General features: G+C 32.6%; 2 protein-coding genes across 5 annotated transcripts; one reads left to right on the top strand and one right to left on the bottom strand.

The window, feature by feature from the left end:
• The first annotated feature begins 33,831 nt into the window (after positions 1-33,831).
• On the top strand, positions 33,832-34,970 carry LOC130962321 (auxin-responsive protein SAUR36). Its single transcript, XM_057888538.1, has one exon. It carries the CDS (start codon positions 34,332-34,334, stop codon positions 34,803-34,805), a length of 474 nt encoding a protein of 157 aa, XP_057744521.1. The 5' UTR covers positions 33,832-34,331; the 3' UTR covers positions 34,806-34,970.
• A 3,863-nt stretch (positions 34,971-38,833) lies between these two features.
• LOC130961383 (O-fucosyltransferase 30) lies at positions 38,834-45,354 on the bottom strand. 4 transcript variants are annotated; one of them, XM_057887241.1, is made up of 4 exons: positions 44,821-45,354; positions 42,047-42,249; positions 41,244-41,546; positions 38,834-40,729 (listed from the first exon to the last, which is right to left on the bottom strand). In XM_057887241.1, the coding sequence occupies exons 3-4, from the start codon at positions 41,516-41,518 to the stop codon at positions 39,670-39,672; spliced, it is 1,335 nt and encodes a 444-aa protein (XP_057743224.1). In that variant the 5' UTR covers positions 41,519-41,546; positions 42,047-42,249; positions 44,821-45,354; the 3' UTR covers positions 38,834-39,669. The 4 variants fall into 4 exon arrangements, with proteins under 4 accessions (XP_057743224.1, XP_057743222.1, XP_057743223.1 ...); XM_057887239.1 differs by having other exon boundaries at positions 41,244-41,872; XM_057887240.1 differs by having other exon boundaries at positions 41,244-41,916.
• Between the last annotated feature and the right edge of the window lie 26,735 nt (positions 45,355-72,089).

Here is a 72,089-nt window from a genome sequence, read left to right on the forward strand (position 1 = left end):
ATAAACATTATTCACGTTGATGACCATAAATAGAGCAAGTTCACCTTAGTGAAACATAACCTTTGATTCAACAAAATTTTAATAAACTGATTTTATTTAGGATGCAAAATTATTCGTCATCATGCCTTAAATTAAACAAAATTATTAGTCTTAATAATAGTAAGTTAGTGCTAATTAATTTATGATTGGATCGATATTTAAGAAAAGTTTTATGTAATATTATTTTAGTTTTCTAATAAATTTTAATTATCAAATCATTCTTTAAACTTTTATTTTGTTAAAAAATTAATTTTTATATTAAATTATTTGTTCTCTATAAATATTCAAATTTTTATTAAATAATAAAAAAATACTAAAAGATCATCATAATTTATTATTTTTTATCATCACTTAGTTATTAATATTTAAAAGTATGAGATAAAATATGTTTTTGGATTATTAGATTAAAAAGATTAAACTAAAAAAATTAAACTGATAGCTAAGTAATAATAAAAAATAATAAATTTTGATAACTTTCTAACATTTTCTTAAATAATAATAGAGGTTGATTTGTATATTTGTTATAGAATTTAACATAAAAAAAATTAATTTGTGTAATAATTTTAGTAATTGATTTAATAATTAAAATTTGCTGAAAATTAAATTTTTCGACCAAAAAAATTTAAAAATAAATTTACTAGTAAATAATTAATTATTGTTTCCTTTAGAATAGGTAAATAATTAATTATATAACCTATATATATATTCTGTTGGGATCATTATAGCGTATGAAAACACTAATTAAAAAATTATCTATTCCTTTTGGACATACATCAGTATTAATAAAAAATTATCTATTTATCCATCTTAATTTCATAATAAATGTTATCTTTTATCTGCAATAATATTTGAACTACTTTTATTAATTAAAAAATATTAAAAATTTTAACTTATTTTAATTATTCTTTTAATTTTTAACTTAAAAACTTTAAATTTCTTATCGTTTTGTTTTTTTTTTTAAATATATATTGAAACTTAAATTATTAAATATTAAGAAGATAATTGAAAAATATATTAAAATCCATAATTTTCTTTTAGGTGTTCTCATAACAGTTTCATACAATACTCTTGCTTTATTTTATTAATTGCCTTTCATATTACTATATATAGTGGATTCATTATTATTTTTTATTTTTATTTAAAAATATTAATAAACAAAACCTACAAAAATATTAGATGAAAAATTTATTTTTATAATCGAAAAAGCACTACATCCCTGTAAAAATTACATAAATGATATCCAAGTAACTTTCACTTCACGTCCCATACCCCCGTTTGTTTTACACGCGTCTCTTATAACTTAACGAATCCTTATTTTGCGTTATCAACGTTTCTCAACGTAAATCTTTTCATACAACGTAAACCTCCTCCTTCTTCTTCAACCTAATTAAAATCATTGTTCTCCTCTTTCGCATTTTTCTTTTCTGCATTATAGATACGGATTGATTCAACGGAATTAGCTTCGTCGTTCATCTTCTTCTTTGTTTTCTTTTTCGATATGCACTTTTGAATTGAAACAATGAATGAATCAACTTCAAATCAATTGAATGAGTGCGATTTGGATGATTCTTCTAAAACGCATCAATTTGATGAGATTTGGATTATTTGAATTCTGTAAAAATCATTCACAATAGTTCAATCTACTAAACGAAGCAAATCAAACCAGTAAAACTAAAATAAAACTAGGCGAAACGCGACATTACAAGATTTTAAATGAACAGTAATTTTCTCATACCTTTTGTAGTCTTTGTTGCTGTTTTCGTTTGTTTCTGGTTGTTGCTTGTGAAATCTTCTTCCGATTCTTTTTCAGTAATGATTTTCGCAAAGAATGTGATTGAAATTTGAGCGATGTTCAGAGAGATTCGAAGAGAATGAGTATTTTGGTGTATTGGTTTCATGTTGAAGATGTAACGTTCTTTCATAAAGAAGTGCGAATGGAAAACAAGAGATTTTTTTGTGTATGACGCGTGTTTCTCATTCTGCATTTAATGCGCCTGAATCTATTTGGGATTGGGCCAACTTGTTTATATGGTTATATGGATGTGTAGCAGCCCTGTTTTGTAATAATCAAATTTTAATCTAATCGTATTAGTTATATGCACATATACGTAAGTGTCTTTTTTTTCATCTTCTTTCTCCAGTATTTCTCTCTTTCTCTGTTTTTACCTCCTTTTTAAAAGTTGTACAATTTAAAATAATTTTTATAATTTTTAAATAAATTTATGTATTTTATTATGTTATTTTTTATTATATCTTTATATAATTTAACTTAAAAACTAATTTGTTTGAATGAAATTTACTATTTTTAAGAGAAATATATGAAGACACATAAATTATTTTATGTCAATAATAAAACATATAAAAGAGAAGAAGAAAAAAATATAAAAAAGTATTTGCACTTTTTAAAATAATTTTTTGTGTTATGAAACTAAATTTTTGTATTTTTTATTGTTATTCAACAAAAAATTACACAATTTAAAATAAATTTATTTTATATAACTAAAATTCTTGGGTTTTTTTATCAAAAAAAACTTTGTACTTTTCTATTTTATTTTCTTTTCTTGTTTTATATTTTTTTGGCACTTTTTATATGGTAATATTTAATAGGTTCATTTTTTACATATTCTAAAATGTCACTTACATATTTTTTTTATAATTAAATTAATAATACACTCTGAATAGTTTTAATTTTTTTTCTTACTTAATATTATTTATATTTTTAATAAAAATATAAGATTTTAAAATTAAATTGAGTTTGTTTTCCTATACATATTATAACTTTTTAAAAATATATTCGTATTTAAAATTTTTTCTATTTCATAAATATGATTTGGAATAAATTAACTTAGCATAATTTTACTATGTATACATAATGACTTGAGAATTTTTTTAAAAATAATAGTATATATAATTTTAATATTTAATAATATTTATGAATTACTATCAATATTAGAAAATAGAAATATATAACGAATTAAAATTATGGCAAGTGAAGCTTCATAGCATGATTGGATTAGCACTAGACTTAGTCTCGTTGCACTAGACTTGGCTCCAAGCCTTCAGCTTTGCGCTCATTGTTCAGCAGTGACTACCACATGATTACCAAATTGGTCTTTTAAACAAAACTTGAGGGATGTTTATGGTAATTCATTGCACACAACATGACAAAATTTTTAACTTTTACCGGACCGTACTTGACATACCAATGTTACAATAAAGTGAATGGCACACTTGAAAGTTTTCCTTTACTATTTGTTTTTCTTTATTATGTGTTAGGATTTCCAAAAAAGACAAAGAAAGAAAGAAAAGTAAAAAAAAAAAAAAAGCCACGAGGTCAAGAAGAACATGGTTAGTTTAGGCTTGCGTGCAAGACCTTTTTTTTTTAAATAATAATTAGTCACGATGATAATAACGTGCGTTATCTCGCCTTTGAAACGGAAGCTTGCATTGTTTGATTTGTCTCCCTTCTACTCCCACCGCCAAGTGACGGAACTTAATTGAGACACTGTTTTAATGGTTTTTCAAATTTTTTATAAAAAAATTAGTAATAATTTTTTAAAAAATAAAAAATAATTTAATTGATTTAAATATTTTATTATAATTTAAATTTTTTTTAAAATACGTTGTTTTAGTTTTTTATGTGCAATTCTTTATTCAATAAATAATACTTTTTATTTAAGTTATTAAAAATTTAAAAAGTATCATTATAAATTATTTTATATTTTTAATCTATAAAATTATTTATTTATATATTATCTTATTAGTAACAAGTTTATTTATTTATATATTATCTTATTAGTAACAAGTTTAAAGAATAATTATATTTATAAATTTTATTTTGATATAAATATTGTTATTAAATTTTTATGTTAAATATGTTCCAAAAATTTTGTTTCAACTTTTGCCATTGTTTACTCTCTTTCGAATAAGAATATCAAAATGTTATTTGTACAATAAAATTAATTATTAAAATTAATTATTATAAATATATAAATATATATTTAATTTATTTTTAATGTATATTTTATATTTTAATATATATTTTATATTAATAACTAATTTTAATAATTAATTTTATTATATACTTAATATTTTTTTGGAGATATTGTATACTTAATACGATTATAATAATATAATAAGACATAAAAAGATGATAATAAAATTTAATAAGTAAATTATTAACGTTTTTGTGTGGATGAACTTTTGAGGTATATCTCGTCTGAGAGGAAATTAAACTTGTCTCTTTGTCTCCAAAGGATGTATACTTCGACAAGAAGAACACGAAAGTGGGTACCTACAAAAGACATTACGACGCTCAAGTCAGAAAATATTTAAGAAGTATAAGAATAATTCTATGAATATAAAATGTTAAACATGAAATAGAATTTATCATGTGTGTGTATATAATAATTCTATGAATATAGAAGGTAAGACATAAAAATATAACTTATCACGTATTCTCTGTTGAGATATAGAAATTGGTGCCTTTTATAGGCATAGAATTGATGAATAGATCATTGATGTTATGACCGTTTGGTCATTAAGATAGAAATGATGGTCATTAAGTCGGTAATGAAGGTGTCGGTTACAAGTAAATAATGAATGATAATTAAGGCCGAATTATAACTCATAATGCACAATAAAAACCGAGTTACAAGGTGACGGATCACAACCCCCAAGTTTTGTCTGCTGATTAAATGATCCAGGTTAAGTTTAGAAAAATAAAATGAATTATAACTCGGTTAAAAGATAACTGAATAATGATATGGTGAGTCCCAAGCTTAGGCGAGTTATTATGTCAGCACTTATTCAAAAAATAATTGAGTGGTAAGAGCCATTCAATCAAGATAGTTGTGTGGGGGATACTTTTTCGCTTAAGAATAATTTTAGCATTTGATTGTATATGAACTGAAAAGTTCAGAAATAGATATCCATTGATGGAATCGATTGTATGATCCGAGAATATAATAGTTAATTGTCTTGGAAATTTTTCCGACCCACAATAGCTTATTGATGAATATCTCGCTCAAAGCAATTAGTTATTGAATATTTATAATTTATAGTGAAGGTCTGACATGAATAAGATAAATTGAGAAAATGAATATGTACAAAGTCGCAACATATATTGAATAATATATATTGTAAAAGTAAAAGAGTTCAAAGTAGAAAAATATACCTTGAAAGTTGATAATTGTAGAGAAGAATATGACAAAGTTGATAATTGTAGAGAAGAATATGACATATATATATATGAATGTCATACATGTTAAATGTGAATATTTGAATTTTGTTTTGCAAGACATGTTTTATTGATAATAAAGCAATAAGATAACAGTCATTAAATGATACATTTAGTATAATGTTTTTAGCAGTTACAGTATGACGAGGGATATTTCTCGTGCAACAATAGTAAATTTTGAATGTTTGCACGTATTTTTGCTTAATTTTTTGCATTAAACAAATAGTAACATAAAATTTAATAGCATAAAGTATAGAATATATGCTAAGATTTGAATATAACTAATAAATTAGTAAATATTAGTTATACAAAATATAAATACAAAAGTATGTTGAATAAAAAGTATAATTTTACTTGTGTAAATAGAGGACTTTGAAAAAGTAAGCAAAATTGATAAGCGAGTTGGTGCTTGAATTGATTGAAAGCGAGTTTGTTCTCGGATTAATTGAAAGCCGAATTTGTTTTCGGATTGGTTCATTGATCGATTATGAGATGTGAAATATTATGATACATAAAAGTAAAGCAATTCGAATGTATAAAGTACATACTTTATAAAAAGTTACGACAGATTAAAGTTTGGTAAGAGGTATTAAATAAAATCTTAAACAAGATTGTTGAGATTGGTTCAAAAATTTGAATGTAAATCAAGTTTTATGAATTTGAGGGAGTAGGAATTATTTTACTCGTCCCACAGACGGTGTCAATTGTTTTTGTGTGAATGAACTTCCGAGGCATATCTCGCCTTAGAGGAAATTGAACTTGCTCTTCATCTCCAAAGGATGTATACTTCAGCAAGAAGAACAAGGAAGTGGGTACCTGCAAAAAACACTCTGACGTTCAAGTCAGTAAGTGTTTAAGAGGTATAAGAATAATTCTATGAATATAGAATGTTAAACATAAAATAGAACTTATCATGTGTGTGTATATAATAATTCTATGAATATAGAATGTAAGACATGAAAATATAACTTATCATCTATTCTCTATTGAGATATAGAAATTGGTGCCTTTTATAGGTATAGAGTTGATGAATAGAATTGATATTATAATTGTTTAGTCATTAAGATAGAAATGATGGTCATTAAGTCGGTAATGAAAGTGTCGATTACAAGTAAAGAATGAATGATAATTAAGGTCAAGTTATGATTCATAATGCACAATAAAGATCAAGTTATAAGGTGACGAATTACAATTAATTATCTATTTCTCTAATTATAAAAGATTAGATCATTTGTATAGTTTTAATTAAATAAAAAAAATTTACTGATCCTCTAATATGTTTTGTAGAGGAAAATATATTTGTATCAAATTTAGTTTTTTTTTTCAAGCGATATTAACATACTGAAAGTTACATTGCTAATTTTGCCGGTACAAGTCAAAAAATTGTTTTCTTTAATTTTGCTGGTGAAATAGACTTGATAAAAAATTACAAAATATTAATATTCTTAAATGAATGATACTCTCGAATTTGTATAGCTCGGCCGCTAATTCCACTTCAAGACTCTTGGCCAGGTGAGTTATATATATCTTGGTTGTCGAAGAACAAAGAAAGCAGATACATGCAGAAGATACTCTATCCCTTAAATCAATATATAAAGAGTATAATTTTAATTTATAAGGGGAGTACTGTTTACTTTTTATCGGTTACAATTTTGAGAAATAAAAGTGTTTTATGATATAATAACGTACGTGTCAGTTACTTTAGACGAAATATAGCATTTGCGTAACTGAATTATAGTTCGATTATAACGGACATGTGAAATACATTAAAAAAAATATTTTGCTGTAATTAAATAAATGACAAATAATGAATTTTTATTTAAAAAAAAAAACTTCGCTAAAAATTTGCCAGCATTGCATTTTTACTCTACCGACTCTAATTTTTGTGAAAACTCATGCTCTGACTGCAGAGTTTGTGAAAATGAGTGAGAAGAGTTGGGAGAGAGTACTTAGAATATGCAGAATCAGAAATGAGAGAATGGAATTAATGATGAATCACACCCAATTCAACTTGTATAATAGTGTTTATTTACACAACTAAAAATGTAACTACCTTCTAACTATAACTAACAAATTCAGATTAACATCTAACTCGAGTTAAGTTATTCAGTACTTAAATAGCAGTTGCAGCATAACTGCCTCAGTGGTGCATCACTCTATCTCTTCTATTGCTGGTGAATGAGCTCTATTGTCCACATCTCCCCGCAAACTAGGAGCATGGAAATTCAACATTCCTAGCTTGGAGTGAAAGGTGCTAAAAGGTCCAGGAGCTAGTGCTTTGGTAAAGACGTCGGCTAATTGATTAGCTGAAGTAACGAAAAGAAGTTTGATCATACCACATTGAGCCTGGTCACGCACAATACGATAGTCAATTTCTATATGTTTGGCGCGTTCATGGAAGATGGAATTTGCAGCAATATGCAAAGCTGATTTATTGTCACAAAACATACAAATGGGCTTAGACAACGGAAGTCTGAAATCAGCGAGCACATAAGAGAGCCAAAGACCTTCACATGTGGCCAAGGCCATGGCGCGATACTCAGCCTCAGCAGAGGATCTAGTCACAGTGGTCTGTTTTTTGTTCTTCCAAGAAATTAGGGACTTTCCAAAGAAGAAACAAAAACCAGAAACAGAACACCTTGAGTCTGGGCAGCTGCCCCAATTGGAATTTGTAAATGCTGTGAGAGAAAAATCTGGAGAAGGAGGGAAGAGTACAGCTTTGGCGGGTGATTGCTTGAGATAACAAAGGATATGCAATGCCGCCTTGAAATGAGAATCAGTAGCACAGTCAAGATATTGACTGAGTTTGCTTACCGCGAAGGTAATATCTGGCCTAGTGTTGGTGAGGTAAATAAGTCTTCCAATTATTCTTTGATAGGCAGTAAAGTCCTCCAGCTTTGTACTAGTAGTTCTTGAAAGTTTCACTATGTAATCAATTGGAGTTGATGCGGGTTTGGCATACTCGAGATGGAACTCCTTCAAGATCTCCAAAGTGTACTTACGTTGATAAAGAGCAAAACCTTAAGTGCTTCTAGATATCTCCATACCCAAGAAGAATTTGAGATTACCCAAGTCTTTAATTTTGAACCGGTCATCAAGGAGTTTTTTTTATATGCTGAATATCTTCCAAACAGTCTCCAGCTACCACCAAGTCATCAACATAGATGAGAATACAAGTGAAGCCTCAAGGGGACAGCCTAGTGAACAAACACGGATCAACCTTGGATTGCAAATAACCTGATTCTGACAGAATAGAGAAAAGTTTGGTATTCCATTGACGACTCGCTTGTTTCAATCCATAGATGAATTTTTGGAGTCTGCACACCATCCCCGAGGGTGCACCCAGGCCCGGTGGAGGCTTCATGAAGACTTCTTCTCACAAATCGCCATGGAGAAATGCCGTGTTCACATCCAATTGGTGCACGTATCAATCTTTGGAAGCAGTAATGGCAAGTAACAAACGCAATGTAGTCATCTTTATCACTGGGCTAAATGTGTCAAAATAATCAAAACCAATAGTTTGGGTGAAACCATTGGCCACCAAACGAGCCTTATACCTTTCAATGGAACCATCTTGCTTGAGCTTCACTTTGAACACCCATTTGCACCCAATGGCCTTCTTTTCCTTGGACAGTTTGGTTAGAATCTATGTCTTATTTTCATTTAAAGTATCATGTTCAGCTTTAATAGCTTGTTTCCAACAGTCATCAAGAACATCTTGCTCATAGCTTGTAGGTTCTATGGTGTTAGTAAATGCTATAGAAAATGCTTTGTGCTCAAGTGATAAAGATGCATAGTCCAAATAATTGAAAATGGGGTACTTAGGTGAGGGTGTAGGAGCAGTGTTAGAAGAGGTTTGAAAACAATGATAGTCATGGAGATAAGATGGTTTGTGTTTATCCCTAATGGATCTTCTTAATGCATGCGGTGCTGGTGTATGTACTGAACTAGGTGCATGTGGTACTATAATAGAAGTACATGGAACACTAGAATTATGAGATGCAGGTGAGACAGTGGTATTAGTGTTGCCTAAGGATGCATTAGTTGAATTAGATCAGAGGGCAAACATGAATGAGTATGAGAATGTGAGGAAGTAGGCATCATGACATCAGAGGAAAAATGAGTGGAATCATCAACATCATCCATGAAGTACGAAGAAGGAGTGTTGTTTATAGTAAAATCAACCTTTTTATTGGATGATGGTGAAGGTTCAGTGTTATGAAAGGGAAAGCAATGCTCATAGAATTGCACATGTCTTGAGATTAAAACCTCTCTGGTTTGAACATCCATGAGTACATAGCCCTTGATACCAGTTTTAAAACCCAGAAAAATACATTTTTGAGCTTGCTTATCTAGTTTCTTTTGACGGGCAACTAAAGTGGAGGCATACGCTAAGTACCCAAGAATTTTAAAATGACTGATGTCAGGCAATTTATTGAAAAGTTTTTCATACAAACTGCAATCATTAAGAATGGAGCTTGGTACTTGGTTCATAATGTGTACAGCATATGCGGTTGCATCATGCCAAAATTTTTTAGGTAAATTCGCATGAAAAAGCAATGCTCTTATCATATTTAAAATTTCTTGGTGCTTACGTTCCACCACACCATTTTGTTAAGGTGTCTCAACGCAAGAGGTATGGTGAATAATGCCTTCTTTTTGAAAGAAATCACCTAATATAAATTCCTTGCCATTGTATGATCTTATGCATTGTATATTGCAATTGAATTGCGTTTTTATAAATTGAACAAATTGTTTCAAACAAAAAGATGTCTCGGATTCATTTTGCATGAAGTACAACCAAATAAATCTTGTTTTGTCCTCAACTATGGTAAAAAAATACTTGTGACCAACAATTGAAGGAATGTTAATGGGGCCCCAAATGTCTACATGAATGAGGGAAAAAATTTTCTCTGATTGAGGGATGCTAGTGCCAAATGAAATTTTCTTTTGTTTGGCAAAGTGACAAGAGTCACAAGGCACACCAGCATCAAGACAAATCAGAAAGGGATATTTCTTTTTCATAGAACTAAGCCTATCTAAAGCTAAGTGTCCTAATCTTTGATGACAAATGCTACTGTCTCCAATGGAATGTGTGATGTTGTTTGTGTTGTGCTGAGATTCATGTGTAGTGTGAATGTTGTGGTTGATGACATGTATGAAAATAGTCTCTTTATTCATGATGTATAAACCTCCTAAATATTTAGTAGCTCCAATCATTCTCGAGGAAAGGAGTTCCTGGATCTTACATGCATTTTTATCAAATGAAAAAACAAAAAGCAAGGATTTAGTGGCATGTGAAATAGAAATCAGATTGAAAGAGAAGGTAGGAACATAAAGCACATTTGTCAAATACAAATTAGCTAAAAAGAAGACTGTTCCACAGATGGTTGCAACAGTCTTTGAACCATTTGGCATATTAATTGTTACTGGATTAATGTGATGATATGAATGAAAGAGTGTTAGTGAAAAAGACACATGCGCAGTAGCACCTGAGTCTAGGATCCAATCATGATTTTTCAATTTATAATTCGTGGTTGAGAGTATTTGGAATATATCTGCGGATGGAGCAAGTACAGGTGATGCCAAATTTTCACTATGAGCAGGTTGTTGGTCATGTTGTTGAAAAAGAGCAATTAAGGCCTCCTTTTGTTTTTCTAAAAATAAACCATCAATACTGATTCCATTCTCACCCTTAGGAGTGGTAGTGTTGCTGAGTTCTACATTTCCTTCAGCAATTGAGTTATTCATACTGACAGCATTACTTGTCTTGCGTTGCATATTTAGAGGATATCTATGTTTGGCATAGCAGGTATCCACCATGTGTCCGTGCTTGCCACAATAAGATCAGAGTTTTGATGCTCCTCTACCTCTGCCATGGCCTGAACGCCCTCTCCCTCGATAATTCGAGCTTGTTCTTGCACTACAACAAATTCGGGCTGAGGCAACCCTTTAAAAACGTTGCATATAATAAGGAAAAGTGTTGTCTTTGATCAAAGGCAACACTTTCCGACAAAACGCAACGCTTTTTGGGGGGTTGGCTATACGGCCGTTACCTTTGGTCTAAGGCAACACTTTTGTGTATAAAAGGGAACTCTTTTTATGGCAACCTTCAAGAAACGTTGCCTTTTCCACAAAAAAAGCAACTCCACATAAGGGTTGTCTTAGAGGATCCAAACACAACACTTTAACAAAGACTTTATGGCAACCCTTTTTACGAGTTGTATTTTCTAATACATAAAGCAACACTTGTCCAGATTATTTTAAGTTGCCTTTCTATAGACCTAAAGCAACACTTATTTTAAGTTTATTTGCAGTTATTTTTTTTAATACCTAAAGCAACGCCTTATTGAATTTTTCTTAAGTTCTCTTTTTTTATATCTAAAACAATATATTTTTTACCTTTGTTATATTTATAGGATATATAACACACACTAACAATGCTTAAATTCAATTTAATCAATGTAGGGAGAATAAGCTAATAATATATATTGCATGTATGTAGAAAGGTGTTCCAAGTGTCAATTACATACTTGTTAAGTTATCAAGTCAAATAAATAATAAACATAAATAAATAAAATACATGTTTTTCTCATTATGAACAAAATTTCTATAACATTTATCATGAGGCAGCAACTTGCTCTCCAAGTCCTCCTCGCATGTTCAACAACTCCTTCGGAGATCTCTCCTCGATGACGATTTCTTCTCCGGAAGAAAGTGACAGATCAATTGAAGTCAGCGATGCAGCCACATAAAAAGGTACGTTGTGAAAATTGGTACACAAGGTAATGCTATAGGTCCCAATTTTGTTGGCTGTGTCATCTGCAATGACATTTGAAAGAAGATAAGGATAAACCTAATGATGACTTTCTTACTTTAGAAAAAAACCAAACAAATGATAGGATATTTCCGATTTAACTCAATGTACCATTTGATGCAACATTGATTCTGATGATAAAAATTTGAGGAGTTCTACTTCTAGGAATTTTCCCTATCCTTTTTCAAAAGTTATACATCTAAATTCTAATGCCTTTTTCAATTTTTGAGAACAAATTGATGATGAATTCTAAGAACCCCACTAACCTGAGGTTTTTCAAAAATCCTGTAAACTAGAAGCCATGGCAGAGGCACCTGTTACGAAAAAAGGGAACTCCTATCAAGTTATAACATTTATCATGATGAATTCTAAGAACCCCACTAAAGGTTAGGAGTACCATTATCTTTGATAGAGCTACAACTGAATCTTTTCTTAGCTTCTCAAATCTAACCCATGTCATCATACAAAATTAATTAGTTAATTCTAACATTTCTCCTATTTTAGCCATTTCGATTACCTTGGAACCTTTCTCCTCCTAATGCAACAGTGTCAAATCAAAACTGTATGACAATACATAAAGTGTACACACAATTAACAGCGAAGGTAAGAGAACTGCATTGAAAGCCTTCTATACCTGGGATGAGCAACTCTGACAGGTCAAGCTGCTACTAAGAATCCCATCAAAAGGTCCAAGGTAGAGTTGGTGCCATCTTTCATGCTCACTCTGCCAGTCCCTAAGTATTCAAGTAAGAATTCTATTATTAGAAGCAAAAATGTCTGCTAAAGAACTCATCTTTGGAGCATAACAACCTCCGATTTCTTCTCTCAATGAGCACAACAGATGTAGAAATGCTTCAGCGGCATCCTACAAGAGACACAAAATAATGGTAATAGAACAATAAAAATAATGTAAATCAATACTGATGATGGTTTTTATTCAAATAATAATTTAGATGAAGCGTGAGAATATCCTATCAAAACAAGACAAGATAGAATGGATTTTATATTTTAATTAGCATAAGAATATGAACGCCTGTGTAAAGAAACTTCAAAATTATTCTGACATTAGGTCCTATTTAATCCTAAATATTCTCTCTGACTAGCACTTATTTGTGTGTTGCCCTATACAGCAAGATTGTTTACAATGTTTGCGCAGGCTTTTAGCCTCTGATTTCAATAATCTCTATATCACTATAAAATTTTTATTTGCTCTTATATATATATAACAAAATTTTAGACACAGCAATAATAATCTGTAAAACAACAAATCACAGAACAGCAAATTAGACAACAACAAAGTAATTTACTAACTAAAAATTAAATTCTAACTAAACTGTAATGAATTAATTCAAAGAGCATCAAAATTAGTTTTCTCAAATACCTGAAAACGGAGGAACAGAGGAAGAATGAGAAGGAGAAGAGAAGGGAGAGGGGTTTCTTGCGATTGAGCACCGCGTCCGTCAAGGAGAGCACCGCGATTGAGCGCTGCTGTCGCTGTTAGGAAGGGGAGAAAGGGTCTGTGCGTTGTTGCAGTGGCTATGTTAGGACTTGTGGAGAGCACCGCGCCGTCGCCCGTCGAGGATAGCACCGCGCCGTCGCCGTACGTGGAGGAGTGCACCGCGATTGAACGCTGCTGTCGCCATTAGGAAGGGGAGAAAGGGTGCGTTGTTGCAGTGGCTATGTTAGGGATTGTGGAGAGCACCGCGCCGTCGCCCGTCGAGGAGTGCACCGCGCCGTCGCCGTACGTGGAGGAGTGCGCGCGATTGAACACTGCTGACCTACTGTTGCCGTTAGGAAGGGGAGAAAGGGTATGGTGTGTAGGTTGTTGCAGGAGAGAAATGTTAGGGCTCTTCATTGTGTATGTGCGTGAAAGTGGAACAAGTGAAGCTCTTTTTTCTTTTTTTGTGTTTAAGTTTTTTCATATTGAAAAAATAATTGGTAGCTAGGGAAATGATTAAAAGTTTTTTCTTTAATTTTTAACCATAAACAATTTTAGGCAATTTTTTATAAATATTATCTGTTTAATATTTTTGATAACTCTTATAAAATGTTGTATTTTTATTTAAAAATGTTGTCTTAAAGTTTTATTTTGTAACATTTTATAAATGTTGTTTTAGATATTAAAGACAACTCTTTTTATGAGTAGCCAAAAATTTTGTTATCTTTGCCTTATTCAAAGACAATTTGTCAAAAATGTTGTCTTTGCCTATCTAAGACAACTTTTATTAAATGTTGCTTCGGATAAGAGTTACCTTAGGCCAAAAATGTTGTAGTGTTGCATTCCTTTCTTTGTATTCATTTGTCACTGCATTGATCAGCATTCTCAGGTCAGAGTAGTCACCATGATGCATCTGTCATTCTTGTTGGAGAAGCAAGGAATAGATTGTATTGATGTCAGAGAGAGGCTTCATCAACATTACTTGAGATCATACAGTGGCATATTGATCATTGAGTCCTCGAAGGAGCTTAACACCATAGGATTCAAGTCTGTACCTCTTCATCACAGCAAGACCACAAGAACAAGTCTCTCCACAAGGACATACTGAAATAGGTCTAAACTCATCTAATTCCTCCCAAATCACTTTGAGTTTGGTGAAATATGCTATAATTTTAAGTTCTCCTTGCTGCAATTTAAACATTTATTCCTCTAATTCTCTAATTCTGAATAAATCTCTTTCGTAGAATCTATGCCTAATGTCTTTCCACAATTCACATGCATCGTTGCACCACAACACACTTTGTAATATCTTAGGACTAATTGAAGTATGCAACCAAGACAGGACAATCGTGTTGTTTCTTTTCCAAGCATCAAATGTTGGATCAGTCTCTTTAGGTCTAGGTAGGGTTCCATCAACAAATTTGATTTATTCTTGGACTCGAGTGAAAGCTAAACAGATCGTGCCCAGGCATGGTAATTATAGGTAGTGAGAAGAGATGGCGCCAGAGATATACCTAGATTCTCGCTTGCATGTAAGAAGAAATGGCTTGAAGGATCTTGAATCAGATTCATGTTCGATTTGTTCATCTGTGCTTGAAACGCAAAAAATTGTTTCATCATCTGAGCAAAATTCTGGAAATCGCTAACTGTAAAATCCTGGTTCGAACTTGGATCCATCGCTTCTCCCTGTGCCATGGTTGCCATTGATGAACTTTTACACTAGAGAGTCAACTCTCACTATTCTTACACTGTTGAGAAGTTTTGAAATTCTCGATCTCTACACTCTTCCATACTCACTGCACCATGTAAAAATTCATGCTCTAAATACAGAGTTTGTATAATAGTGTTTATATACACAACTAAAAATGTAATTACCTTCTAACTATAATTAACAACAAAGTCAGATTAACATTTAATTGTAGTTAAGTTATTCAGTACTTAAATAGTAGTTACAGCATATAATTACCTCTATAGTGCAAGCATATAATTACCTCTAAAGTGCATCACTCTATCTCTTTTATTACTGATGAATAAACTCTATTGTCCACAATTTTGTTTTTTCACCACATGAAATCTGTCTATTTTTTCAATTGATGATGAATCCAATTAATACTACTACATCGTAAGCGTAACGGGTCTTCCGGTGTAAATTTGTAATAGACATTCAAGATTTCAAGTATTCAACACATACTATGTAATAATATCCGTAGCTCCACCGTACCATGCAAAATTTTCTCAATTGGGACCCACTTTTTTACATACGATCGATTTTGAAGTACGGAACCGTACATTATTCAACATTGACAAAACGAGTGTACGTGAATTGGTTTTAGTTAGTAGATGATATCATTATAGTCTTAATTTCCATCTTATAGTAGTATTAACTTTAGTTTCTTGGTTGCTTCTGTTAATTATATTGTTGAAAATTTAGAAAGTTGAAACTTATAAAACTGACCCCAACCGAAATTTTCTCTTACAAGTGACTTTTCGTTGTGGGAAAAGCAACGTGCATATGAGCCAAAGTTTTTGTGGTACCTAGATTAATTGGCTCTTGAATTATTGAAACACGCAATAATAAGGTAGCCAATCAGAATATTCTATGATGCATTAATTAATGTGGGGATTTGCAAATCTTAAGTGTAGTTGAAGGTATATCGTCTCCTTTAAATTTCCTATATATAATAATAATATTATATTATATGTGTATAATAAAAATCAACTACTAATTAACTATGGTGTATAAATATATGCATTTAATTAATATTTTATAAAAGTTTTTGTTATTACTATTATAAACAAATTTAATTATTTGTATATTATAGGTTTTATATTATTCTAGTGATTAATATTTTATTTGTACATAATTTTTTTTATATATAATTGAGTTTTATTTTTAAATATTAAAACAAAAATTGGAAATGCTTTCAGAGATACTAAATCAATTTTATTATTTTAGAGTTCAAAAAATTTACATTAATTTAAAGTGACCCTTCACATAAAAATGTATTTATATAAAGATAATAATTAAATATTATTAAATAATTTGATATATTTTACTAAACTGTTTGACATATGTCAAATCTCAATTATCTTTTTTAATTGAAGATAATTTCATGCGAATAACAACCTAATTTAAAACAAGTTGAGTAATGTTAATAGGGTGTGGTAATCAAATTTTGCTAACTTGTTATAAGCTACTTGGTTGGCTATGTGCTTTGTGTATGTGTGAATTTGTAAGAATGAAATGTGGTTGCTAATTCTATAAAATCACGGATGACATTATGAAACTAAGAGCTTTTATCGTTATGAATTTAATTTTGATGCACTGTTTAAAATATTTTATAAAATTATATAATTATAATTATTTTATTGAATATTCATTCATACAGTCAATATAAAAATAGTTATTTTTATTAATATAATGTTATGTAATCAAATATATGTGTAAAATAATTTTATAAGCATTAAAATTAAATTGTGTCCACTCTTACCTGACTTATCCTAAATAGATTATGTTAGGTAATCAATAATTTTCTTGAACAACATGAATAACCACCAATCAAATCAAAATACACTACACCTCTAAATTACCTGTTGTCTAAATTTTAATATTAAAATAACCATCTACCTAATAAAATAAATATTCGATATATTCATTGTTCACATTTATTTAGTATTTTCATTGTTTATCTATACTTTTTCATCATAAATTGTCTCTAAAGATAGTGTCTAGTTCCCAAGTGTTATGTCCAAGTTATTATCGGTATAAACTTGAATATACTATCATTTTCAGCTATAAAATATTTGAGGAATTGGGTTTGATAAAATTATATAAAATACATAGTTTATTGGGTAATTTTATTGAGTGTTTAATTAAGTACGTAATTTTATCGAGCAAATATGCTCTTTCATGATCATAATTAGTAATTCACTTAATAAAGTTTAATTAAATACTAAGGAGTTAGACCAAATGTTATAATTTGATCTATATTAATTTAATAAAAATAATAATAAGTTTAATTTTGATGTTCTCTGACAATATAAAAAATTTTAAATAGTTATCAAATTAAATGACTTGTTAAATAATAAACTTAAAAATTAATTAACTCTACTAATATAATAATACACGATTAATTATTTATATGATACTTACGCTACTAAAATTAAATTGATAATCTAATTATAATATGTATATTATTCTACATAGATAGAGTAGTATATGTTTAACGATAAATTAGTAGTTTTTTTTAGGGATAAGTACGATTTTGGTCCCTAACGTAGAGGTCAAAAATTTATTTTGTCTCTGACTTTTTTTTCGCTACAAAATGGTCCCTAAAGTTTCAGTTTATTTTAAAATCATCATTTTTACCAATTTTTTTTATAACTAAATTATCCCTCATTAAAAAATTTTAAAATAAAATAAATATAAAATAAATAAAAAAAAGAGAAAAGAAAGGGTACAGAGAAGCGGGGGTGGGGAGAGAAAGAAAGGGGGGAGGAAAGAGGGAGAGAAGGGGGACGCCATACCGCCGCACCGCCACTGCCCGCTCGCCGCCGCCGCCTCTTCTTCTTCTTCTTCCGCCATACCGCTGCACCACCACCCGCCGCTGTCTCTCCTCCTCACCAGAGCAACTGCGACCTTCTCCCTGTTAGAATTTGGTTGAATTAGTCCCACATTGCTTAGGATAGCAAATGGAGTGGGTGGCCTAGGCTATAAATATGAGGCTAAGTTTTTCATATTTTTTGCACCAGTCGGAAACACTTAAAGCTTGTATCTGACTTTTCTTTTCCTCTATACCTTTTGATTAGAGAGTGTTGTGAGGTGTAGTTAAATATTTGCTTTGAGAGTGTGGGTGTACTGGGGTGCTGGTGTTAGAGAGAAAGAAGTCTATGTGTTGTAACAATTTTCACATAGTGATATTCTCTGGTTGTCATTTGACAACGGCCGTGGTTTTTTCTCCAGTAATTGGAGTTTCCACGTTAAATTCTTGTGTTGTGATTGTGTCTATTTTATTTCTCTGTGAAATGTATTTTCTCAAGGGGGAATGGTGTATTATTCCCAACACTCCCTTCCTTCTTTCCTTCCCTGTCTCAGACTCCTCGAACCAGAGGTCACTGCTGGCGAGTCTCTTCTGCTTCACCATCGCGCAGCAACATGGAGCCTCCCCTGCTTCACCACCGCCAGCGAGCCTCCCTGCTTCCCCTCCCTCAATCCCTGTCACAGAAGGAATCAAAGCTCACTGCCGCCCGTTACCCTCCCTCCAGCCCCTTCCTGTCATGCCCAAACTATCGGCAGTCCACCACTGCCTTCCCTGTCCCCTCTTTTCTGTTTTCTATTTTCATAATCCAGTTATCATTTTACTTTCAATTTCTGTTTTTGGTTAGTGTTAGATGCTTGATTTGATTCTGGATTAGTTTAGCTGGATTTTAATTTTCTGTTAGTTGATTTTAGGGTATTGAATTGCTAAAAATTGCTACTGAATTGTTGTTGTTGTTGTTGAGCTTCTGTTATTGAATTGCTGAAAATTGTTTCTGCTGTTCTTCCATTTCTGCTTGATGTTCTGTTTTTTGTTGATGGTTCTTCTGATTTTCAATTTTGTTAATGGTTCTGATGACGATGATGATGATGACGACCATGATGATAATGGTGGTAGTGGTGGTGGTAGATTCTGGTCTAATAACTTGGGTTCCTAGTTGATTTTGTTGTTCTGATGATGATGGTGGTGGTGGTGGTGGTGGTGGTGGTGGTGGTGGTGCTTAGGCTTCTGTTATGCTTTTGCTGAGGTTGGTTGATTTTTGGGGTGAAGGGAGAAGGGTATTTTCGTTCGGAGGACGATTTTAAAACAAACTGAAACCTTGGGACCATTTTGTAGCGAAAAAAAAGCAGGAGACAAAATAAATTTTTGACATCTACGTTAAGGACTAAAATTGTACTTATCTTTTTTTTATTAATATAGAAAAGTAATTCAACCAGTAAAAGAAAAAATGAAAATACTCAAGTTCAATGCACGGTGGACTCTCTCTCTATATAAATGCATAAAATACGCCATTGCAAACATCTTAAATTGTTAAAAGCTCCATTATTACAATTACGCTCTATATATATTTTGTTCAAATTTAAAATAATGAGAGATCAATAATATATATATGTATATGGTTATAGTTGGTGGGAGTAGTTACCACCGACCAACCGTCACATACAGTGCCTTTAGACGCTTGAATAATTAATGGAAGCCGTTCTTTAAGTTTTTTCTGTTGTAATCATGAAAGAGATTCGTTAAGTATATTCTAATTCTGAATTTTTTTTTTCAAAAAATTATATATATTTATTTTTTCAAACAACTAAAGTGCCAAGTATCTAAATTTTATTCCATAAAAAAGTTATATGATGATTTTATTATCATATCATAGAACAGTTTAGTGGCACATCAATAATTAACACCAAAGAATCATGCATGATAGTCGTTGCGCTTCTCTTGTGACCATATAATTCGCCATTGAATGCATGTGTATGTATATATACCTTAAGCATGCATGTGGAAGGACTACATTTTCAAGTTATTAATTATATCTTCTATATAAATGCTTGCCAATTATTTTTGACAATAATTACTTGACAAGTATATGTTCTTATTATGTTTGTTTCAAATTTTTTAAATATATTTTTCGTTGTCAACTTTATTATTCCCGTCAATTATATTTAATTTCATTTTTAGATTTTTTTTTTAAGGGGGAGTTATTTAGGAGCCAGTTATAGAGATCAGATGGACTTTAATTTGTGATTAATGGAGAAAAGAGAGTAGTAGATCTTGTAACGTGAATAACAAGCAAAACAGAATTATTGATTAGTTAGGACTAGTTACGAATTAGTTACAACTTATTACAAGTTACAACCGTACATTTATCACAAACAAAATACATTATAGATTTGTTAACAAAAGTTGGCATGACTGCTTCCAAAGCAATGCCTACTCGGCTACTCCTATGTTTTGAAGTTGAAACTATCATGTCACGGAGTTGAAGCTTTTGAAAATCCAACTCTCTAAGGCTCAGTAAAGTTATTGGTTTCTTGCAATATGCTACACTTAGTTATGCGGTGAATAAAGTAAGGCAGTATATGCAGAATTCGTTCACTCATTGGAAATGTGTGAAATGGATTCTGAGAGGCATTTAATTTGGCTGGCTTAATTAATCAAGGCTTGTTATTTCATCTTAGTACTAATTTGCAATTATTTGCTTTTCAGATTCAGATTCGGGCTCACATATTTATGATAATAGGCTCATCCAGTATAGATATTGTATATACTTATTACTTAAGATGCATTTGTTTTATAGCATGGTTTTGAAAAAATCAGATCGGACCAGTCAATCGAATCAGTCCGAGTGTGAATCAGCAACAATAACGGTTTGGTTCTCAGGCATAAACTATTTAGAAAAAAAATCAGAAATGAGTCGCTGAATCGGCCAAGAATCGACAGGTTGAATTGGAATCAAAACTGGCAATTTCGAAGAAAACAACATCGTTTCATAGCATTCCAAAAAAAAAAAAGAAAAGCCTCCTTCACTCTTCAACTTCATGCGTGATTCCTCTTCCTAAATCAGAAAGCAATCCTAGCCTCCAAACTCCAAAGGCTTAAATGGCAACCCTAGCCTCCACCATCGCCGTCATTCTCGTTGAGCAGCTTCGTCGTGGTAGCCATCGTCTTCGTCTACCCTTTGGTCGCTTTCATTTTCGTCTGTCCTCTGGTCGCCGTCGTCCTTGTCAGCCCTTTGGTCGTCGTCATCTTCGTTTACTCACCGAAAGTCAGTGCTCCCGTTGTCTCTTTTTTGCGTTGCGACAGTGCCGCCATGCTTGTTCGAAGGGTCGCGGTGAAGCACACCGGCAGAACCACTATCGCCACGCTCGTTCATCGCGCCACCACCGTTGATCATCGCACCTCCATCCTTGTTGCCATTCAGTACCCTGTCGTTGCCTTCAATCGCGATATCTTCTCCTTCCTCATTCATCGAGGCATCGACCTTGGTGCCATTGCTTTCGCTCCGCCGTGCGACAACAGATCCATAGTGAGTGAGGTCGCGTTTTGCTAAATTGAACTTCTTAGATCTAAACTCTCAATGTGCAGTTCTATTACTTCTTCTATTGCATCTCTGATTTTTTAATTTTGGCATGAAGTTTTTTATTAGAGGTTGCAATTGGTTTTATTGTTACCGAATTTGTGTTGCTGCTTCATTGTAATTACTAATTTGCAATCATATAATTTCTGTTATTGCTGATTTTAGATCTGAAATTGTGGTTGATGATTACTGAATTATTGCTTGATTCTATCAAGATTGAACGCGTATCTGGTTGTTAGCGATGATTGAACCATCTTAGAGCTTTCCTTTCCGTAACTTGAATCATTGAATGATTAGCTATGCTCCAGTACTGTTCAATACTCTATACTCTGTATTTTTGGTATTGATTGAATCATTAAATGATTAGTCCACTACTAATTTTTTTGGTTAGTTTTTGAAAATAGGTTATTAATCTTTGTTAAAATTATGCTAAAATTTTGCTAAATTTATGATCAGTTGAAAATCTTGTTAATCTTTATTAAAATTATGCTAAAAATTGTGTTAAAAGTTTGTTAGAGCTTTTATTTGTTTATTATGATTAGTCTTTTGTTACAAAAAATAAATTTGTCATCTTTGTTTTTAATGAAGAAATAGATGAATTGTTTGTCATTTTTGTTTTTAATGAAGAAATAGATGAACTGAATTAACTCGGTTAACTAGATAAATAGATGATCGAATATTTGTTATTGGTTAGTTAATTCAATGAATTTTTTTGTTTCTTGTGACTATCTTAATGAGTTCAATAGTGATATAATGACTAATGAGGGATAAAATGTTAATAATTGATGAAAGCAGATGTTATATTAGATTTTGGTTGATGTAGTACTTTATATTTGGAAGACATTTTAAAATTTATATTAGACTATAATTATATTTTAGGATATTTATTTATAATTTATTTATTATTTTATTATAAAACGATTTTTCGGTTAGAATATGGTTGGACTGGTTAGACCTACCAATAAACCATTGACTAGAACGGTTTGATGATCGATTCGGTTTTTAAAACTTTGGTTTATAGACACGAGATACTGAAACAAAGATATTGAGACATAAAATCGTGTTTGGAAGATGAGATATAAACATTGACATTGTGTCTAGAAATATTGAATTGGTATATTTTGTGTCTATTCTGACAGAAAGAATATAATGATACTAATAAGAGACACAACTTATTTTTTAGGACAATTTACCTATATAAAATAAATGTGAGAAACCTTTACCTAATTACAACAATTGGAAACTGGTTACGTGCATGTCTTGTTTCAATTTCTATATAATCCGTGGGAGCTAACCACGGTTTCCAGATTACACATAAACTGTGTCTGACAGTAAAGGTTTACATGCAAGGACAGTTGAACGTAAATCGTGAGAGACAGTCACGATTTACTCTTGGAGAATGCAACACATAAACCGTGGATGGCAGCCACGGTTTATGAAGAAGATGGTGTGTGCATAAAATCTTGGAAACAGCCACAGTTTATGCATGAGCAACTATAAATATAGAAGCCGTTAATGGTGAGGGCGGATCACATTTGAGCATTCAAAATTTTGTGAAGTTGGGTGGCTGAGAGAGAATTCGGAGAGATTTGTGGTTTAGAGGGCCGGTTTGAGGTTTTGAACCAGTTGAGTCGTGGATCGATAGAAGACGAAGCTCGCATGTACCGATTAAATGGCGTTGCACATGTGGCTGGATATATCGACCAAGAGGTTAGTTAAACAACTTTATTATTATTATTATTCTTATTATTATTATTAATGCTAGTATTGTTATTATTATTATTATTATAAATATTATTATTATTATTATTTTAATTGTGACTTTTTAATTTTGATTATTTTTATTATTATAATAATAATAATAATAATAATAATAATATTATTATTATTATTATTATTATTAGTAGTAGTAGTAGTAGTAGTAGTAATGGGACTTGTTAGTATTATTGTTATTATTATTATCGTTATTGTTATTATGGTTATTATTATTATTGTTATTATTGCGAGTTGTTAGTATTATTATTGTTGTTGTTGTTACTTTTGTAATTCATGTTGGTATTGTTAGTTTTGTTATTGTTGTCGTTATTAGAACTATTGTCATCATTAGAGTACATAGAAAACCAATGTTGGTGTATAATAATTTTTTTAAATTATATTAGATGTTATTAGTATTGGTCGTATGTTGAGGATTTTCATATCCATATTTTTGCAGCCTACTAGGGTTATTAACGGTGTTAGGAGACAACAGAATATGCCTTTACACGACCGGATTATACCGTATCTGGAGACCGCGAGCTTGTATCACTTGGCTAGGCTGAACAGTCAGTGGTTCTGGGTTGATGAGCCTCTACTTAGCGCATTCATTGAGAGGTGGCGTCCTAAGACCCACACCTTTCATATGCCCTTTGGGAAGTGTACTATCACCTTGCAAGACGTGGCCTATCAGTTGGGTTTGTCGATCGATGGGGAGCCCGTGAGTGGGTGCCTGACTGACTTTGAGAATCTGATGGAAAACGGAAGACCGGCATGGGTGTGGTTCTGCGAGTTGTTTGGGGAGTTACCTCCGTAGAATAAAGTCAAGCAGATGACAGTGTGCTACACATGGTTCTATGAGCGGTTTCGGGTTCTCCCAGCAGATGCTACTGACAAGACCGGGCGTATATACGCGCGTGCCTATATTCTGATGTTGTTGTCGTCTCAGCTGTTTGCGGACAAGAACGCAAACCGGGTCCACCTTCGCTGGTTGCCTTATTTGGCATCGTTGGACGACTTGGGTAGATATAGCTAGGGCTCGACGGCACTGGCCTGGTTGTATAGATGTCTTTATCATGGGACAAACAGAAACATTGTTAACTTGGCGGGGCCACTTCAGCTTCTACAGTATTGGATTTTTTGGAGGTTTCCGAGTTTGAGGCCTAGTGGTTTCAATATCTTTGGGTTTTCGCTTGCATCCAGGTACGGATATATTGTTTTAGGTCCATAACTTGTTCAATTACATGTGTTGTTACCCGTTATGACATGCTTTGAATGAAACTTGTAGGTGGGCTGAGTATCTACCGAGAAACGATGCAGTTGATCAAAGAGTGGTGGCTGCATGCCTTTGTTTGGATAGATTGCGTGTCCATGATGTGAGTCATTTAATTATCGCTCTTACAATTAGTTCTTCCTGTATAGAGTTATGCTTTTACCTAACGTTACATTCTCTGATACAGTTCGTGTGGGAGCCTTATTCCTCACTCATACGATACACCTCGTGAACATATGACACCCAATTCAGGCGCGAGTGGGCACAACATGCAATGGCGTAACAACATGGATAATGGAGCGCCTGAAAGTAGCCACAATCGCATGTGTGATCCTTAAGGGAGACTCAATAGCTACCTAGCAAGAAGTTTCCAGTCGGTGTCGTCTCTGCCACCGTGTACTCCGACTGGTGCCTGTCATATAACGTGACGGTGAAGCACCTTGAGTCTCTTATGTTCCGATCAGTAGCCTTCACCAACGCCTGACAAAATTCATGGCCAGATCCAACTTGCGCCTCTGCTGTTTGTCCCCGGAGCACGAATAGCTCAGCAAGCCTCCCGTAAGTAGACTTAACCAACGAAGTGACCGGGAGGTTGCGAGTTCCCTTTAACACGGAATTCACACATTCACTAATGTTGGTTGTTATGTGCCCAAACCGTCTACTGCTATCCTCGTGTTGGGTCTACTTCTCATACTCCATTCGGTTGGCCCAGTCACACATGGTGGGATTCTCAGTCCGCATGATGTCAAACCAATAATAGAACTCTGCTTCAGTTTTTGCATAGGCCGCATTCACCAGCATCCTCCTTGCATCTTTACCTTTGAAGCTAAGGCTAAAATTTGCTACCACATGAGGGATACAGTACGCTCGATAAGCACGTGGAGGCAGCCAACCATTCTCGGGATTCTCAAGTGCAGCCTGGATGCCATTATGCCTGTAAGAGATAACAAGGATACCCTCCTGTGGCGTCACATGCATTCGTAGGTTGGACAAGAAGAATGACCACGACTCCGCATTTTCTCCCTCCACAAGCACGAATGCTATTGGGAGGATGTTCGAGTTCCCATCCTGCGCAATCGCCAACAGTAAGGTGCTTCCATACTTGCCATACAAGTGGGTACCGTCAATACTCACAAGCAGCTTGTAATGCCGGAAGGCCTCGACGCAGGGTGGAAATGTCCAGAAAAGACGATGAAAGTACACTGTAGACTCATCAAGCTGATCGCCAACTCGAATAGGAAAGGTCTTCAACACAGTAACTATCATGGCCATGGTCAACTGTACCCCTAGCATCCAACGTGGCAACTCGGCATACGACTCTCCCCAGTCTCCATATATTTGTGCAACTGCCTTCTGTTTTGCCATCCAGACCTTCCGGTAACTAGGCTTGAACCCATAATAAGCTTCTGTTGCTTGTTGCAACACCTTTATCGTAACTGCAGCATCTGCCCTAACCAATGGAAAAATCCTTGCACAGATAACGTGGTAATCAAGCTGACGATGATCACTGGAAATAGAGGTGGCCAAGAAAGTGTAGGGACCGTTGTACTTCCTAACCTCCCAAGTGCCCTTTCGTGCACGGAACGATATTCAAATCAACCAACTACAACCCTTGCCGAACTCCTTATATTTTCCATGATACTTCAGATGATCCGATTCCAACACTCGGTACTCAACACCTCGACGGATGCTATAGTCCTTTACACTCAGAACAGCTTCATCTTTATTCTGGAATGATTGCCCATCTGAAATTCTGTAGAAGAACCCCCAATTGTAGCACCTCCGTCCGCCTGTTGACCCAGAGCCTCTAAGTTTAGAGTGGAGAATTGTGGAGGGTACTGCTGTGTGCTAGAACTTGAAGGCGCATGTTGTGCATGTGGATTAGCACCTGTGTCATCATCACTGTCCCCAATGATATCTACAGGCTCCTGGTCAGAGTCATCATCCCGCATTGCATTCTCTACTTGATCAGGTTCTCCGAAGCCTTGAACTTCATGAACTATGCCACCACCTGTATCCCCCTCAAATGCCTGCTGCCAGACCCCAGGATTCTCCAATGGTACAGAACCAACTGCCTCCGTTCGTTCTAAATCAGCCGCGAAGGAAGGGGATGCAACGTGCGGAACAGATGGCCGGGTCGCAGGCATTGAACTAGACACACCACCCGCGGTAGTCGAGCTATGAACTGGAGCTGATGCCCCAGAACTATCGACGCCAACCTCCAACTTCGCGAACAACTCATGTATTCTGACCTCCGAAAAACTCCTAACACAATGAAACAAAACCCTGATATCTTCATCAGCCGCTAGCACAAACGTATCATACTTAACACCGGTCGAGACTACTGCGATGGGAATCTTGTAGAATAGCTTCTTCACCCACTTGCTCCCAAATATCCCAAACTTCTACAAGATGTTGTTCTTGACATATGACAAAGTGCTTGATGAACTAATGAATACACTCAATGGTTCTCTGTCAGTGAACTTCATACCATATTTTTTGCTTCTTTTTTGATTTTCCCAGAGCAATGCACTAAGACAAGAAAACTCTCTTCCTCACTTGACATTGTGATAATGATCTCTTCACCAGCTTGAATCTCACTCACATATATATAGAATTTCTCTCCTCATAAACCGTTGGAGCTAACAATGGTTTATGTCCATTCGAAATCCTTCATAAACCGTTGCTGCTAGCCACGTTTTATGCACATTTGTCTTCATAAATCATGGCTACTTCCAACGGTTTCCATCTCGCATTCACCAAGGGTAAACCGTGGCTGCCTACCACGGTTTACGTTGAGCTCTTCTTGCATGTAAACCTTTGCTGCCAGGCACGGTTTATGTGTAATCTGAAAACCGTGGTTAGCTCTCACGGATTATATAGAAATTGAAACAAGACATGCATATAACCATTTTTCAATTATTGTAATCAGGTAAATGTTTCTCAACTTTATTTTATATAAGTCAATTGCCCTATTTTTTATTTTTTTTATTATTCTTGTTAATTTTTTATAATTATATTTTTTATTATTGTATTTTTCTTTCTCAATTTTTTTAATGACAAAGATAAATAAAAAAATAAATTTTTATAATTTATTTTAATTTATTATTAAATAAAATATAAAAAACTAATTTTTATATTTTTATTTATTTGTGTCTTATTTTATTTTTAGAGCCAAGCTAAGCTAAGGTCCTTGTTTTTTCCGTGGACAAGTTGCAAACAAGCCTCGGGAACACAGGTCAAGCATTGGGAGTTTGGGACAGAGTGTAGTAAATATAAAAAGGGTTTCTAGTAAATATAAAAAAAGTTTTTTCTAAAGATTATTATTTTCACTTACATTACAGGACATAATACATACACTTGCTTAAATATTATTAAACCCCTAGTATTTTTATTCTCAAAAGATTAGGGGGAATACCACCTAAATGTACAAATCTAAAACAATAAGACAGACGATATCTTTTTAAAATAGTCTCTCAAAACTTGAACTATCGGCCTTGCAAATAAAAATGGTCTAGAATCCACATATTTTCGTTAAACTGAATGGCCTTATTTGCATTTTTCATATTTAACAAAATTTTACAGAAACAAAATGAAGAGAGAAGCAAAGGAAAAAAAAGGAAAAAATCATAAGGAAAAAAAGTACAGAAATATTTTATGCTAAATTGAAAAAATATGATGATAAACACATAAATTATTTGAAAACAAACGCGTAGATGTTTGAAGAAAAATCATAAAAAATAAACAGATAAAATTTTTTAATTGAGCATATAAATTTTGTGACAATAAATACACAAATTTTTAAAAGAAACATAGAAACCAAAACATATAAAATTATTGACAGAAAAAAGAAGTTTTTGTGACGATAAAGGTAAATACACAAACTTTAAAAACAATCATAGTAAACAAATATATAAATTTATTGATGATAAATACATTTTAAAAAAAAGCAAATATAGATATTTTTAGAGATAAAACATAAATGTTGTGATAATAAATACAATTGTTTTTTAAGATTAACGCACAAAACAAGAAAAAAAATTTAAAAAACAAAAGCTAAAAAAATAAAACAAAACAAAAAGATCGTAACAACAGAAAAATACGTAAAAGAAAAAGCAAAAAATAAAATAAAATAAAATAAATATAAAATTAAAGTATATGGCTCACTTACAAATTCACTCATAAATTTATGTGAATAGTTTTTCTTTTAAGTAGCGGACCAAATTTGAGCCGATTTTTATTACAAACGTTTATGAAATGGTTGTAGGCTTTTATAATTGAAGTGATTGAAGATTTTTATGATCAAAGTAATTGTTTGTTTTAGACTTTTAGCAGTTAAATATTAAAAACAAAACTCTTTTATAATTTAATTTTAGGATTACATTATTTGAATTTACATAATATGTAAATATAATTGTGAAACACTATTGTATTAGATTTATGATTATGTAAAATTTATTAAATATATTATATTTTAAAATGCAATGTTCATATTATTTTCATAGATTTTTTTATTCTATTTTGAGGTGTAGATTTTAATATTGTAGTAGTTATTTATTTATTAGGATCAAAGCATTTGAAAATGGTTTATATATAAATTTGTTTATCTAAAAAAAAAAAACATGCTACAGGTATCGCGGCAGTTGAAAAACGCCACGGAAACCAGCTTTAATTCCATTTAGCCTTTTTGCGGTGGTTCAAAACCACCGCTACTAGTCAAGGTTAAATTCAAAATCCTATTTTACGGCGGTTGCCTAAACTGCCGCTACACATCTTCCATTCCTGCTTAAAGCACATAGCGGCAGTTCCAAACCGCCGCAATTTTTTGAATGTCTCTGGCGACAATTATTCCAATGATTCTTCAAAACCGACGTGGCTGCTTTGCCAACAGTTGACTTGGCCGCGCTTTGATCACCGCCGAAATTCCAAAATAACAACGGTTTTAACCACCCAAAAAACTGTCGCCACTTCTCTGTTTGTTGTAGTGAACGATGAGCCAAAATTTAAAAACATAAGTTGATTCGTATTTTAAACGAGTTAAGAAAATGTCAATACTTGACTTAATTTTTATGAATTAACGAGTTAAACGACATGGTTCGTTTTTTTTCTTTTAAAAAAATATTACATAATTTTGTCAATTTTTTTAGTTAATATTCATGTAAATAAAAAAATAGCATATACATTCATATATTTTCATAATAATAAGTTATCTATAATAAAAATAATGAATAATACAAATTCATCAAGTTTTACATATATAACAAAAAAAATCAAACAAGACAAGTCGTATTTATTTGACATATTAATATATTATTTAACTCTTCAATTATCTAAATGGATCCAAATTGACTTATTTCTAAATAAGTCGTAATTTTATTAGTTCGATTCATTTGTATTTACAATCGAATCGAACTGACATATGAATCATAATTCGTTTTGATGAATCTATTTGCTTGAATCCAGTGATGGACCCAGAAAAATTTTACAGTTGGGATAAAAATATAATAAAATTTAAGTATAGATATATTTTTTTTTTGTTTTCTACAATACTCAACAAATTAAGGAGTAATCTGTTATGAATTTGAATTTCATTTAAAAGTCTGTAATTGGCCAATGAGTTGCTACACATACGAGATGAAATTTGAATTCCCAACACTTATTTAAGTGGACAATGACTAAACTGATCACTCGACTAATCCAAATTGATTTAGATGTATTTAAAATTTTAAATTATAACTATCTATACATATTAATAAAAACTAAAAATATACACACAATCACTTATAATTAAATTTTAATTTAATTATCAACTAATTAACTAATATAATAAAATTAATTATCACTATTTTTTGAATTTATTTATTTATTTATTTTTTTATTATTATACTAACTCAAATTTAATAATATAATAATTATTATTGTTATATGTTAAGTTTAATAACAAAATTTTAACATAAAACACAAGAAAATCATTTATATTTTATTTTAAAATAAACATAATATAATTAACAACATATATATGTGTATATTTTAAAAATTCTATGGGGGCAAATGCCCCCTCTTCCTTGCATGTAGGTCCGTGCCTGCTTGAACCAATTAATTATTGAGTAAATGGTTAAATTCATCCTTAAAAGATCATGTGATTTTCAAATTAGCCATCGAAAATTTTTTTTAATCAAATTTATCCTTAAAAAATTTAGTTAATCACGTTATTAATCCTTCCGTTTATTTCTTAGTTGACGTCATTAACAAAAACTGACTGTTCTGTCTCATCAGCACATTGTTAAACGACGCCATTTTGATGTTACAATGAGGGTTTAATTAAAACGGTGCCGTTTTGGCTATCACAGTCTCCTCTTGAATTTATCTTCCCATGAGAAGAGGAAGAAATTTTCTTCATAGGTGTAGTTTATCAAAGGAGAAACTGGAGGCACTATTAAAGGCAGGGAGCCTTAGATAGCGGAAGAGAAGCTCGACACAAGATAGATCCAGAGGTGGCAACCGATCTAGGGACAGTGACGTTGGGCAGAGGTGGTTAGCAAGCTTGAGGCAAAGCTAATTGGCTAACACGGGGTTCAATTACTGATCTGAGGAGGACTAGAGAGGCGAAGCAGAGCTTACCTCAATGAGTGAGAGGACTGGTGTTTTCCTTAGCATCGTAAAATGTATTTTCAGCAAAAATCTTAGTATCCTCTAATGTGACTCCAGCGTCTTCAACAACAACAACATCATTCAAATTCCTGCAATAATCATACATATAATTACTACATACAAGCCAAAAAAGAGGTAGAGCACCGAAAATTCTGATGCTAATGTGAAGAGACTTGAACATTGAACTGAAAACAAAATCCATCATCTGAAAACAGGACGCAAGGAAGTTAGTGACTATGAAGTTTCAGGTGGGATTTTTGGGGCGGGTGGGACTGGGTCGGATGGGTTTAAATCTTTGTTGGATTAGTCCATAAAAAAAGTGGCGTCATTTTATGTGTTAGAGATGTAAATTCATGTCTATTAACATCGTCAGTAAAAAAATTGACAGAAAAATTAATGTGATTAACTAAAAAATTTTCGAAAACAAATTTAATTAAAAAAATATTTCAAAAACTAATTTAAACATCGAGTGATTTTTCATAAACGAATTTGACCATTTGCTTATTAATGGTTAGGTTAACCTTATTCATGTTCACGTAGCACTACTGAATTCCGTTTACCATGATGTTGCGTATGTGTATGTGTATCGTATGTCATACTTTCCAGGAAACAACGTGCAAATGTATTATTCTACATTTCTACCAAGCGTGTGAACATTAATCGTGAATCATGTCATGAATCATCATCATTTTGATTTTTTTTTTTTTCATATGAAACCTACCTATGGTAATGCCATTTAAAGTCGTCTCGACTCTCGTCACACATATTCTTTTTACATTATTTTATGTCACACTTGTTATCTTCCTATTGAATTCAATTTTGAACTTGTACATACACGACAATTTACTCATTGTACTCCACCCGTTACGGTCTGAATATTCCGTACATAATTCATGTAAAAAATGTGATATTTTATATGACACTCGATTTTTTAAGTCTATATATAGTTTTCTTTTTCTTTTTCTTTTTCTTTTAAATTTGATCAATTCAAGTTTCTAGTAACTTTCTACTATTATCTTATCGGTAATATAAAATGCACAAAAAAATTAAAATTTATCTTATTTAATATTTATTAATTATTATAATAATTAATAAATATTAAATAAAGTAAATTTTGATTATTTTTGATTAATTTTTTTATTATTAAATATTTCTGTTATCTTATAATAGTGATTTTCCTTTTTCTGGTATCTAACATTTTTTCTAAAATACATATATATTATTCATATTTTAAATAAATATCATAAAATATTTTTATATTTATAAATTTGTACACAAAACCATTAATTGTTTTTTAACCATAATATACAAAAAATTCACTAATAGGTCCATTAATTCATTAGTATTTATAAAAAAAATGTTTTCTTTTATAAAATATAAATATATTGAGTATTATATAAGCTAAGATTAATGAGTGTTATATTTTATAAATAAAAACATATTTGATAAAGGAGTGTTGTGTAGTATTATCTGATTATCATAGAAAAGACTAGTTACCAAATAGTCATTAACAAGAATTATATATAATCTTTTTCTTAATCAAAACAAAGACTACTTCCTTAATTATAATTAGAACGTCAAACTTATACTCTCAAATGCTTTTTTTTTTCCAATAAACTAAACAGAAGATTATTCTAGGATTATCGGATGTCTCTACCAGACTACCACTACATATTATATTTAGGAGATTTGAAATCTTAAAACCTTACTTAATTTTCACAAAAAGAATTCAAAATGCTTGGACAAATCATCCGATTTATAATTTATTAAATATTAATTAATTAATTATTCATATTAAATAACTCATGAAGAAAAAGTCTACATGTACGGCAGTTAGCATCAAACCAAATTGCTTATTATATATTATCATTGGTGGAAACTACGTAAAGTCAACTTTACATGAAGTTGATAATTGAGAACCATTAAATGATTTGATTGATTTGACTAAATTTTTATCTAATGATTCTCAGTTATCAACTTCACGTGAAGTCGACTGCATCTGAGTTTTCACTATTATCATTAGTGTATCAATAGACACTAACAAGTCTAACGGTTCACCTTTTTTATTTATTAAATATATAAAAACATAACAAAAATTAAATTAGTTGAGATAAAAAGTAGTTTATAATCTTATTTTTCAAATATTAAAAATAATATTCTTTATGAATTATATAACAAAAAATAGTTTAAAAATAAAAATTAAAAATATTTTTTATATATTTTTATTAGATCAAGATCCTCTAAAATAAAAAAATTTATAAAAAAATAAAATAAAAAATAAATTATTTTTAAATTAAAATAATAAAACACACGTCTAAAAAATATAGATAAATAAATAAATTTTTATTTTATCATTTCCGTTATATATAGTAAGTAAAGATGAACCATTGAGTCCTTAATTAACCTTAGGTATCTATTACCTTGCTTGACTCTGGTTCCTAATTACTACAACTAACACCTTTTCCGATTCTCTTTCATTATTTTTATTATAAATAGAGATCCCCATATGTTGCGCCACTTCATTGGCGTGTGGACCGCACAAAACACATTTCTCTTCACTTAGCTTCCTTCTACCTTCTTTCTTTCTTTCTTCAACATAATCGTCTTTATCTCTTAGATTCTAATATTCTATACTTCATCAACATCGATCATCGCACTTCTTCTCCCTATATACAAGCTTATGCATGGTTTTGAGTTATTAGATATCTATAAGTCTATATATATTCCGAGTTTTTAAGGTGGTGGTTGTTGGAATGAAGCAACCTTCAACTCATCATATCATTGGCAACCATGTCAAACATACCCACTTCTCTCTCTGAAATTTGTCTCACTCAGTTTCGCTTAGCTATGTCCATAGCAGATCCATGGCCCTTCTCATAAGCCTCACCTACACCTTAGCATAGCCCTCTCAATCTCACCACCTCAAAAAAGAACCCATAACTTCTGTTCTGTTGGTCTTTTTGTTTTTGTTTTTATTTTTACTTTCTATTTTCTACTCTCAGAAAGCATGAGATTCAAGCTCGGGAAGCGTGCGCTTCGGGTCACCCGCTGGGTCTTCAGACGGATCAAGATCCGACCTGTGTACCAACGGTTGGACGGGTCATCACGGAAGCCCATGTCAAAGCTTCTCAATTGGGGCCGCAAGTTGACTAGTGGGGCGAAGTTGTTATGTAATTCTACAAAAATCGGGTCGGGCTATACTCGGGTTGGGGCTGACCCGAATCCTCCTGTGCCTAAGGGATACTTGGCTGTGTATGTAGGGCAAAAGGACGGTGGCGAGTTCCGGCGCGTGCTTGTGCCGGTGGTTTACTTCAACCATCCCTTATTTGGAGAGTTGCTTCGCGAGTCGGAGGCCGAGTTCGGATACCACCACCCGGGCGGGATCACGATACCTTGCCGGGTCACTGAGTTTGAACAAGTCAAGACCCGGATTGCATCCGGATCGGCTTGTAAGAGGCTTACGTGGCTGCGGCATCATTAATGATATATAATTGTGGTGGTGAATTCATTGGAATTAGATTTTAATGATATTAAAAAAAGAAAAGAAAAATGGATTCACTTGGAATTTTGTTTATATATTACTAGGTTGTAATTATTTCTGACCCTTTTTTTGTCAATAAAAAATTTGGGGTTACTCTTTTTTCAAGTTTTTTTTTTTTCCTGAATTTTTTTTATATGCTATAGATATTTGTGATTGAATTGAACATCTGGTTAATGGAGCTTTGAATGTAACTACAAAATAGATTTTAATTTGCTCCTATCATGCTTTTGTTATATAGCAATTACGTAGTGATAATATGTATTGTCAATTGACAAATGACAATTACAGCGATATTGATAGTGTCTAATAGCAGGTTCAATATAGCCAAAGAAAGCAACAGTACTAGTAAAATAAATAATATTTAAAATTTAAAATACCCTTTCTTTCTCATCTCAGGTTGGAGACAGTATTTAGATAAATTCATAGACGTGTTGACAAACACCAATTCTAGAATCCAATAAAAGGAATTAATTATAATTTTCTACTTTTTTGTTTACTATATTTTTTAATCTAATAGACCAAATATATGGTCTATCTAATGTCTATTTAAGGGTCTGCCAAATGCCATTGGCTAATAGATTGTCGACACTTGTTTAAAATGATAAGTGAGTTAATTACTTGACTAATTTAAGGTGATTAATTTTCTAACTTTTTTTATTGTTGACAGTACCCCCAACACAATAAGTAAATGATGAATCTGTTGCGGATTTAAGTCTCATTTAAGAGGATTTATTGTTGGCTAATAAATTATTACATACATAATATAAAATTTAAATTCTGACACTTATTTAAAAAAACAAGTGAACTTATTATTTGACCAATCTAAATTGGTTAATTTTCTAATTTATTTAATAAAAAGCTATAGAACAAGAAGATTGGTTTCTAGTTGAAGCAAACATTAGTGGACTCAAAATAGGGTGTGACAAAGAACAATCACTGTTTTTTCTGTTGGGCCTAATTGTGCCTGTGGAGGCAGGTACAAATTGCAAAAGGTAGAACCAATCAGAACATCATCTTTCTTACCTTGCAACTAACTGTTACACACACCTAAGACACACAAACCAAATTTCACACGGAAATTAAATAACAAGAGACTCTACCTATAAAATCTCTAGGGAATTATTTCGGTCTCCTAAAATTTTGAAAATAAATTGTTCTTTTTTATACAGATTTATTATATAATAATATATCAAATATGATGATTTACTCCCTAATTTTAAAATAATACCGAAACATTGCCGATTTTTAGTACTACTTCTTTGTCTCGCATATTGAACTAATTTTTCATTTTTAGCAATTTAATGTATTAAAAAAAAAGAATGATCAGAAAGAATATATAACATAACTCCTTTTCAATTTGTTAGAGTTCATTATCTAGGAGCACTAAGGGTAGAGAATTTGGTACGTTGGTTCTTCCTTTCTGCTTTCTTGTTTGCATATTTAATTCCTTGAAAAAGATTGTCCAAGGAATTAACAAAGACCTGCTGGGAACCTTTTAATTTCTCACCAAAAGTGTCCCTATCACCAAAGATAATGTGGGTAATGCAAAATCATATATATTTTGTTTAGGCACAGATCTTCTTGTATGAAAATTTCATAAGACTATATTGTCAATAATCTTATTATTTTTAACTTTTCAATCAATAATAAAAATTAATATATAGTAATTATTATGTGAAATTTTCATAGAATAGAATACGGGATTATTTATTATACTTATTCATATATTTTATAAAAGTCGCATCTGTGGTTGATGTGAGGAAATCAATCACCATGAATGGCTGAAAAGGATTAATATTTATTAACAAGAGGTGGCTGAGTTTATTTTGGTTCATGTGGTCCATGCAAATTGTGACACTCTCAATAGCCTAACTTAAACATGTCTTTGATGAAAGGGATTGTGCTCATATTAGGATTCTTTTGGGAGAAGTTTGGTATGTGGTGCAACTTGGGTTTCCACTTCAATCCGAATATTTTGTTTGGTCTTATCAATTTTTCGTCGAAACTTCTCTCAATTTTGAAAATTCATTTGATCTCATCGATTTTAGATTTTTACTATTGATTATAGATATTCTGAAAAAATCTGCGTTTGAGCCTATTTTGTTTATGATTTTTTGGAGAATTAGTGTTAATCAAAACAATCCATGACTTATAGAAATGATCAAATTGGTTCTTGAAATTGTAAATGGTAAATTGTAAATCTTTATTCGTCTTTAGTTCAACTATCGTTAACACAATGCTGACATATAATGTTAAAGCATCAATGTGACATCTCTAATAATAAGGTGATGTGATTAAAAATTCAGTATAATTAAATACAGTGTTTTAAATTAGTTAATTGTACTCATTTTATTTAATTGGTTTCATATTAGCATAGATAATAAAATAAGTTCAATTAACCAATTTAAAATACGTATTTGATCATACTAAACTTTTAGCTATGTTACCTTAGGCATTGTGGATACCATGCTAGGTTGTAACACTTTAAGTTAGCAGTGTGTTAACAACAATTGAATTTTAGACAAACAAAAATTTATAATTTGTAAATTTAAAGACTAATTTATTCATTTTTAAAAATCAAAGACTATGTAATAAATGTTGAAAATTTTAAAGACCAAATTGAATATTATTACGATAACTATATATGATAATTGTGATTAATTACCTAGTTGCAGAAGGTGCAGTCGTTCAGATACATTCTCTGAAAAGGATGTACTTTGCAAAGATTTGAAGACAAGAAGACAATCAAGTTCAGATTTTGTATTGAAACATAATCTAAACAGTATCCAACTGCTCTTGTTTTCACTTAGTGTTTTTTTTTTTTTCACTGTCAATGATTTTCAGAATCATGTTGGTCGGTTTGGCTACCTAGTACGTATTAGATGCAAGCCAAATTCTGGTCAGTGATTGTTCTAGATTTTCATTCAAAATTGGTCTAGAAGCAATTAGTTTCAGCACTCTTTTGAAAGAAAAATATTAATTCTTTTACATTTTCTGTTAGGGGCAAGTTAAGTTATTCATTATAATTACAAGAAAATTACTCTAGTGTTCTAGGTAAATTATGATCTCATGTATTATCATATAAGAATAGAGGTCTCAAACGAGTCGAAACTCGTTAGGACGACTCGCGTAACTCACTAAAAAAGGCAAGTTGGGTTAGAAATTTGAGGCCACTATAATAAAAAAAAAAACCCACTTAACTCGTACCACCTAATTTACAGATTTTGGCAGATTTGGGCAAAGCGGGCTTATACAGCAAGTCTGCCATTCTATAAGAAGATGAAAATGATAATTAAATTTAGAGCATTACTTTTGTATTTATATTTGAAATGTTTGCTTATTTTATTCTGACTTATAATTTGAACTATGTTTGATTGATTAGAAATTTAGACAATATTTAATTTAATTATATATTTTGAATAATTAAACAATATCAATTTTATTATTTTGCTTTAAAAGACTTGATTAATAATTATATTTATTAAATATTTAAAATTATAAGAACTTTAATATTTATAAATTTAAAAATTATAATTTTTTGTCTTTAGAAATTATTTATTCAAAATATTTGTGAAATTATATATTTATTTTAATATTTAATAATTTAATAATAAAAAAACGAAAATTAGCGAACTTGGTCGCCAACCCGCCATTAATATAAAATAATCCTAAATTTAATCAATTTAATACATAGGTAAATTTTGAATATAAAAAGCATCTAAATCACGTATTAAATATATAAATTTAATTTTTAATAGACTATTAGTGTAAAGTAATTTTACGTACATCTTTTATATTGATTGCATAAATAATCCTCTAAAAGAACAGATATGATTATACAACTGTATAAAACATTTTTCACTATCAGTGCATCAAAATTAAACTCTAAATATATTATAAAATTACACAAAAATCTCATGAAAATTTTACAATAAATTAATTATCTAAATCTAATAAATTTATTTCATATATAAAATGTGTACAATTAAATTTATTATGCAATAATATATAAAAATATAATTTACCCTTTAATTCTCAAAGGATATCGGAGAATTGCCTAATTCGTAATTACAATTATTGGCATCCTACGCCTTAAAATTACAAACTTGGACAACCTGATTCGTCGTCCTCATCCAACTTTGAGAAATGATGTTTTGACTTGTAACCCTTGACATAGATATTAAACTCGAACCAAGGATCAACTCGCTGATACGCGCCAGTTGAACCAATAAATTACTAGTTGAACCGGTTAAGTAAGATATAATGACTGATGAGTAGTAGTAACTTGCCTCACATAATTTAAACCTCAATCCACAGTATTAAGCATTTAAGCCTCTAAATTACAAACAATAAGTCCTAATGCTAGAAGGGACTACCACTTCAAACTTTAATAAACATGTTCATTCATCAGCATACAGAAAGAATTAACAAAACATCTTTGTTGGTGGTGTTTGTTTTAGACGCCAAAACAATAAAAAGCTTCTGAATTCTAAGTGCTTGAAAAGAAAAGTTACCTTTTTCTATGGACAACATCCCCATCCAAAAGGGGTACCAGCCAACTAAAATGTGAAACACTTGCTGCGACTACATTTTAGATACCAACATTGTTAGTTGAGATTCATATCCAAAGTATGAAAAACGGCCTCAACTGAAGTGTATCGTGTTTCTTGACACGACTATGGTTTGGAGACAACCGATAACAAAATACCAGTTATGAAATCATCTCCAGGCGCAGCATAATTGAATTTCAATTCCAATCAATCCAATAGGACTCAAAGATTGAAGGTGATCTTCCATGTAGGTGTTAACTCCGACAATAATCGGAGCCATATTTTCTCATTAGTTCGATATTTTCAGCAATGGTCGATCCAGAAGTTCCAACAAAACCAAGAGATGCACAGCCACAGACAGCCTGCTCAACATAAAGAAGTACATCAGGTAATGATGGATTGGAACAATACTTTTTACCGGCCACAGTTTTGGAGTTCGTAATGAACCTCTGCCCATGACCTGCCGCCATGAGTTTTACGGCTGCTTGTCTGACCACTTCATCAGTGTCTCTTAGGAAATACACTTTATAGTTATGTGCATCATTAACTAAATCACCTAAGTAGGTTCCGGTCCAATTATCTCTTGGCAGATCAGTCATTATAAATATATGGATTTGTTCGGAGCCTTTCTGCCCTAAAGATTCTAAGCTTTGTCTTAACCCTTGAAATGTAGCCTTGTGATGATTCTTAAACTGCCCGTCCAACAATCTAAGCTGTGCACAAAGAAATGGAGCTTTTATTGTTCTGCGAGCAAACTCCTTTCCAGCACTCATAATTTCCGGAACGAATGGAAGATACTTGATTTCTCTCATCAAAGATTGTAGCCTTTGATCCTGAGGAGATTCACGAATATCCATGTATAGCTCGGATCCTTTGTATGGGGATGAAAAAAGGCTTCCAAATGCCAGTAGTGAGGCTGATTCAACCTTAGAACCAGGTCCAAGAGACTTAAATACATCTCTCCTTTTCCGAACGTATGATAAGTTCTTTTTCTTCTTCAGTTGCTCATCTGGTTGGAATGGATCTAATGTGCCATCCTCACCACCACCTTGGTCATAAATCCATACTGTAGTTCTGCAGTCGTTACGGATAGCATGTACACACTTGTTATCACTCCCACGAAGCCCGGCTATAAGGGATCCACATTGCTTCAGGGTTTCAGAAACAGAGGATTGTAATGTTGAATCATTTAAGCAAGCCGAATCCAAGCTGATGCCACACCATATTGACACAAAATCCCTAAGGTCTATCACTCGAACAAGAGACTTAGAAACTAATGATGAGACATCTATAATTTCGGCAATAGAGATATACCTGCAAAAGAACAAAATTAAATTGTTAAAACTTCAAAATTTATACAAAATACTAAGGGGCAGTATTAGTGTAGTTTCAAACACACATTTTTGTGATACTAGAATAATTGAAGAGAGGCAAAAGAGAACGAAGTTTCATCAACTATACATGAAAACGAAACTACCATTTGAATGTTTGAACAAAACTGCTAATTCGCCAACTCTTGTCACAATTTCTGTGATGGAAAAAATAGTTTCAAAATGCAATTGGCCCGGGAAAATTTTGATCAATAACTATTCTCGATTTATCAAATGAAACCCAGCTTGAAACTTCCCTTTATCCCCCCCATTCAAGTTTCAAGACATCATAACAACCAAACTTTTCATTGTTCTTTTGAGAAGAACTTCAAGCACAAAGAGCAAGAAACAAAATTGTGTTATCAAAATCAATTAGCGGCATCTTTACCATCCAATACTCATTCATCAGGACAAAAGCTCTTAAAACTGAAAAAGAGGGACAAAAGAAGCTTACTAACCTTCTCTCGCGCATGAGCTCAATCACATGGTTCCAAACAGAAATCCGAATCTCATTCGGATCGAAAACCCGAAACTTCGGACAGCTGCCTAGAGCAACAGCATGATGATCTAAAATAGGAGGAACAATCAAGGTTCTATTCAGTATCCCTGCCATTAGAATCGCATTCTTGAATTCCGAAAGCTGGTTGCTGAACCCGCTGTGCGGCGCATACCAAACAAATTTCTCCCCTAATGCCAATGCTTGGCTAGAGCATTGCCCGGAATGTAATGCCATATTTTTGGACAATCCATTGAGGGATGAACTAGGCATCATATAGTAGTAATAGAGAAACATGAATGACACAACAATGATAACAACCGACACAGGAACAAGGGGAACTCTGTTCTGTGGTTTCCTCTTAGGCAACATTCTGGTTAATATACTAGGATTCAATAATAACAATAATAATAAAGAAAATTGAATTGTCTGAATCTATCAACCTACGTTGTTATCTGAACTCAACTCGTGTAATCAAATGCAAGTAACGTGAATCAATTGTTAAAAAATCTGAAGCACATAACTTGAGTTCAAAACCCCCCCAAAATCATATGATCAGTCACATGATCAAGCAGCAAACTTTATCTGTTTCTGAAACAAATTTCCAAAAATGAAAAGCACCCATCATCAATAACCTAGCAAAGAACATATGTTTACGATGTAAAATTGAAGCTATGAGAAATGTTAGTGGGAATTGCTGTTAGAATCTTGATAGAGAAGGAAAGGGGCAAAAGATGAGGGTTAGAATTGAGAAATCCATGAAACCTGAGAAGAGAATGAGTGAGATTCAGAAGTGGCGCACTCTCCGAATCAGAGAACTTGTTCCGCCAATGTAGTCCATCTTCATGGTGGTGCTCTCAAGCTTCTTGCTACTTTTTCACAAGGTTCTGAGAACCGGACCGGTTATTAAACCGCTCTGGTCATTGGTTTATTAATTTATTGGTTCAACCAGTCCAACCGTGATTTAACTGAAAAAACCATTTTAAATAAAATAATAAATAAATTATAAGTAAACATCCTAAAATATAATTATAGTCTACTATAAATCTTAAAGAATTCCGCTGGGGAACCAATGAAGTATCTGTACAATGTGTATAATGGACTGTTTATTAGGGAAATGGATCCTTTCCAGTTTTTTTAACACTTGAGGAAATGCAGTGTGATCTCTCACCATTAACTTTATAAGTGGGGCCAAAATTAAATATGAAAGAGAGAGCATTGAAGGGTGAGAGATCACAATTGACACCATCCAGTTTTTTTTCTCACTGGAGAGGATCAACTCCCGTTTATTAGGGTTGAATTTGAAATATATCTCACAAATTTAAAACACAATAGCAAGAATTTCAAATTTATCGACATTTATCCGCATTTCAGGATTTCAGGATTCACTTCTCATAAATTACAATGCAGCAGATTATGTACAAACTACTACTGTTACACTGATCATTTACAAACTCAAACATTTCTGAATTCATTCAAAGCAAATTTAAGCCGACCACCACCTCTCAGTATCATTGGTTTAGTACAATATCTGCAAATAATTCCCCCTAAGATCCCTAAAATTCATGTGACAGTAACTACAAACAGTAAGACGTACAAGAAATCCATCGCCATTCTATTCAGGCAGGGATCTTCATGCACCAATCAAAACATCCAAGATTATGGAATAGTATATCAAATTTCAAAAACATCATTTCATGTAACACTGCACAAATTTCACCACCAAAAAGAAAAATTCACATCGACCAATCGTGGCAAAGCTCCGATCACTCTGATTCTCACAACAGCAATAGCAACAGCATCAGATTCCGCAATCAATCATCCAAAAACTAAATAAATCAATTGATAGTAAATTAATTGCAAGAACCCTCCGTAAGGCCACATTTTCCATAGAGCCAAACGGAAAATCAAATCCAAGCAAACACCACACAAATTAAAACAACCAACAAACCAATGCACCCAAGCAGCTTGCAGAACAACGCACAAAAATCGAAAAAGTATATGAAATGAGATAGTACGGAACCCACAGGAGACGCAGTAGACAAGCCAGCCATGCGCCAAAACATCTTGAATTCTCAGAGGAGGAAGAAGAAAGAATCGGATCTGGCAAGGCGCAGAAACCCTAGCGCCTCGGGTTCCCAAATCGAATCAGGAACGGGGAAAACCCTAGAATCGGGAACAGGGGCGACAAGACGACGGCGCGCAGGACGAAGACGATCGAGGATGGACGCCGAGCAAAGAAGAAGAGAGCGAAGTGCGAACAGGGAGTTGAGGACAGGACGAAGAGAGAAGCCTCAGACAACCACGGACGGCGGCAATGACTCACTCACTCCGTTCGGCGGTGGTGGAGGCTAGCTAGGGTTTTCTCTCTGAGTTGAGAAGAACCACGGTTAGGAATGAAACGTGGAGGGGGCACAAGTTGTGGGTTTGGGACAGGGGGAAGGAGGAAGTCGCGGAGGCGCCGACGACCACGGACGGCAGTGTCGGAACCGGACAGAAGAAGCTAGGGAAAGTTTGGATTTTGTTTCTTCAGAGAATGCCAAGGTTCTGAAAACCGGACCGGTTATCGAACCGTTCTAGTCACTGGTTTACTAGCTCATTGATCCAACCGGTCCAACCATAATTTAACCGGAAAAACCGTTTTATAAAAATAGTAAATAAATTATAAATAAACACCCAAAAAAATACAAACATCAAAATATTATTCAAACTTTAATGTCTAGCATTTTGCCAAAACTCAGATAAATACAACTTTTTCACCATATCACCATATTTAAAAATTCATATATCCTACCTTAAGCTAAGACAAATAAATTAGAGTTCAATTAATCAGTGATGAATGACAATAAAATGAAACTAGAGGCATAATATCTAATAGAAAAATTGAATGACTTAGAATTAAAACAACACCAATTAAAATTTAAAATAAAGCAACAACACCAGCAGGAACAATTGAAGGTAACAGAGCCACAACACAAACAATTAAAACATAGTAACACAATAAAAAATTATGCAGCAGCAAGAAAATTTTCCAAAGATTAAGAAGGATTATCAAAATTTCAGACTTTAAGGACAATTTCAGCACACTTTTTTTCAGCACAGCACAGTACAATAGCAGTGAGCAGAGCTAACCATTTAAAGTAAGAACACAGAACAACACAAAGAACAAAAACAGGACTAAAATGAATCAACTAATCAGTAATCATTCAATCCAAAACAGAGCTAATCACTCCATGATTCAAATTTCAATTAGTAGCACTAACAGAATCCCCCCAAAAAAAATCAATGTTCTGATCAGAACTAAGAACAGAGAAGGAATATTCATTAAGGTGTCGAAATCCTCATATCAAGTCTTCAACCACTAGCAAACCCAGAACACAAAAACACAATAAACAAAACTTTTGATTCTAAAACTAATAAATCTCCAAAAAAATCTAGACCGATTTAAATACTCACTATTTTCAACAAAAACTAAGGCATATCAACCCTCAAATTAACATGAAGTTAACCATTTTAGAAACAAGTTCACATTTTGGTACCTATTGGAAGAGGCGACAGCAAACTAAGTCCAACCAACTTCATCTCCTTCCCACTTTAGAATCCGGCCATCGGCGACGTTGGTATATGGCCCTCCGCCGTGACAATCGAACACGAGACTCTCAGGACCAAGGGCTCCGGTGACGTGGAGGAGGCGCGCGGCGTGGAGGAGTGAGCAGAGAAGCCATTACCTTCGATCTGAGCAGTTTGGGAAGAGTGTGAGGAAGATCTGTTGAGTGCGACGGACAATGGCGATCAGGCGACGGACACGACGACTGACGACGGCAGAAGCGCGGCTGAGAAGACGAAAACCAGACGCGAATGTCGATCTCAACGAAGAAGCTGCAATTGGTGAGACTGTGAGAATGAACAGGAGTTGGAGACCTGGAGCACGACGACAGCGCGACGGACGGCGGTAGTGCCTCACTCCCTGCGCCGGTGGTGGAGGTTAGATGGCTAGGGTTTGTTTGAGGGGCAAAACCAAAAAGCTCTGAAGAGAAAACGTGTGAGGAGGGTGTGTTGGACTGTTGGGGGAAAAGGGGTGAGTGAGTGAAGGGGCTGAACGTGGGTTCTTTTTTTTTTTCAATCAAAACGGTGCGTTTATTAAGAACCGGCCGGTTATCGGTCCAATCCGACCGACCGGTTCAGCGGTTTTCGAACGATTGGTGGAGTGCGGTTATTAGTGGCGGATCGGACCGTTTTATTGTCAGTTTCCGGTTCGACCGGTTTAACCGGCAATCTGATCTGGTTTTTAGAACGATGGGTAGAATCTTGAATTCTTGATAGAGAAGGAAAGAGACAAAAGATGAAGGTTAGAATTGAGAAATCCATGAAACCTGAGAAGAAAATGAGTGAGATTCAGAAGTGGCTCAGTCTCCGAATCAGAGAACTTGTTCCGCCGATGGAGTCCAGTGCGCGAACTTGTTCTTCATGGAATCATGGTGGTGCTCTCAAGCTTCTTGTTACTTTTTCACTTCAAAACAGAAATTATTTTGGAGGAAGAGATGGAATGTTTTTGTAACAGGTGAAGTGCTCAAAACCCGGCCCATATAGAGAACCCAATTCAGCTCACATAGTTGGACCGGGTTTGGGTCTATAACTTTTTTCATTTCTTTCTAAAGTTCAAAATCATATAAAATATTATATTTTACTGGGCCTTTTTCCCCTCCTCAAGGCAGAAACATAACTTTGTTTTTCTTTTTGCATATTCTTTGTTTTTAAGATAATAGTACAATACAACTTTATTTAAAAGAAAAATCGACAAAAAGATAATACTCTTATTACCAATGATAATGACGAGCGCTTAAATAAATTCAACACAACTTATTGTTCTGTTTCTAAATTTTATTTTGTAAATAATAATACTAGAGAAACAAAAAAATAATATAAAATTTTTTTATTTAATATTTATTAATTTAAATAATAATTAATAAATATTAAATAAGACAAATTTTATTTATTTTTTATTTATTTTTTTGTTATTACTCATTTTTTGTTTGTAAATAGTTGAAAGTGATCTTATTATAATTCATTAAATATTTTGGCTTTTAAGTAGTGGGAGTCATAGAAGAAGTGGATGTCAGAAATCACCAAAAGATGGTAAAGTAAATATTCAGTGTTTTAATAGAGTATGATTAAGTTAAGTTCTCACATGTGAGTTCAACTTGTCATTTTAAAATAGTTAAAGATGACTATTTACTTTTCAAAATGCTTAAAAGTTCAACTAGGAGTAAAGATAGTAAGTCTTCAAAATGCACATTTAGCATTATGCAGCTTTTTTTTCCTTTTTATTTTACTTTTTTTTTCAGTAGCATGTTTTGCCTGTTCTTTCTTAACTAATTTTGATAATTCGAGTAATAGAACATTTTTTCTATACAAAAGTTTAAATAAGCTTAAAAATAATCCTATTAAAACTTAGAACATAATTTAAATGGTTTTCAAACATTTACAAAGATACACATAATTAAATTACCTAATAAATTTAGTTTTTATTAATATATATAACTGTTTTTTTTTTGTGATAGACAATATCATTTTCTTAAAATATGATATACGAAATATAAAAACTTTTCTATCTATGTAAAACCAACTTAGCCCTTGTTCTTTATATTAATAATAACCTTTTAATAACCTTTTAAGATATAGTCATAACTAATTTCATATTTATTGGATTTGAATAATCTTTAACTACATAAAAAATAAGAATATTGACTTTATTCTTTAACTTTAGTATAAAATCAAATTTAAATTCAATCATATAGATAAGTCTATTATAAATTTATAACAGAAAATCACGTTATAACTAATCAAATTTTATAGGCCTCACAAAATGATAATTTAGAGTCATTTAAATCTTTTCTTTTTCATCATATTCAACCAAAATATTATAACAATTTTTTATTTTGACTACTCTTTTACTATTATATTCTAGTTATTTTTTAAATTAAGTAAATATTTAAAAGTAAATGCTTAATTAAATATGGAGGATTAAAAATTATTTAGGGGCATTTGTCAGAAAGTCAAGTTAAAATTTTGATTTTTTTTTATTCATTAAAAATAGTAATATCTTTTTAATAATTTCTACAAAAGTATTTTTAATAAATTATATAAACACCTAAAAATTAAAAATGTTAGGATGCTAGTTATCACTAGTCAGTGATAGATTAATTTTGACGGTATAAGAATGGTCTTAATATAAAATTAAAGTTTCACCTCTTCATGATCAACACACTAATAAAACATTATATCAATAGTAATTTCATTATATATATATATATATATATATATATATATAATTTTTGCTAAGCCAGTTATTGGTAAATTAGTGATTTTGACAAAAAATCTAACTTCAAATTTAAGTCAAAATCACTTGTGTATTGTCAACTAATTGTTGATTTATGTTTTTACAACAAAAGTTGTATTCTTATTTCATATTAGGATCACTCTTGTTCTGACATTAATGTATGACCAATAGATGTTTTAACAATTTAAATTCTAATTTCATGTTAAAATCACTATTTTATAGCCAGTTATTAGTCGCAATTAGTTTTTTAACACAAAAATTTGACTCTAACTTTATGTTAAAATTACTCCTGCACTGTAAATTAATTGTTGATTAGTGTTTTGATAAAAAAAAATATTCTAATATTATATTAGAATCACTCTTGCTATTCCAAATAGTGATTTATAAGTATTTTGCAAGAAGTTATATTTTAATTTTATGTTAAGATCACTCTTATACTGCAAGTTAAATTATTCATTGCTTTAACAAAAATCTTATTTTAACATGACAAGTTGAACTCAGCACATGTGAACTAATTAACTTAACCATACTCAAAATGTATATTTGGCATCATGCAGCTTTTTTCTTCTTAATTTACTATTTTTTCTTAATTTCTTCCCTGACTAATTTTGATAATTCAAGTAATAAAGCATTTTTTTCTATACAAAAATTTAAAACTAGTTTTATTTCGAATATATTTTAAATTGTTTTTAAGTATTTACAAAGATATATACATGTCATGAATTCACATTTTCAAAAAAAAAAATAGTTCATTCGTTATAACTCGACTCATTAAAATGACAATAAATTTAAATTGATAAAAATAAATATTTATTTAAATAGACTAATAAGCGAATTACTAGAATTGATATTTGGAACCTCTTTATTTTAATTTAGATTTATAATTTTATATAGCATGACAAGATAGTATATGTATATAAAAAAACTTTATAAAAAGGAAAAAGGTATCACGTGATAGAGCTTTGAAATTACCAAAAAAGAACCACATCTATACCTCACTCTTACTCAGCATATTATTATAACTCATAATGAAGAAATGAAGAATATAAGATAATCCATACAAGCTAAGAGGGGAAAGAAAAATGTTTACAAGAACGCTTCAATTTCAATTCCAATTAGACTCCATTGATCATAGAACAATTTTATTAGCTTTTAGACGCACTCTACTACTATTTCTCTTTTCTTCTTCAATTCTTATTAGTAGTAGTGTCCATGGCTACACCACAAGATCTTATGTCTTCATCTATGCAACTTGTTCTCAAGAGAAATACCAACCAAACACACCCTTTGAACCAAACTTAAATTCTTTATTATCTTCAATTGCTACTTCCTCTTCAGATGTTTCTTACAATAGCTTTTCCATTGTTAATAATAATGGAACCTCATCATCAACACCTTTATTAGAAGGTTCCATATATGGCTTGTACCAATGTAGGGGTGATTTGGACCCAATTGAATGCTCAAAATGTGTTCAAAATTCAGTTAACCAAATAGGGCTAATTTGTCCCTATTCACTTAGTGTTTCTTTGCAACTTGAAGGGTGTTACATAAGATATGAACATTTTGATTTCTTAGGAAAACTTGACACAAGTCTTAGGTACAAGAAATGTAACAAAAATGTTGTGAGCAATGATGTTGAGTTCCTTAGGCGAAGGGATGATGTTCTTGGTGATTTGCAAGCAAGAAGAAATAGTGACTTTAGAGTTAGTAATTCAGGACTTATTGAAGGGTATTACCTCTATAATGCACAAATATTTTATTTAATTTGTACTCAAATATATAAGTATATTACTTAATTTTTTATATTTGTTGCTATTTTTTATGTTAAATTTCATATCTTATTAGGTATTATATATATTCATGAATACTCTTGTTTTTTAATTTGTGTAACATATTATTAGGTATGCTCAGTGTTTGGGGGATCTAAGTGCTGAAAATTGCAACTCATGCATGGCAGAAGCAGTGATGAAGTTGACGAGATTTTGTGGATCAGCAGTATCAGGTGATGTATTCTTGGGACAATGTTATGCAAGGTATTGGGAATCTGGCCACTACAACGATGATGAACCAGGTTTGTTTAATTTAGAGTTGGTTTCATTTGTATTTTTATTTTATTTTTAATATTTTTGTTTTAAAAATTTTGTGAATGTTATAAATAAGAGAGTAATCTGAAAAAAATGATTGTATATTATTAAGTGTGAATCTAAGAGTATAATGTACAAAAATATATATAGATGCTAGAATAATCAAAACAATAAAAATACAAAATTCTATAATAAAATACATAGATACGCTATATAAATATAAATGATACTAATTGATCCTAGTTATACTTTTTATAATAAAAATATAATTTTATTGTTTTTTTTTATGAAATTCTAAAAACAAAACATATGAAAATAAAAACTAAATGCACTTTTAATTTTTAATTTTTCATTCTTCAATCTTTTCTGACAATACTAATTAAACTCTAAATGTTGAAATGCTATGTGCTTATATTGGATATAGTTATAAGAGATATCCGATTAACTCATATTTTGATTTTTTTTATTGCATAGTATGTGGATATTATTTAAATTGAATTAATATGTTGTCTAATAATATTTAAGTAGAATATAAATTCAGATAATATTTTATGAAGAAATGATAATGTCACTCTAATATGATTTTTTTATATTATATATTTGTATAAATTTATAAAAAATATCATTATTAAAATAAAAGTCACAATATTTATTTTTTATTTTATTATATACATAGTTACAACAAAAAAAGATTCAATATTTTTGTACAGTAACTAAAAGTAATTATTAATTATAATATTCTAAACTGGCAATCAATAATATAAATTAGCTTAGCAACAAGTTAATTAATACATATATTTACCTCTTCATATTTTAAAAAAATTATTTACTCCACTAATTTTGAAGTAATTTTCCACTAGCAATTTGTCAAACGAAACAGTCAAAAGGTAATCTTTTCTTGTAACAAAATTATTCTCTAATTTTGAAACTTTTTTTATGCTTTATCTGGAAATGCACACCGTTATTCCTCTATCTGCATATATACACTTTTTAATAATTTATTGCCTTTAAATCCAAACATAATAGTGACTTTATTTTGTATAATGTATATTCACCTATATACAGTTCAGGAACCTGCATTCAGCCTAAAGTTGTCTTTAAAAAAAAGCTACACTTTTTTATTAAAAATAGTGATATTATACCTGAAATCTCAGAACACCTTTTTTCTATTTTTGTTTTGTAATTTTTAATTTAGAACACTGGAAAATTCTTTTTTTTTTTTTCTTTAGTTTGAAATTTTGAATTGCTATATACTAATTAATATTTTTTTTATCATACTATTTGCAAAACTCTTCAATAAATTCACAATGTTTTTTTTGGTGTCAAATTCACAAGTTGTTTATTAGGAACAAGTTTTGTTTTTAAACATTTAATCATCCTTTATCTGTTTCTTTCTTAATTTTTATGTTGCAGATTCTTCGAATGAGGACCAAGTGGGAAAATCAATTGCCATTATTGTAGGGGTTGTATTAGGTCTAGCCATTCTTGTTGTTGTTCTCTCAATCTGCAAAAACGCCATGGTGAAAAGAATCCATTGAGGTTAATATAATGCCACATATAAGTAGGACTTGCACTCAAAGTAGGTATTAATCGAGTTTTGAAAATGTTAAATCTAATTTTTTGTGCACTAAATTAAATTAATAATTATTGGTCTGTCAAAAATATATGTATAACTTTTATTCTCGACTTGGTTTGGTTTAAATTTATAGGACAATTCTATATGTGCTACATTTTTTTATAAACACTAGAAGGAATTTTTATTTTTTGTATTCCTTGGGTTCCCAAGTGCTGCTTGATGATCCTCAGCGGCGGTTACAATCTTTTTCATTTGCAGCTTTTATTTTTGGTGTGGATTATTTGCAACGTTTAAATTTTTGGTCACTCATCCATCAAATGGGAAGCCCATTTGGTCCTCTGTATATTTAATGGATCAAAAAACGTTTAGAAAGTTTAACCCAATAATTAGAGATACAATTACACAAAATAAAAAACAAATGGTGCATGTTTAATCAAGAGTTTTTTAATTTTAATATGGGGATTCTAATGGAGTCTAACAGCGTTATGAAGGTTTAGGGTGTATTACGGAAATGTGACGGCGGGGTAAAACAAATCGGACGGACCGATTTGGTGGGTAGAAATCGGATGGACCGATTTCAGGGTGGAGATGGGTCGCAAATCGATGGCACCGATTTGAGGACAATGGCCAGGTGTCACACATGCACCCAGGTCCTGGTTGGCCCGTGACACTCCTTCTCCCAATTCAAGTGATGTAACCCCCTCCCAACCTATCACTTTCACTCTTCGTTGGATCTCTCTCTCAACCCCACACTTTACTCTCTGAACCCCGTCTCTTTCCCTTCTTTGTTCACCATTGTTGAATCACAAGAAAGTATAACTATTTATTGTTTGTTAAGTAGTTAGAAATAGAAACTAAAATAAAAATGAATCCTGTATGTTGTATGTCTGAAATGGTTGAATTTAGATGTAACCGTTGAGTTGGAATGAATGAGGAAGAAAAATGAGATCTGTATATAATAGATTGGAGTAGATTGATATGTTGTTGTTGTTGTCTTATTAGTATTAATAATTGAGTTTAATAAATTATTATGATTAATAGTAATAACATAATAAATTATTTTATTTATGATGACTAATAATTGAATTTTAATTCAGTAAAATTTAGACAATAAATTAGTAATAAGTAAATTTAGATTAAGAAATTAATAGTATGCTGTGTTAGGAATAATAATAATAATGATAATAATAATAATAATAATAATAATAATAATAAAATAGTATGCTGTTTAAAATAATATAATAATAATATAATAATAACAATAATAATAATAAATAGAATAGTATGCTGTTTAAAATAATATAATAATATAATAATAATAATAATAAATAATAATAAAGTTAGTTAGAATAAATTAAATCCAGATTAGTTGGGGTATTTTTTTTAATCTGATTTATTGATAATATTAGTGATAATAGTAGATTTTATTAGTAATATATATATATATAATATAATATATATATATATATATAATGGCACTAAGTAAAAGTTAATCTAATCATGTATGTGTGTATAATTATTTATTGTTAGGTATTTAGAAATAGAAATTAATCATGTATGTTGTATGTCTGATATGGTTGGATTTAACCGTTGAGTTGAAATTTTATTAATAGTTATTGGTTAAAATAAAATTAAAGAAAGAATGAATGTGATGTGATGAATGTAAGGAAGGAATGAATGAATCAATGAATGAATGAGGAAGGAGAATGAGATGTATACATAACAGATTAGAAAAGATATTGATATGTTGTTGTTGTTATTATTTTATTAGTATTAGTAATTGAGTTTAATGAGTTATTATAAATAATTATAATAACAATATAATAATTATTTTATGATGACTATTATTTTATGATGACTAATAATTGAAAGATTGTTGTATCATTTACTGTGTATGCTTCAATGCAATTATGATTGGAGTTAGTTATAATGGGCATGTTAGGATAATTGTGTTTTTGATAATGTAGTTATATTATGCTGGTACTTATAACGGAGATTTGATATTGTAGGGTTCACGGATGTTAATGTGTGAGCATTATAAGCCGCCGGATCGATACAACAAAATTGTTGAGTCACAGTTATGCGAGACTGGCTTTTATTATGTTTCTCAGATTGGAGTGGTCCAATGTCAGTCAGCAATGGTTAATGCTCTGGTTGAGAGATGGCGGCCTGAGACTCACACTTTTCACTTTCCGGTTGGTGAGTGTGCGGTGACGTTGGAGGATGTGGCGATGATTCTCGGTCTGCCGACAAATGGACTTCCAGTTACAGGACCGACAATGAGTAGTTTTGAGGCATTGGAAGCCGAGTGCTTGCACCAATTTGGAGTTGCACCGAGGAAGACAGACTGTAGAGGGAGCTTTATAAAATTAACGTGGTTTAGGGGTTTGAAAGATCGTATAATGTTGAATGATGATGTTCACATTCAGATGTATGTAAAGTGTCACATAATGTTGTTATTTGGAATAATTATGTTTGGAGATAAGTCTGGTGCAGCAGTGCATTGGAAATTTTTACCTTTGCTCCGTAATTTTGGTGGAATCATACAGTTTAGCTGGTGTTCGGCATGCCTAGCACACTTGTATAGGTCATTATGTAGGGCAACTCGTGTCGATTGCAAGAAGATTGACGGGCCACTGACATTGTTGCTTACTTGGGTTTGGATCCGGCTACCATTTCTAGCGCCGATTTCCGGCAATCCTCGATTGTTTCCAATTGCAAACAGGTAATTGTGATTATTGTATGCATTGAAAGAAGTTCTAGATAATGTAATTTGTTTTTGACAAGATAAGTCAATTAATTAATTGTCGGATGGCAGGTGGCGTGACTGGGAGCGTGAAAACTATGGCTACCGATACACTTCGCTTGAAAATTACAAGAGGTTGTTAGATGATCTACAAGAAGGACAGGTATGTTGTAAAATACTAATACCGTATGTAGCTTGTTAAGTGAGTTAATTTTTGGGTACTCATCTGAATTATTCCATGTGTCCAGTTTGTTTGGCAGCCTTATGGCATTGGAGACATTGACCCAGACTTGATTCCTTTAGCCATTCGTCATAATTTGGTTCTTTGGAGTGCTAGAGTGCCACTTATATCCTTTGAATGCATCGAGTGGCATGCAACTGATAGAGTCATGAGGCAATTTAGTATGAGACAGGGTGTTCCTACTCTAGAGCAGGATTTAGGTACATCACACGGCAAAAATTCAAATGAAACGTAACAAAAGTAATTACTAATCGTCGGCTGGTCCAGCACTAGGTCCACCAATTTGACGACATCTACTTCGACTATGACCCTCGCCACCGCATTGCTTGCATCGCCTAGGGCGACGCAACATACGAGTGTCCATCTCATTCAAGAAGCGGGTCTTCTTCGGACGACCTTTGGCAACACGTCTGAGGAACGGGTTTCCAACGAATCGAGGCCCCTGGTAAGCAGGCCATGTTGCAGGATTCCCCAGTGGCCTAAACCTAGCCCTGTATACTCTTCGAACTTGGTCCATCTTGTATACATCATGAACGTACACTTGCCAATCCAACCGCTGGTTTGCACAACATGCAAACACATGTCGACACGGAATTCGGTCAACCTGGAATTCACTACAGTCGCAACGACGGTGGCGTAGGTCAACTGCATACTCAGCCCCACTTGGCATCTCGCGTACCTCGAATACCTCATTCTCTCTATTAAAACAGCTAACCTGTATGTTACTCGATGCTCGTTGATTTGCATGCAGCTTGGAGGTCACCACCTCAGAGAACACAAGTCCATTATTAATTCGGGCTTCAGCCCCGGCTCTTTTCCTTGTGAACAACTCGTTCAGTCTGTAAAATATAGCCTTAACAAGGGCAGTCACCGGGAGATTGCGTGCACCCTTTAACACGGAGTTGATGCACTCCACAAGATTGGTCGTCATATGACCCCACCGGTAACCACCATCAAATGCCAAAGCATACTGCTCACGTGGGATCCGATCAAGCCAGTTGGTATAAGCCTCACCCCGTTCCTTTAATCGTTCATAGCGCATCTGGTACTCCTTGATCGTCCTCGAGTATCTTATGAAAAACATTTAGTCAACGATGGACATCATTATACTTTCTCGTACTTACAATCACATCAAACTTCATTGTTTTCAAACTTACCAATGTTGACGATGAGCTTCTGCAAGTAAGGTGCCTTGAACTTCCTCAAGAAGTTTGACTCAATATGCCGGATACAAAACATATGGAATGCTTTAGGAGGAGACCAAGCACCATTACTTCTTTCAATAGCTGACCTAATAGAATCGTGTCGATCAGAGATAAGTCCCACTCCATCACGTGTCACAACATGTTGACGCAAGTTACTCAGGAAAAAGTACCATGCATCCGAAGTCTCTCCCTCTACTATGGCAAATGCAATAGGCACTATGTTGTTATTACCATCATGTGAGACTGCAACCAATAAACAACCCTTGTATTTTCCATACAAATGAGTCCCGTCCACCTGCACCACTGGCTTGCAGTGTCTGAAGGCCCTTATACAAGGATAATAGCTCCAAAAGACTCTATGCAGTACACGTATATCAGGAACCAAATCATCCCCCTGGTAAGCAGGCATTGTTTCAAAGTGAACCACTGCTGATGGCTCCTTTTGACACACGGCCTCAAACCATATGGGCAAAGCTTCATACGATGCTTCCCAACCACCGAAAATTGATTCCACCGCCTGCTGCTTTGCTAACCAAGCCTTGTGATAACTGATGGTGTAGTTAAACTTTGACTGGACTTCAGTAATGATTGATTTCACCTTTATAGACGGGTCAACTTCTACCAACGGCTTAATTGCTTCTGCAACTGTCTTCGAATCCAGCTTCGAATGGTCTTGAGAAATAGTTGACCTGGTACACGTGTGACTTCCATTGTACCTCCTTATCTCCCAACAGTACTTCTTCTGCATTTTGGTTACCCTGATCAACCAGTCACAACCATTGCCATATTCTGTACATTTTGCATAGAATGTCGTGGGTTTCGACTCATATACCCGATAGTCTACACTTCTTCGGATGGTATAATCTTTCATTGCCTTGATTACTACCTCCCTTGAACTGAATTTCATCCCCACTGTGAACTCACCATCCGCCACAACAGCAAGGGCTGCATACATCAAAAGAAAGAAATCCTTTATTATGTCCTCAGTAATAAATTACTTACTACAACTCAAATACTAAACACACTAGAACTATATAAGCCTATAATAGTCTTTTTTTTCCTCTGATCTATCTACGCAAAGAACCACTAAATACAATTCATAATAAAGAACTACCTATTAATAAAAAAAAAATCAAACGCTATGGTCACAAATGACTATCCACATATGCTACGCATCTGACTTATTTATCAGCTACATCAGAGTTTCACATGTCTATCTAGCTTTACGCACCTGAATTCATATATTGCGGAAACTCCGGTGCGTGCATAGCCTCCAAATCCAACGACCGCATGAAAGAAGGCTCCTGAAACGGATGCGGGTTTGCTAGTGCATTTGCAACTTCTGCCACATCTGCGTTCATATCACCGCCAGTTTCATCTTCGTCTTCACCTGGACCAACGATCTCGTAGTTACTTTCAAATTCATCCTCACTTTCACTATTATAATCTTCCAACTCAATGTTACGGTCTGCTTCGGATTGCTCAAACTCAATATACAACTCGATGCACGACATTCGGTGGCGATTATCCATATACAATGAAAACATTTCATGCATACTCGCTTCATCTGTGACGTACTTGGTCTGAAATTGAACGAACCCACCAAACACAGATAACGAATACCAGTACAAAATACACGATACTCTCCTAAATCTTTGAGAATCTATCTTCTCACAAATCACCCCTTTCAATTCCTCAAATGATAATGTGAACGGAATAACAATATCTAATGGATTCTCACATACAAATTGAACCCCCTCATATGTTTCCAGTAAAATCTGCCCGTAATAATAAATCTTCAACACAACTCTATCATCCATAATAGTATACGTACCTGACTAAACTCACTATTCCAGAAATTTATTCTACTTCAACAGGGAGGGAAAAAGAAAGAAAAATGAGAGGAGGAGACGAAGAACAGCTAGGACGATGAGAGGAAGAACAGCTGGGACGGCTACGAAGAATTGAATGGGACTTCTGTGATACTTTTCATTTTAGGAATGCACTTACAGGCAAATCGTAGGGATCGACCGTGTTCGTATCGAAATTTGTGCGCATCAGAAATCGGTGGGTCCGACCGGTCCCCTCCGGGATTAAAACAAAAATTCCCGGTCCCCAGAAATCGGTGGGTCCGATTTCCTCCCTCTTTGTAAACCCACAAATCGGTGGCACCGATTTCTAGCTCAACAACCTCACACAATTCGGACCCACCGATTTGTATTCCTTCCTCAACTTGCTTGAAATCGGTGGGTCCGATTTCTTTCCCACAAAATTCCAAACTCACCGTCGTCATAACAGTGTAATTCACCTGTAATGATCATAATCCAGCTAAACTCACACCAATAAATCATATCAAAAAAAATGAGCCGTTTAATCAATCCGAATTAGTAAGACCAAAAAAAATAAAATAAGAAAGCAATCTAAATTAGGTCATGTTCTTCTGTTTATTCAATTGAGAATTTAAAAAAAAAATGGAAGGTTAGAATATTACGAAGGAGGAGGTCTTGTTTCTAGTATTGCATCGTAAAAGAATTCATGGGGGCAGAGGATGTGATTGTATAATATTTTTGGGATAATTAGGATCAGAGATGATAATCATGTATCTTCTTTAATTTTATTGGTTTAAAATTTTAGAAAAAATTAATTTTATTATATAATATTAAAATTTTTATAACCTAAAAATATAAAATTTGATTTTTATTGACAAAAAAATTAATATAAAAAAATAAGAAAAATTATACAAAAATTTACTCAAACTTAAAAGGAAGTTACAATTGACTTATTATTTTCTGGATATTGATCTTTGTTTAACATAATTAAATAATATATATATATATATATTATATATATATATATATATATAATTTCTGGTTTATACTAATTGTCCTGTTCTCATATTTTTCTTTTTTTTTATATATTTATAAATCAATTAATTGAATTAGCGTATATTAATGTGTAAATGTATAATTTTTAGAATCGAACTGGTGATCGAACCAGTTAAGTTACTGGTTCACTGATTTATTAGTTCAACTGATAAATTACTGGTTAAACTGGTAAAATCAGCATCATGTAAATAAAAAATATAAAATAGTTAAAAGCTTAAAATTAAAATTTGAAATACATATCTTCACTAACATTTTATGAAAAATCAAGTCTCAAATTCTAAAAATAATTAATATATAAAAATATATAATTTATCAGTAATATTATAATAATATCTTAATTTATCAGAAAGGGGTAGTAATTGGATGTGTTTGTGGAGTTTGTTAAACTTTCATCATTGTTATTATGAAAGAAAAAGTGTGAAATATTAGGGCGTAAAAGAACCAGGGAAATTTGAAAAAAAAAATATCCAGGGAAACGAACCATAGTTATTGAACGGGGAAAAAGGTAAAAAAAAAAACGATCGCAAACCAGGTTGGGTTGAATAGCAAAAGGATGGAATAACTAAAATGTCAATGACGACATGGACAATAGCAAAATAAAAGCAATAATATTAGGTTGTTTACTGCAACTTGAAAATAGAGTGCCAATTAAGAAGTCAATAGGTTTTTAAAGTATATAGTCATGTATTATATATATAGTGAACGAGTGTAAAATTTCACCTTTGAAAACATGTTCCAAATCACGACTATACAAAAAACGTATTTAATCAACATGTTTTTTTATTTTTTTTAATAATTGACAAATAATTCTTTTTAAATTTTATTTTAGTTGATTCTTTATATATTATTTAATTTATTAATTTATTATTTATTATTCATTTATTTTATCTTTATAATTCTATCATTAATAATTTAATATTCTATTAATAACATCTTCATTCTTCTTTCTAATTATATTTTGAATTTGGAACCTAATCTCATTTTTTAATTTCAGTCTTAATGTTAACAATTTAATAATTTATCATCAGTCTCATTGTCCAGTTTTTATAATTGTAAATCGAATTTTCTTCGCCCTGTGATCATTTTGTACAATGGCAACTCTTGGGTTTTATTAGGTATGTATTCTTAGAAATTCTAATTTGTCAGAAACAGTTGATTTTTTAATCCAGCCAATTGGTTAGTGATTAGAAATCTTTCTTTTTACAATACAGAAAAGCTCTGTATACAAGCAATTAGGGCTTGTAAGTATTACAAGTTAATTAACTCCTAACTCCGTCCCCAAAACGTGCTGCAACTGCTACGTCCTTTACACGCGTTATATAAAGATCCCGCGTATATATAACTACCAAATTTAAAAAATTTGTTTCCTTTTTTGTTCTCCTTCTTTTCAAATTTGCTCGTTCTTCTTCTCGCATGTCTTTCCCTGGTTTTTCGATCGTTCTTTTTCCCTCCTTTCTCACTGGTTTGTTCTTCGTCATTGACGTTAGTTCCTCTCTCTGTAACTCCAGCTTCGTTTTCTATTCGATTTTTTGTTTTCTGAAATCAAAGTTTGACCTCGTTTTGAAGATAATGGATGATTCAACCTCAGATTGTCAGCTGAATCAGGGCGAAGTAGATTATGAATTTGAATCTAACGAAGTTCCTGAGGTTTGATTTACATACTATTACTCTGAATTTTGTTGCAGTTATTTGTATAGCATTGTGTAGCTGAATAATTTGTGAATATTGACTGTGAAACTAACGCGTGAACATAAATCTGTGGATTGAATGTAATGTATTAGTTTTGATTAATTATCTGCAATTTATAGCAGACGCTCGGGTGTAGATCAGAATTTTTTGGGTGTATTTTTGGGGGAAGTGTGGGTGTATTTACAGTTTATGGCTTTTTTTGTTATTTTAGTTGAGTTGTTGTCGTTCGGGTGTATTATATCAGACATGATTGGGTGTATTTTTTGTTTTTGACTTGGTGTATTCTGCAGCATCTCTCTGTTCTTGATGATCAGTTTCTTCCTACTTTCGTTGAGTTGTTGTCGTTCGGGTGTATTAGATCAGACATGATTGGGTGTATTTTTTGTTTCTGACATGGTGTATTCTGCAGCCTCTCTCAGTTGTTGATGACCAGTTTGTTCCTAAGGTTGGAATGACCTTTACCATCCTTGAAGATGCTGGAAAATTTTACAGGAACTACGCCAAGGCTGCAGGATTTTCTACAAGAGTTCGGAGCACAAATAGGAAGGAAACGAGATTAAGAATCAATTGATTACATGTAGCAGAGAGGGAAAATGGAAATCTAAAATATCCTTGACCGAGAAGACGAATCCGACAGCCGGTTTAATCTGTCCTGCAAGAATTTATATACACTCATTGAAGGAGGTTGGTGCTTGGATCATTTTAAAGGTTGTGCTGGATCATTCACACCCCTGCTGTCCAAGTAAAGTAGAGATGCTCAAACAGCACAGGAAACTAAGCATGTCCATTCGTCGTACAATAGAGAATAATAAGGAGGCTGGTATTAGACCAAGCAAAACTTACCAATCATTTGTTGCAGCTGCCGGGGGTCATCGCGAGTTAAATTTTATTGAAAAGGATGTGAGGAATTACATTACGAGAGAAGTGCGTAATGTTTCTGAACAAGAAGATGCAAAGGAATTTGGAAAATATTTGTTAAGAACGAAAGAGAAGAATCAGAATTTTTTTTTGAGCTTGAACTCGAGGAAGATCAATCGATTAAGCTGGCTTTTTGGGCCGATGCAAGAAGTAGAGCTGCCTTTGAGTATTTTGGAGATGTTATTTCATTTGACACCACCTACAATACAAACAGGTAACAAACTGTCACTGTTTATGATGCTAAATTAATGTAATTTTATGAATCCGCGGCAGAGGTGTATATTGGGTGTTTTTGGGTGTATACAAAGCATTTGTTGGGTGTACCTAATGATTTTCCATTCTGCACTATGGTAATTTGTTTCAGGTGTAATTTGGTTTGTGGTTACTTTGTCGGGGTGAATCACCACGGTCAGTCAACACTTCTTGGATGCTCTTTGATGAAAAATGAAGAAATTGAATCATTCAAATGGTTATTTCAATGTTGGCTTCGTTGCATGGGAGGAAATGCTCCGAAGGGTTTCTCACCGATCAATGCGCATCAATGAAAAGGGCTTTAGAGGCCTGTATGCCAACAACAATTCACCATTGGTGTATTTGGCACATTATGAAGAAGATTCCAAGCAAATTAAATGGGTACAAGGGACATGTAGAAATTGAACAAGAAATGAGCCAAGTTGTTTGGAACTCTCATAGTAAAGACTCATTTGATAGGAATTGGAATGATTTTCTGCTGAATTTTGGTTTTATGGACAACAAGTGGCTTTCAGGTAATGTTTGTTTAAAATCTGCAGCAGAGGTGTAATTTTAATTTCTTTTAGGTGTATTTATAGTCTATTTTTGGGTGTATTCTGCAGATCTCTATGAAAACCATCATATATGGGTTCCAATCTATCTGGATCACCACTTCTGGGTAGGGATGAGAAGCACACAAAGGAGCGAGAGCATGCATTCATTTTTTAACAAGTTTATTACCCGGAACAGCTCGCTTATTCAATTTGTCAAACAATACATTAATTGCCTCGAAAGTAGGGAGCAAGCAGAGAGAGAATCAGATGCTGCAGATTTTCATACGGTCATACCGTGTGCAGCCAAATCCTCCATTGAAGCTCAGTTTCAAGATGTGTACACTCATCAAAAGTTTAGGGACGTCCAAGCACAATTCAAAGGAAATGCGAATTGCATCACTAGATTAATGAATTCTGCTCTAGGCTATTCAGTATACGAAGTTGGAGAACAAGTTTCCAGCTCAATATTCAATAAGTTTGTGGTTACTTACGACTCAGTAGCAGTCGAGGTAAAATGGCAATGCTTATTATTCGAGTCAAGAGGGATATTGTGCCGTCACACACTAAGCGTGTTAAGCTTTGAACAAGTAAGCCAAGTGTCATCTAGATATATACTGGAACGATAGAGTAAGAAGGTAAAGAGGCGACACACACACATCAAGAGTAGTCACGACGAGTCACTGTTGGAGCCAAGAAGCAAGAGGTTTGACAAATTAGTTTTCGTTCGCAAAATATTTGCGAATTTGCATCAGAATCGGAGGAGCTGACTGCAATTCTGCACCGTGCGTACGATACCGTCATGGTTGAGATGGAAGAATTGAAAGCCAAAAGGAAGGAGACATCTTCTTTATCTCACGAAGACGCCAACTTGGAATCCATTAACGAGCTTCAAAGCCCTCCAAGGATTCGAACAAGAGGATGTCCAAAAAATAGGCTAGGTTCAAAGTTGGACAAACAGATTAAAAATGCCTCAAAGAAGAAGAAAACGAAAGCTTTAAACGAGGTTAAAGTGATATTTTTTAAATATGTGGTAATTGAGTTTAATTTTGTCGTTAATAGTTTAGCTAATATGTTAGTTTGTTATATTCAGTTAAACCTCTTTGATGCTGGATCAGTGGTGCATTCAAATTCTAGCCAATATTAAGGACGTGTTATGAATTATCAGTTTAGGGTACCAGCAGCAGCGGATAACTCTTTGGGTGTATAGTAGGTTCGTTGGTTTAGGGGTTAGGGTTTTAGGGTGTTAGGATTTAGGCTTTAGGGTTTATGGTTTAGAGTTTAGGGTTTTGAGTTTTAGGGTTTAGGGTTTAGGGGGATAGAAGTTTGGGTGTATATTAAGCAATATTGGGTGTATATTAAACTTTCCTTGGGTGTAAAATTTTATAATTTGTGTTTATATCTGGTTTGATATTTTCCTTCATATTTTACCACCTGTAATACAGAGCTTTTGAATACAGCACAGACAGTTTAACAGCACAGACAGTTTAACTATGGAAAAAATTTCATTGAATAGAAGTTGTTTATAATTGGCAAATTTTTACACCATGTGTTCAATTTAAAAACTAGCTAGCAGTTACATTACTCAGTTTCTATATCATTAGAATCTATCTGACAAAATAGACTCAATAATACTGAGGATGGTTTGGACAGTCTTATTGCATTACTTCCTCTAATTGCTTCAGCTCTATCTTTATTCATTTCACTGAATAGTATCCGAGAAGCATATTCTACTCTATAGTGGTCCACCTCGTTCTACAATTAAAAAGAATATTCTGTTTAAATAACAATATTAATTCAGTAAAGTAATACAGAGTTATATAGTTTTAAAGACAGTTACCCCGTGTCCAATTCTCCCACTCATACTTCGCCCTTTTAATGTTTTCGGGCTCAATTAACTCAAATCACTTCATAACGTAAATAGCACAGTCATAGCTGAAAACGAAGAAAATAAATTACAAATCACATTTAGGAAAATTTAATGTTCAGAGTCACAAATTTATACCTTGTCTTTTGGCCTGAGATGTTAACATATGGTGGTGTAATTTCCTTCTCCTTCTCATTTCTCTTCAGATGTGCCCCGCCAGCATATACTCTCATTCTTGAAATTACATATCCCTTAAAAAATAAAACAAATCAGTAATACACTCGAAGAAAATACACCCAAAGGAGAACATACTTACACCTAAAGCAAAACATACATACACCTTATATTGAATTGAAATACACCCAACTATTAAAATAAAAAACACAGAGCCAACTTACAATGAATTTATTAAGCTCCTTTCTCTCATCGGGTGGACATTTCGTGTGATACGGGTCGAGTATATAAAATCTCCGCTTTCTTGTATCAATCAGCCATAACCACCAATGGTTTGAGTGGCAAACAGGTGCAAAAATCTGAAGCATGGTCACATTTCAACAATGTTTTATTTTATTTGGCATATAAGTAAAGAATGGTACTAACAAATTTTACAAATGAAAAATTACATACGGATGTGATGTTAGTTTTTTGCATCTATGAAGAGAATAAACATTGGGTAGCCTTCCACCCTGAATTCTTTATTGGTTTTAGGTGATATGAATTACCCCTTTGGATGCTTCGCAATGGCCATGTTCTGCAACAATTGTGAAACAACAAATGAAATACCGAAAATACACCCAACTGAATACTTTAAATAAACCCAAATGAATACACAACTTACACTCAATTGAACGTAAAAAATACACCCAAATGAATACAAAAATAGACCCAGATGATCAAAGAAAATACACCCCAAGGAATACAGAAAATACACCCAAAATTTGTAGAAGTAACACTTACCACAATATCAGGGGGGAGGCAGTATACTTCTTCTTGAAACCTTTTATCATTTTGGTGGTTGAGGATGAGGCACATGGCAGATACAATCTAGAAAAATATGCCGAAATCAATTTACATTAATAAACATTGCAGTTAACTTTGGTGTAAAAAACATTAATGTTATTCTAATATTACCTCAGCTTCTATATAACTTTCTGCTTTGAGTGATGCAAGGTGCATTTTTGTCAAAATGTACTTATATTGGGAAATTAGAGTGCACACGTTGTCATACTCATTAGTGCTACCATCTGCGTATTTCTTCAATCGCGTCCCCCAGATATAACACTTCTTTTTTATCTCAGCCGTATTCTGATTTATTCTCGCAGGAGTTTCAAACTTCCCAGAACTTTCTCCGCCACTCTCCTTTTGAATTTGTGGACTTTTACTTTCTGCTTTTACCCCACCGCTTTCTATTTTTTTCCACCAAATCCCCTAATTGTTCTAGCAGTTTTGGGGTTTCTGGAATTTTTTCCCTCCCTCCTTCTTGCGTTGACGCCCCCTCATGTGTTGTTGCTTCTTCTTGGCTTGAATCAGTCAAGCCAAGGCTGAATGATGGCAACGGATCTGCTTTAGGAACATACGATGAAGTCCGTGCCATCATCATCAGCGCAACAGCGTCTTCTGGGGCTGGATTACTGCGTGATCATGTATAACGTATTATAAGAATAAGAATATACAGATGATAACCAAATATTGATTTTACTTTGATGAACTTACATTTTAGATGGAGCTGGGGGAAGCGTGGGTGTGCTTTCTTCAAGTTGTTGGGGGGGGTTCAGGAGTGCTGCACGGTACATAAAATTAATCATGATGTAAAAAAACTAGTCCTGGATCAATCGTGAAAATATACACCCCAAAAGGGGCAATATACACCCAAACTATAACCAAATATACACCCAACATTATTTATAAACTTTTTGTAGTTCCTTTAATTTGTAGCAGAGGAGTTGGTTCATTTTCTGTCTCAGGTGTTTGTTCATTTTCCGGCATAGAGGTTGTTTGGGACAGTGGTAGACAAACTTGAATCAAAACTCTAAACAAGAAGAAAAATAAAAGGTTAAGAATGCCTTTGAAAATAAAAATGTTATAAGGTTAAAATATTTTTGAAAAACTCACATTGCAAGCCCTTCAGATTGTGTCTCTTCCCTCACAACCATTATATTCTCTTCAAACAGACTCAACCTAAAATACACCCCAAGAAAGTAAAAAATACACCCGAATAATTCAAAAGAAAGACAGGCTTTGTTTTTTGAGAACTTACATACTTGCAGTTTTTGCTTTTTTTTCCTACCTTTTTTTTTCTCGAATAAAATATTAAATGACTTTTTTTCTAAAAAAATATATACAGAATTAGAAGTAGAAGGTAATAAAAGAATAAAAACAACAGTTATTTGAAAGAGAAATTACATGCTCTCTGCCGGTTTGTTTATGCTACTTTGTTCTGTGTGTCCTTGAGAGGAAGGATCATGACTTCCCAAGTTTACATCCGGTATTCTAAACATAATAGAGTACATGTTATTCACAAAAATACCATACTGTCAAATCATGATAACAAGATTTTATCAAATAAAGCTTCTTACGTTTCAGATGAGACATAGTGACCTTTCGTCGATCGCAGGTCGCCTTCCTTCTCCCTGCGAAACAAGAAATAATTATTAGCAAAAAAAACACCCTAAAATCTGAAATATACACCCCAACAAGACATACCCCTGTGCAGCAGATTTTTTATTGTTTTCCCTTAAGAATTCATCTAATTCTTGAGTTCCAATTTCAGATCTGACAGTACATGCATAAAAGAACATGTTAACAAATATAACTTTGATGATAGACGGTAATATAGCTTAGAAAGTACTGTACCCATGATAGGATTGAGCTTGCTCAGGAGATGAATCATCCACAATGACCTTTTTCTTTTTGGATTGTGTCCTGGGGAAAAAAATAAGTATGAATCAGAAATACAAAATTAATCTGATCACAGAACACTATCCAAAGAAGTGCTTATTTTTTTGGTGTTCTCTGAGTCTTTTTCTTTGTTTTTTGCTTCTCCACTGGTGATGATTCTTTGCTTCTATAAGTTAACCAGAGACACTCTGTTAATACATGAAATCTTAATAATAAACCCAAAGGAAATGATTAATAATTTCAGAACATTACTCATCAGTTGATTCAGATTCTGAATCAGAATCCTCCTGAATCTTCTTTCTTGTTTTGGACTCCATTCTGGAAGGCAAACAATTATTATTTAAAAACATAATAAAAGGGATCAAATACACCCAAATGAATGTACAAGATACATCCAAATGAATGAACAAAGTACACCCAACTTGATAAAAAAAATACACCCAACTTGTTAAACAAAATACACCCAACTTGATAAACAAAATACACCCAAGTATGTTACTTACTTTTTGGCTTTTCGGTTGGGTTGTTTTCTTGTTGAATCCTCTGAGTCTTCCTCAGTCTCAAACTCAGAGGTAGAATGGTCACTTTCAGTTGTTTCAGTCTCAGATGATGATGTTGAACTTGCCTTTCTTTTTTTTTGTTTTTTTTCTTCTTTTTTTTCTTTTTTCTTTATTTCTTTCACTTTCTTCCTTTGTGTCGGCTATCTTTACAATCCCCTGAAACATTAGAAATTTTATTTAGCAGTATTTAGGTAAATAAAATACACCCAAGATATTTTGTTCACTTACCATATGATCCTCCATTTCTGCACTCATTCTTTCAACCAACTGCTCCTTAGTCCAGTTGGCAATCCAGAGTTCTGGAGGTCGTTCTGCCCTCTTCTTGTCTTTATTTTTTGATAAATGAAAGTAAATTATCATCATAGCAAAGAGGCAGCCATCAATTGCTTTTTTCTTTTTCATCTTGTAATCTGTTATACCCTTGATGATAAAACTCAAAACATGTCCTCCCCAGTTCCGCTCTGTTATTGTGTCCATCGCGAAAATTGGTGCCAGGTGCACAAGTGAGATTTTGTTTATTGTTGTTGGTAGCAGGAATGCCATTTGTATATAGAGGATGAAAATCTTCTTGAACATTAGGCGATCCTATTCATTATCAACGGCCATAGCCATCATCTCATCTGTCAGATTTTTGAGAGTCTTACCCTGGAATCTTCTAAAAATTTGTTTGTCATCTTCAGAAAGATTCTTATAATTGACTTTTTGAGGAAATAGATCTCCTACAAAAAGGAAAACAACATAGTATAAAAATCAGTTCAAATACACCCAAGAATCAATTGAAATACACCTGAATATGGCTCATATACACCTATGTTTATAGCGAGTTACCTGACGTATTGATGCCAAGCGTAGCCCCTATTTTTTTGGTGTTACTTTAAATGAATTGTAGCCCGTTTCGAGTCTGTTTTCCCTTAATTTAAAGGAGTTAGCCAACTTCCTTAATATTTGGTGATGCACCCTTAGTGGCGGGATGTGCATCAGGCCACCAAATCCCAAATCCTAACAATTGTTTTCTTCTCCTCGCTTATGTTTTTGAATTTCTCATTTAACAAATGGGGTGCACACTTAAGGTCTTTGGTTTGCTGTAAACAAAGCAAAATTATAGTCAGATATATTTCTATTACATAAAACTGATTTCATCTAAGACATATATTTGTTCTTACATTTTTTGCAACTTGGTTTTTGCCTGCCATTTTTTCTGAAATAAAAAATATACCCATAGATATGATTCAGATACACCCATAGATATGATTCAGATACACCCATAGATATCAGTAAGATACACCCATAGATATGAGTTAGATACACCCATAGATATCAGTCAGATATCACTCAAACATGCATTAATATACAAGGTCAAGCAACATTACAAGGTCAAGCAATATACACCCATGGACAAGCAAATATTAGAACAGTTGCAACTGTTGACTATATTACAGTATATCAGTTCATAAATATACACCCAACAAATTATGCGATATACACCCAACAAATTACTCTATATACACCCACCAAATTACGCAATATACTCTCAAAAATCAGTTACCAGAAGAACTAGAACAACAACAACAGTAACACCTAGAACAACTTAGAAGAACAGTATAACCTAGAACCAAGAATAACAGTAAAACCTAGAACAAGTAGAACATTAAAAACTGTAAAATGAGACCTAGAACAAAAAGAACAATAAAACCTAGAAGAACATTATAACCTAGTTCTTCGATTTCGAAATGTGAAAAATATACAAGATGAGTAAAATAGTAACGTAACGTACCTTGAGTATTATAACTTTGTCTTTTGATGGAGAGTCATATGTTGTGTTGATGGAGAGTTCTAATCTTCGCGACGAGTTCTATCTCTGCAGTTTGCAATGTTGCTCGAAAATGAACGGTTTGTGTTTTCTTCGAAGGGCTTGGAAAAGTGGAAGAGTGCGCTATTAAGGAGCGCTTTTCGCGAAGCGCAACTGTTGAGTGGCGCGCGTGTATTTTACGCTCCATTCAAAGTGAGTGACTGTGTGTGTGAATGAAATCTGGGCTGAAAACTTGTAAAACTTGTAGGGCCTTTTTACTTATATGTGTAGCAGGCCCATTTACAATAATAGATTGTTTTACCAACAAATGTTAAAGTTTTAGTTTTCTTTTATGATCCAATTGATTGGAAGCTTTTTTTTAATTGATTAAATTTCTACTACACAAGTGATTTATACCTTAAATCCTATACATTTAAATACTAGTTATATATCTAAACCCAAAATCTTAAATATTTAAAGACTAAATCCATTTCATTTTAAGCTAACTATAAAAATCTCATTAGCGCTTTTAGGTAAATAGTTTTGGCAACTCGTAATACAGTCTATTTTTTTATTATTTAAAATCTTAAGAAGTAAATACTTTAGCAATGGTAATGCTATAACGGCAGAAATTGGAGTCTTACCTTCTTAGAGATGGAAGAGCATACTAGAAGGTCGAAAGATTGTTGAAAAAAGTCTTAATTGGACGGTGGGTACTGGAGAGAATATCTGAACCTTTGAGGATCCTTGACTACTTCCTCCGTATCCTTTAATGATTTCTGACATGCCAAACAGATAGGCTATTTCTAAGTTAGTTCCAAGAGTTAAAGATCTAATTACTAAAAACAGGAATTGGAATCAAAATCTCATTCAAAAATTATTTCTCCAAGACGTTGCAGACAAAATTTTGTCAGTTAAAAATTTCAGCAGAATAGGGAGAAATTACAATGGAATTTGAACAAATCCAAGCAATATGATACAACTTCCTATTACAGAATTAGCTATTTATTTTACCATCTACCTCTGGGGCTTTGTCCTAATTATATGCAGCAGAAAAAGCCGTGGATTAATCTATGAAAGTTGAACTTGCCTTACAAAATTAAGCTATTTATCTGGAAAGCTCTCCATGGCCGGCTTCCGGTGCTTGCTCAGATTCATCACCGCATCCCATTTATATCGCCAATATGCCCCTGCTGCCATGAAGCAATAGAACAATTACTTATTGTTTGATCGATTGCTTTAGAATTAAAGAAGTATAGTCTCAGAATTATTTTTCGTGATTGTCTTCCCGCTCAGAGTTCTAACGACTTTTGGACATGGTGGACTGCATCAATAGAGATGCTTAATCCGTTGAAAAATGCTGACCTTAATCCTCAATTGCTTGCCATTATTTGCTGGAACTACTGGAAAGCTTGCAACCAGTTAATTTTTGAAGGCTCTACTTCAATATCGTCTGCCATTCTAACAAGCTCTGTCAAGTTGCTCCGTGAAATCCAAAGAATTCCGGTTTAGATCGTCATCTTCATGAGGCAAACTCTTAGTTTCATTCAATTTGATCTATCATTCTTTCTTTTTTAAGATTTTTCTTCGTTTTTCGACCATGCATCGTTGGATGAATACCTTTAGTGTATTATTTTAGAAAATTCTCACCTTTTATTATGCTGTCTTGCTTTTGAACATCTTTATATTTCATTTTTCAATAATTAATAAAATATAACCTACTATCTTTAAAAAAAACTATAAATTATTAAATCCTTACCTCTAGATGATATATTTTGAACCTTATGTAGTTAATAATCCTATCTAGTAGGATAAAACTCCCTGTTTTTGCTTTTATATATGAATCTCCATGATATATGGTCCTCTTCTTCTACTTTATTTGCTGTTTCTCAGCCATATGCTTGCAGGGTAAAAAAAGTGCTAAGCTTAGAAGTATTTCTCTGGTAACTCTCAACATAGTTGCACAGCAGTGTCATGAATTAGCTCACAAGTGCGTGCTGCTGTTCCACTTCTTTTCTTTCTTGTCATTGCTATTAATCGTCATGTATGTATGCTCAAATTCTTGTGTCTCTCGATATTTTTCAGGAAGCAACACGTGGAATTCGAATATGTGCAGAATTTAAAACGATGAGTATTAGGGACCAGCAATTTTTGTGATTTGTAACCATCAAATAGTCATTAATCATGATTTTAATGGTATGAAATTAGTGTGAAATTTCATCCAATGACTCACTTTTTTTTGCTGGTTACAATCAGAATTTAATAAAATCGTTGCCCATAGACTTTTCCATTTAAAACACCTCATTTTAAACCTCTTGTCAATAGTACTCTGTTTATTCTATAATATTGAATGCGTTTTCTAAACTATTGTAGTTTTCTTTCTTTTTATTATTTTTTATTTTTATTTTTTTGCATATATGAGAATAATCATACTATCAACATTAATTGTAGTTAGATATATACAGAAAAAATATAGCAGCAGAATTTTTGGATATTCTTGTCAAATGGGCCAAAAATATGGAAGTGTTTAATATTGTTACTAATTACCAAGATTATTTTGAGTTTATTGATTCATTGGTACTCAAAATAATAGATATTATGCATTAAAATTGGCGTGTTGACTTTTGTTTGATTATGAAAAATGCAAATACGGTAATAGACACTATAGTAAAATTGATGATAAAGTTACAACTTTTTCATGTGGAGCTTCTTTCACGTTAGAAAAAATTTAAGAGTAGTGAGTCAAAAACATCACAATTTTAATTTTTATTTTCTTTCATTTTCGCTATTTATGTTTTAGTCTATGTTTTTTTTCTCTTTTTTCTATTATTTATTTACATATATTAAAAAAATTTAAAACCGATCTTGATATAGAAGTATAGTAGAATTAAACAATGTTAGAATTTTATTTTATTTACATATGTATCGCCTAAGTCCAAAAAAAAGTTACAAACGAAATTAAATAGGAGTATCAATTCCTTTTATATCATCTCTAAGAATAGAATTTTAATCCTGGAATAGAGGAACATGATTTTTTTTTGAAATAAATAAAAAAATATTATTTAAAAAAAATTATTTTAACTTTAAATACTAGGATATAGACTTTTCTTTAATTTTAGGTAAGTTTGTCGCATCAACTTCACTTTAAATTATTCAATAACATAAGAGTACACAGGAGTACATAGGAATGAATAGTATTTTTTAAAAAAATAATTATTTTTTTAATTT

This window comes from Arachis stenosperma, chromosome 2 (genome assembly GCF_014773155.1).
Source record: "Arachis stenosperma cultivar V10309 chromosome 2, arast.V10309.gnm1.PFL2, whole genome shotgun sequence".
In the NCBI taxonomy this organism is placed as follows: domain Eukaryota; kingdom Viridiplantae; phylum Streptophyta; class Magnoliopsida; order Fabales; family Fabaceae; genus Arachis; species Arachis stenosperma.

Excerpts from the sequence above, each read along its gene's own strand:
- LOC130962321 (XM_057888538.1), top strand. The coding sequence starts at position 34,332 with ATGAGATTCAAGCTCGGGAAGCGTGCGCTTCGGGTCACCCGCTGGGTC.
- LOC130961383 (XM_057887239.1), bottom strand. The coding sequence starts at position 41,653 with ATGTTGCCTAAGAGGAAACCACAGAACAGAGTTCCCCTTGTTCCTGTG. Across the intron at positions 40,730-41,243 it reads GAGCTCATGCGCGAGAGAAG|GTATATCTCTATTGCCGAAA; the intron begins GTTAGTAAGCTT and ends GTTCTTTTGCAG.